Raw genomic sequence first — 72,089 nt, 5'->3', positions numbered from 1 at the left:
TAATGACAAGTAACTATTTTGTCTCCCATAGAGTTGTACGTTTTTTACATGCAATAGATTATTTACTGATGTTTTAGTTTCTGCATTGCCATTTGTTTATCTAGGGTATTTAACAGCTCTTTTTCAAATTAGGACCATGTTGATAGCCCATTTAACACTTACTCATACTGGTTTTGCCTAGACTCCCCCGCTACAAACATTAGTGCTTAACAACTTATATTCTGATTACATATATTATAGTGCATAACAGCTTATATTCTGATTACATATACTGTAGTGAATAACAGCTTATATTCTGATTACACATACTGTAGTGCTCTTAGCTTTATTTTTTACTTATGGTTTACCACCGGTCTTGAGCCAAATGTTCAGCTTCCCATTCTTTTTAGTGTGATTGTACATATTGGGTGACTGTTATTCCTACATACACTCTCCCACAATCCATGTAAAAATAATAAAAAGAGCAAATATGCTACCATAAGAATACATTTTAATCCAACTTATAAAAACATAATAGTTATAAGTATTTTTACATATTAGTATACATCACAAGCCAGGACATTTCAGTTAGTAATAATGCTAAAAGTGAAGATCCCACTTTTAACACAGATTAATATTCTTCTACTTTGAGATGAAACTACAACATACAAAACTTTGCTGATACTAGGCAGTTTACACTCCAGGTGTACACCAGTAATAGATGAAAATCAGGCATCATCAAGCACAACATTTAATGCACATTTATTTGCATGAACCATATGACCATAAAAAATAAACAAATTCACTCATAAAAACAACAGAAATTACTGATCAAACTTAAATGTAATTTATTGCACAGCTGTGAACCCAGGCCTTCAAAGCTTCTTATTTGTGGAGCTATTGGTCCTGTCTACACATAATTCCAAAACATCCTTCAACAATACTATTCCCTAAATTTATATCATATCAATACAAGAAGCATTTGCAATAAAATTATACAACTACATAGTTGGATGAGCTACTACAAACCTTACATTCTCTGTATAACTGAAACATGGCTTAAATCATATATTCTTACCAGGGTACAATATACTAAAATTAGATAGACAAAAAAATATCTCAGGTAGCTTCATTTATATGTTCACTGCAGTCTAAGAATCTAAGTTGAAACGATATATACCTTCTTCTTCATCTTTCAGCTTTTCCCGGTTAGGGGTCACCACAGAGGAACTCCGGTCCGCTAATGATTGGCAGTAGATTTTTTACGGGTGCCAAGGTGCCAGTTCAATGCCCAACCTTCAACGAAGGCATGCCCATTTGACGCATGTCTTTCGAACTCCACTCGACCACGGGGAGGACATGCAGACTCCACACAGAAGGCGCTCCAGCTGAGAATCGAATGGGAGAACCTCATGCTGTGAGGCAACAACTCTACCGCTGCACCACCGCGGCTTCACTTGAAACTATATATACCTACTTTTTACAAATCTAAACTTATTGCCATCCCTACAATCAGTCCACTTAAATCGGGTTCAGGCACCTAGGCTGTGAGACATTTTCCTGTGGTACATTTGGCTGGGGACACATGGCTGAAGTGATATTCAATGGCAGAGAAATATGGCTGTTTGCAAATTCCCTGTGGGCAAAGAGAAACACACAATTCCATTCTCACAGCTTTAATAACCAAATGCATGGAGGCAGAAGAAGTAATGAGGGTTGTGCTCAGTGTACAGTATACATTTATGCAACTACAACATGTAGAAGTGTGCTACAGCATGGAGGAAATCCTGCAGGCTTCTGTAGTCACATTTATGCTCCAGTATGCATTTTAGGTAATGTTCCCTAAACACTGTGAAAGGGGTAGTGGTCCACACACACCGATTATAAAGGGACTGCCCATTGTACACTGCATTTTTACTGCCACTGACATGCCCTCTGGCCAGCCTGCTGCTGATGCCTGCCATATTGCCTGCTGTCTCATGTTCCCATAGGGACCATGGACATTATTTTCCCCCTGTGCATTTGGTTATTGACATTGTGGGCATGGCAGCACATTCGTCTCTTTGCCCACAGGGAATTTGCAAACAGCCATATTTCTCTGCAGCTGACTGTCACTTCAGCCATGTGTCCCCAGTCAAATGTACCACAGGGACATGTCTCGCTGCCTAGGTGCCTGAACCCACCTAAATCACTTCATGTAGTTACTATCTACATAATTCCAAACATTATTACATTAAAAATATCTTCCAGTGACTAATTTACAGCCTAATGCAAGTAACTACAATAGCAGGAGATCAGCAGTAACTGACTTACATCTTCACCCAGTCAAACAAGTAAATAAAACAGTATAATTCTAAACATATTCAGTTTTACCCAGCTAACACACCAGATAACTAGAATCAAAAACTGAACTGCAATTGGAAACTTACTTGACAGTCCACTGTCTAATAGGATTTTAAACATCACAGTAAGACGCTGACCGGTTCAACTCTCAGCTAGAGCGTCTTCTGCGTGGAGACATGCGTGAATGGGCGTACCTTCGTTAAAGGTTGTGCGTTAGGGCTGGCAACTCAGCACATAAAAATCAACTGCCAATCATTAGCAGACCGGACTTCCACTGTGGCAACCCCTAACTGGGAAAAGACGAAAGACACAACAACAACTGTCATAGGCATACTTCCAGACACTGTAAGTGACTACACCCTGTATATTCAACTTGAAAATATCCCTCAACTCCAAATGTGGACAATTTTGAATATTTTTTCTCAACATCAGAAATCTCAAGAAGAAATTGCCTGATCTTGATACTTCATTACATCTGGACTTTTTCCCCATCTTACACTACACCCTTCAAAATACTCACCACCCTAACAACTGAAAATCTTCTGTCAAAATATATCGGACTTGCATCAAGTGTATTAACTTATCCAGTAACTATACTGAAAATATAACCATCCAGGAATAATATAACAACTTATTTGTAAAGTGTCTTATAACTTATGCATACACGGAGGTGAAAATTCCACCAAGTGCTCCAAATTTAGACTCACTGCTATTCTTCTTCTATCCAAAATCCCACATGCAACACAGTTACTGCAACATCTCATTGACAATGACCTTCTTCTCCCAGTACAATATGTTTTTGGCTCAATTCACAATAAAAACACTTCTCTACTGAACTTTTCCAGCACAATTAAACATGCAAGAAATACTGGCATGCTTTATTTCTCAATTTAACCAAGGGTCTCAACCAGAGCCAGATCCTGCCCTAGGCCACATTAAGACTAGTGAGCCCAAAAATGGGAAAAATTAAAAAAATAAATAAATACCAAAAAAAAAATATATATATATATATATATATATATATATAATATATATATATATATATATATATATATATATATATATATATATATATATTTATATATATATATATATTTGTGTGTGTGTGATATATGTATATATTTATGCAACATTTTTTTTTTGGGAATTCAGATTATGATCCGATGATTCCAAACCATTGTGTGCAATGAACATGGTTGAATGTGCACAGACTCACAGCATTAAGTTTATCATGGACATTGGTGGTTGGCTTGACTTCTTCCACTCTCTTAGGAGTGTGGGGACACATTTCTACTAGTGATATTTTTTTTCTCCTCCAGACATCAGACTAAGCACCACTAAATGGGTGCATTGGTCTGCCTCCCCCCAGCCTGACTGATTTAGTAGTTCAGTCAGCTCAGCAGCAGGTCGCAGGTGCAGTAGTAAGTTTAACATTGTCTGTTAAACTGTGCTTTATTTATTTTACTCATGATCTTGATCTGAGTTCTGACTCATGATCTCTCCCGAAGTGCCAAAAAAAAAAGAGTAGAGTGGCAACCAGGTTGCCTGCAGCATCTATCAGCCCATTAATTTGTGTGTTTGCCAGCCCAGATGAACAAAATGGACATTACAGATTGAACAAGGACATAGTAAGTTCGGACATAGCAAATTTAGTCACTCATCACAGTCACAGTCACAATCACTCTCTCCAGAAAATATAAGTAGTGCAGAGTAGTGACCTGGCCAGTTTGTCATTGTGTGTGTGTATGTGAGTGTGTGTGTGTGTGTGAATGGTCAGTACGGACTGAATGAAGAGTTGCAAGAGAGCACGTGGTGGTTATCATCTGTCCATGGTTTTCATTTTCAGGTCAGGAGGAATCCGTTAATATCAATATAAATTTGAATTTTAGACTTCAGATCCTTTAGAAAAAAATGTGCTAACACTAATCCTGTTATTCTAGCAACTTTCTAATTTATAAGAGCAATATCTAATCTAAAGTAAGTCTCCATTTTCGGGCCTTTGTCCCATCATTATTTTAGATGTCCAGATTTCTTGCACTCACAAGTTGAGTATTGAATTGACCAGTTTGTCATCATCTGTGTGTGTGTGTGTGTGTGTGTGTGTGTGTGTGTGTGTGTGTGTGTGTGTGTGTGTGTGTGTGTGTGTGTGTGTGTGTGTTTGTGTGTGTGCACCCATGTATGTGGGTGAATGGTCAATACAGACTGAGTAAAGGGCTGCAAGAGAGCACATGGTGGCCATCAACTGTCCATGGCTTTCATTTTCAAGTCAAGACTCTATTAATAAAAATATAAATTTGAGTTTTGGACTTCAGATCTTTCAGAAAAACGTACTAATGCTAATCTTGTTATTCTAACAATTTTTTTAATTTAATAAGTGCAATATTTAAAGTTTGCGTCCATTTTTTGACCTTTGTCCTACCACTATTTTAGACATTGTCCAAGTTTCTTGAACTAAGAGGTTGAGAGGTATGAGAGCATACCTCTCCTCAGCTTTACATGATTCTGACCCAATTTTATCTCTGTCTTAATCCATCCTGAGACTGATGGCTCTTGGAGAAAAGGTGGTGAATTACTCTTAATAAATAATGACAATAGTTTGAGTTATAGGCTTCTTTTACTACAGAAACGTTAAAGTTAATTCACATTCTCTTATTCTGTCAATGTTTCAAGTTAATAATATTAATGTTTTAAGAGTGTCCATGAGTATACCTGATTGTCTCTGATTATGTCTGTATTCTTTAAGTTTATAAGAGCATTGTTTAAAATATGTCTCTATTTTTGGCCCTTTGTCCCACTCCCACTCCCATCATTATTTTAGGCTTTGCCCAGATTTCTTGCACTAAAACATTGAGAAATATGGGAGAGCATATCTCTCCTTAACTGATCATGCTTCTCAAATTGGAAGCATAAAAAATCTGGACAAAGACCCATGAAAAATAGGTGCAAATCTGTACACTGATTAACATAACATTTGCATACATAATTGTGTAACGCCACCCACACCAATGGAATTGTGGAATACCAACTTTCAAACACAAACTGAAGAATAAACAACAAAAATATGGGCCCAGAGTCCCAGACCCTGTAGTAAATGGTAACCATTTTTTTTAATGTGCAGCAGTGATGTTCACTGGGAAGGGAGAAGATGATGAACCTTAGGATTTTGTTTTTGATGACTTGCAGTATGTGGGTTTTGTGGTAAAAGTAGGGCATTTAATGGTAGGCGATATTCTAATCTTAGCAAAAGAATATTATAGTTTACTAGGACTTCCAAAAGTCATTCTCCATGGCCTACTGATCAGTGGTGTAGCTAGAGTTTGTGCTGGCTGGGGCTGTCTTTGTGTTTGCCACCCTTTACCCCTCACAAAATCATGGTCAAATGGTGCCCCCAATACACAGCCCTCCCCCTGCAGCCATTCCAATGTCCAATTACTTGGCTATTTTGCCACATTTACCATAAACACTGTAATATGCATACTGCTATACTTCTACAATGATTATTTGGATTTCATTTAAAACTTTTATTTTACATTTTATAGCACAATCACTAATAGACATCTGTTAAACAAAGCAATACAGTCTCACAATGAAAATAGACTTAAGATTAAAACTTCTCTGCCCCTGAAACTCACATTCATTGAAACAGCATTGAAACCAACATTCAAAGAAAATGCATCTGGCCAGTGGTGGATAAAGATTGCCTTTGGGCTGTTTTCAAATTATAGGCCCCTTGCACATGAAACATACATGTGCTCTTTGATACACCTTCCTGATTGTATTAAAGTATATTCCTTGTATAATACAGCACATTTGTTAAAGCATGTTTTAAATTTGTTGTTTTGAACATTTTTCCAGTAAACAATGAAACAAAATGCATGAACCAATAATAACAAAGCTGCCCAGTTCTGAACATTTCCATCATAAAAGTCTACTCAAACTTCTACAATCAACCAGTATCAGTAAATATGCACAATCTCTGCAGAGGCAAAAGCCATCTAAATAATTCCACGTTAAAGAGATATGTAACTAATGAAGAGGTTGCTGCTTGCAAACAACTTTATATTTCATTGTTTTGTCTAAAAATAAAGTGCCTTTTGCCCTCGAGGAATAAATTGCCTATGTTACATTAAAAAAATAATAAGCTAGTAATATTGCAATAGGGAATGGATGGCAAACTGATAACAGGTTCATAGTTACTAGGTATCTCTGCCAAAGAGGACATTGTCAGGACTGCAACATCAAACCCCTTTAAAAGTACAACACTGTACAGTATCAGTAATCCATCTGCATATTGTGGGATTAGAACCTACAGCCTTTTGTATCAAGAGCAAGTATACTACCTGTTGTGCTACTAACAATGCAAGCAGACTTGACATAAACAGCACTAAACTTCTCTTCCTCTGAAGAACTTTGCAGCACAAGAAATCTAGAAAAAGCCAAAGTGTTTTGCGGGGTGGGGGACAAAGGCCCAAAACCAGGGAGTGGAACACATTTTAAACATTGCTTGTATAATATTAGAAAATTTCTAGAATAAAATGTTTTGGTGTTACCATGCATTTCATGAACGATAGGAAGACTGAAACTTAAATGGCTATATTTAGTAAATTCAGTTCTCACGGATTTGCCAGAAAACCACACATTTTAAGAGAAAAAGAAGACCAAAAGTATGAGCCAAACATTCCAGATACTGTGTGAAACATTGGACAGTTAAGAGCTATGGACTTAACTCTTTAAATCACAAGTGGTGGTATGGGTAGAAAATTCAGGCTCTTGCCCCTTGTACCCAAGGTACTGGGGCATTTTACACACACACACACACACACACACACACACACACACACACACACACACACACACACACACTCACACACACACCAATATATGAGTGGCACCCCATTATCTGGACCTCAAAACAGGTAAATTCTTGATTACCCTTAATAAATAATGACAACAGTTAGAGTCACAGGCTTATTTTACTTCAGAAAAGTGTATATTAATTCATATTCTTTTATTCTGTCAATGTTTCAAGTTAATAATACTAATGTTTTAAGAGTGTTCGTGATTATCCCTGATTGTCTCTGATCATTTCTGCATTTGTCCATGATTCTTTTTTTTACAACATTTTTATTGCTTTTCACAATAATACGAGAACATTTTTACAGACTATGAAACTTTTAAACATTTTAGCATAAACAAAACTATATAGTGTCCATAACAGATATACTTTTGTTGTTATAATTACATTTTAACTAGAAATTTGTTTGCGTTTTAACCAAGATAGCTGTTTATGTGTCACTTTTGTCATTCTTGAAGCTGCAGTTACTAGTTTTCTATTACACACAATTCTGGCCAGTGAAAGAAAGTATGAATGAGAGGATTTTTTTACTCTTCCAGTTTTGATGTACTGATTTTTCTTGCTTTTGAGAGTTCTAATGGCAATGTGTATCTTGAGGGTAGTGAGCGTGAGACTATTTATAGTGAACAATGTCTATAAACACTCAAATGTCATGAGAAACAAAAAAAAAAAGAAACACAGTTAGGTTAATAATAGCTCCAACAGATTTACATTTATTTAGGAAATAAAATGTACATGAACTCTTTCCCAAAACTTGTCTCCCCTCCAGCAGCATGACATAGATCACCAATTTAATATCAGACCTCACTATTTACCAGCAAGTGCCCCCTTTCTATTTATCCTACATTAAACAAACGTTTCCTGCCAGCAAATATGAAATCTCTCCCATACTACATAGCAATCGCATAGCCAATTCAGCCTTTCACACAGCTTTTCCTCTTAAGTTCTGCATAAAAGCATAAATGTCTATGTCCTAAAGGGGTTTATCACAGTTGGACATTTTATATTTTGTTCATTTAAATGTTCCTATTCTAGTTAAAGACAGTTTAAATTATGCATTCAAAGTTCCAGTTTCCACTCAAACAGTTTAACTGGCATTGTATCTTTTCATTAGCATAGGCATTAAATCTGCTGTATCATAAGTACTAATATATTCAGATAGATTTATATTTCTAAACTATTTGAAAGAAAAAAAGGGACATATATATATATATATATATATATATATATATATATATATATATATATATAAAATGTGAAAGTTTTACCTAAGGTTTGTTTGTTTCTTGTGATTTATAGAGATTCTGTCTACTGAGAAATGCTACATGTGAAGATTTTCTAGTTTATTTTCTTTTAAGCTTTTTGTTGGTTTTGTCAATTGCAGGTATTTTACCATTAGTAGCTTGTCTTTTTAAACTTGGTAAAGAAAGGTCCATTTCTTCTACTTTGTCTAGTAAATTGTTTTTCCTTCACAAAATCAGTTGCTTCTTCCAGGCTGTTGAATATTTTCCGACCATCTGAAAGGGTAATCTTGATTTTGTCTGGAAACATAATCTGGGCTTTTATATCTGCTTTTTTTAGGTTTTTGATAAGGGGAATACATGCTTTCCTTTTCATTATAGTTGCGGATGTGTAGTCATTATCAACTCTTATGTTTCTTCCATTGACTTGAATTGGATTTCCCGACCAAGCAGTTCTCAGTACTAGGTCTTTATCCTGTGTTGACAAGAATTTTACAATAATAGATCTCACTGAAGTTGGATTTTTTGAAAGAGAGAGATTTGATAACAACCAATGAGCCCTTTCAATTCCAAATAATAAGGCTTGTAAGGTTTAGTATCTTAGGCAACCATTCGTTTAAGAAGAGAATCGTATTATTTCCTTCCATTTTTTTCTGGGACTCCGTATATTCTGATATTATTTCTTCTTGATCTTGATTCCAGGTCTTCGATTTTTTCTAGTAATAAGTTTTTTTTTTTTTTGGTAGGAAATCTATCTGGTTGTCATTTTCCATTTGTCTTCTATCTATTTCATTTACCGACTCTTCTATAGCTGCTATTTGAGCAGACTGTTTTGTGATTATTCCTTTTAAGTCATCTATTTGTTTCTTACATTCTCTTTTCATGTTCTCCATAATTCTTTCCAAATTGTCCATTTTTACAGAGAGGTCTTGTATACTGGTAATTATTGTCTGAAGTTCCTTTTTCATGGTGCTGTCCTGAAGAGAGAATTTTGAATGACTCATGGCTGTATCAATCTGTATCCAGCTGCAGAACTTCTGACAGGGAATTTATGAATAAATATCACAAAAAAAATGAGTTTTCTTCTGAGTAGATAATTCACAATAGTAAGAGGATTTTTTTTAAGTTAAAATAAAAAAAAAAACCATCAGAAACAATCTTCATAGGCAAAGCATCAAGAAAGTGCTGTTATCTCGTTGACATCTTGGCCATGCCTTCCATCCATGATTCTTTTGGTGTTTGCCCCTAATTGGTTGAGAGCTATGGTGTAGAGTAAAAGCACATGTTTTAACCAATATTTGTATGGTAGCATGCCATGTGATGACTTCTTTACCACAAGACATTTTTGAGAGATGGGGGAAATGATGACATCCTTTTTTTTTTTGTCTTGTACAGTTGTGCTAAGAGGCTGACAGAAGTATCATATACCTTCTTAGCTGTTAAGGTTTGGACAGAATGTCCAGATTTTTGCCCTATATTTTTGGACTGTGTTCCTTATATCTGGCAAATCACTGAGGATGTAATGCTAATAAGCAATAAGGCTGTACAGACTTTCCATATCCTTCAGAAAATGCATGCTAACAACACAAATCCTGAATTAAGAGAGCAATTTGTCTTTATTTTTTATCCCACCCCCATAATTTGAGACTTTGTCCAAACTTCCTGTGCTAAGGGTTGAGAGGTATGCAGTAGTGAATTAATATACAGAAGGACAATAACAGTTTTTTATAGGTTCATAGGTTCATAGGTTGGTACTAGGCTATCAGCCCCCTATACAATAAACAACCATAACCATTCCCTGGCTCTTTCTTCTATTTTTATTTACTTTCCTGGACCCCTGTCTAGCAGACTAGCAGGATGATCCCTGCCCTGGAATCCTTTCTCTCCCATCAATCGTCAAGGTTCCTCTTGAAGAGTCGAGGGAGGCTCTGGCTACTTGTTATACTCCTTCCAAATTCTGCCACAGGCTGTCCCCTCTTATTCCTTCCTAAAGTGCATTTTTTTATTTTTTTGAGAAAAGGTGGTGAATTAATTTAATGTAAATAATGACAATAATTAGTTACAGGCTTCAGAAAATGTATAAGAGTTCACTTTTCTTATTGTGGCTCAAGTTAATAGTATAAAATATTTTAAGTGTCCCTGATTGTCCCTAATTATTTCTGATGACTGGCTATTGACTTTTATGGAATAGGTGGTTAATAATGACATGACACTATTACAGTTATAGACTTCTTTTACTTCAGAAAATGTATATTGATTTACTTTTATTATTAGGTCAGCATCTCAAATTAATAGTAATATTTTAAAAGTGTCTGTGATAGCCCCTAATTATTTTTAAATTTATTCTTATTTGTTGAGAGGCAAGCTACGGTAAGTGACTGGCTGATGACTTTTGGAAAAAAGGTGGTAATTGAAATACACTCTGTAATGATACTAGTACAGCTACAAACTTCTTTTAACTAAGAAAATGTACATTAATTCACTTTTATTATTCTGTCATTGTCTCAAGTTAATAGAAGTAATATTTTTTAAAGTGTCCGTGATTGTCTGGACTGCTTCATAATTATTTCTGGATTTGTCCACAATTTGTTGAGAGCTATGGATGGTGGCTGCTTCTGATTATAGAAAGCAAAGTTAAAAGTTAACATAGGTATTGCAGTAGGCTGGTCTGCACACGTGTGCGTGCACACACACACACACACACACACACACACACACACACACACACACACACACACACACACACACGCACACACACGCACACACACACACACACACACACACACACACACACACACACACACACACACACACACACACACACAAAAACACACACACACTATATACAAACAGATCTACTTTTAAACAGCAAAACCTGACATTATCAAAGACCAAACGACTGAGACTGGAAAGCTCTGATAGACAAGGGTCCAGGGAAGTAAATACTGTGGGAAGAAATAGCCAGGGAATTGTTATGGCTAGGCTTATATAGGCCCTAGGGCCGATAGCCTAGTAGCAACCTATGAACCTATGAAATTGTCTAATACTGAAACCACTCCACAACATTGAAGCCCAAAATACCAAACTTGAACACACAAACTGCACATACAACCCACTTCACCAAAGCAATACTATACAAAATGAAACACAACACTACATACCTTAAAGCACAAATGAAAACTGTTAACAACATTAAATAACTACTAACTAACGTTGTCTCAAAAAACTATCTAAATCCTTTTTTAGATGGGGGGCTATGCCTCCTACACCCACCAACATGGGGGATTGTGCCCCCCACACCTCCAACTATATATACCAACTCCGGGATCATACTAGAGTGAGGAAAAGGGCATATACCTTTTTCTTACATTATAGTATGGCACACACATCCAGTACTGACAGGAGCATATGAAACATCGGGTCCATATTAGAATCACGAAAGCTTACTTTCACGTATACAAGTTTATAGACACATAAATGTTGAAGTCCTAAAACAGCGAAGTGCAAATAAGCGAATTTCAGAATGCCGAACGTATTTTCTTGGCCAGCAGAATGATCATGGAGATGAGAAAATAAATCCTTTTCCCCACTGTAGTGCGGTCTTGGAGTTGGTATATTTAAGTAGGGGGAGTGTGGGGGTGTAGGGGGGCTTGCCCCCCAGCAAAAACATTTGAAAAAGTATTTTACATTAGGTTTGTTCTATTAGGTTTACCTTACCTGTATGGCGCTGCTGCTTCCGGGAATACGTTCGGCGTTCTCATTTTCGCTTTTTTCGTACTTCGCTGTTTTAGGACTTCGACATTTATGTGTCGATGAACTTGTATTCATGAAAGTTAGCTTTCACAATTCTAATGTAGACCGGAAACATTTGCCATATTTGATGATATGTTTCCTATACAAATTTAAAGGGACATACCACATTTACAAGCACTAACTACGGCTTTCCTATGGCAATAAAAGTATTAAGACATCGCCACTTTAAATTTCAGTTTTCTGACACTTGGCATTCTGAACTTTCAGTCTTCTAACCTTCAATCTTCTGCACTTTTAGTATTTTAAATTTTCTTTCCAGTCTCGATTTTTCGTCTTCGATCATGTGAGATTTTGATACTTAAAAGGGGATCCATGTAGGCACACATACATATTCAGATTCATACACAGACATGCAGCTACTGAAAAAAAAAACAACATTTCAGATGGCTTTTGTTGTCACAGTCCGCTGTTGTGCTTTGTTTCCACCCAAGGGTTGTTGGACCCCAACAAATTGCTTTGGATATCCACATTCCGCCCCCACCCCTGGGCAAGGAAACCACTGTGAAAAACTTCAAAAGCAAACTTCACATTACTTAAGACCGAGGTGGAAAGTTTCAAAACCCCCATGCTAAAGGATAACACTGTCCAAGCTGCATAATCCTTTACTAATGCATTATATGGGCACCTACAAGAATGCATGGATTGTGCTATCCCAAGCAAAACCAATACTCACTCCTCCAAGAAAAGGAAACCAGTCTGGTGGACTCCATCCATAAAGAAGCTATACGATAGAAGGAGAAAACTAGTACAGAAAAGAATAAAATCCCAAGAAGGGAAGACATCCTTGATTAGTATCAGCAAGAAACTATGATCCCTCATAACATCTTCCAAGGTGAGCTTCGAAAGAAAAATTGCCAAGGACTCCAAAGATAACCACCAGGCATTCTTTAGCTATGTTAAGAATCTAAGTGGCATGCTCAGATCTGCTCGGAGTTAGTGCAGAATGGCACAAAATACACTGAACCAACCAATATTGCCAACATCCTGGCAGACAGATTCAGTGCAAACTTCACCCTGCTCTCACCCCCAAAAGGGCCCATAATCATACTAGAAGAATGTAGAGCCCCTAAAATCACAGACACTCAGGTTAAAATAGTCCTCTCCAAAGCCAAAAACACAGCATCAATTGGACTGGATGGTGTCCCAGACTGCATCCTACACAAGCTCAAAGAAGAACTATCCCCTCACCTAAATACACTGTTCAAACTCAGCCACTCCACAGGCCATGTACCCATAGAGTGGTGCACAGCAATGGTTATTCCACTTCACAAAGGTGGAGCCACAACAGACCCCAGGAACTATCGCCCTATAAGCCTGACTAGCTTGGTCTTCAAGGCTATGGAGTGCATCATCGTGGAACTCATTAACAGAGACATTTGGAACCTCCAAACACTGGACCCTACCCAGTTCAGCTTTGTTAAGGGCGGATCATGCCTCCTAAACCTGGTGGACTTCTTTGAGGCAGTTACCAAGGCTATAGACAAGGGAAAAGTGGTACATGCAGCCTACCTAGACCTCGCAAAGGCCTTCAACACCATTCCCCATTCTGGTATTATAGACAAGCTCACCACCCTGAACATAACCCCCTATGTCACAAGATGGGTTGCCAATTGGCTCACGGACAGAACCCACATGGTGAGAGTTGTGGGAGCTAGGTCTGACTCTAAACCAGTTGCAAGTGGCATTCCCCAGGGCTCAGTCCTAGGACGCCTCCTGTTTGGCATAAACTTCTCAGAGGTACAGGCAAGTACAGGAGAACTATGGCTGACCAAGTTCACAGATGACTGCAAACTAAAGGCTATAATTGACTCTCTGGCCGACACAAACATCCTCCAAAAGGGTCTCACTGAGACGGATACCTGGTGTCAAAATCATTGCCTCAAGCTAAATGCCAAAAGGTGCATAGTCATCCCCTTTGGAAAAAACAAAGTAACTACAAACTACCACATAGGTGGTAGTCTCCTAAATACGGAAAACATAATAAGGGATCTGGGGACCCAAGTAGATAGTAATCTCTCCTTTCATAATCACATTGCCAAAGTGGTTAGAAAATCCTTCTATGTGGCCCATCTAATCACAAAAGGGTTTGCATCCAGTTCAAAAGAGATCATTGTTCCCCTCTACTCATAATTCATCAGACCCATCATAGAGTACAATGCCCCATTTGGGATGTACCTTACAAGACACCTGCAACAGCTGGAAAGACCACAGAAGTGCCTCACCAAGAGGATCACTGGCCTCAAACAAATGCCCTATGCAGCTCGAATGAAGAAACTCCAGCTGTACTCGGTTGCATACCGCCTACTCAGAGGTGATCTTTGCCTGACATACAGGGCCATGTCCAACCCAGAATTGATGGACATGCTCCACCTAACGAAAACCTTATCCCCTCGAGCCACACACTCTAAGGATCTAAACCTTACCACAACAATAAATAGGACATGCTGGAGGGATAGATTCCTGTCCCAGAGACTTCCCATGCTTTGGAACAAGATACCAATCTACATTAGGCAGACCTCTTCGCTAACACTCTTCAAGAGAAACCTTGATGAGTGGATGGGAAACAGAAAGATTACCCTGGGGATCACTTCAGTGGCTCTGCTGGACGGAGGTACAGGGAACTAATCTAAGGGGGCAGCGAAAGCCAACACATTCTGCCTAGGCTTATAAATGCCTTCGGGCAGATAGCCTAGTACCTACCTATGAATCTATGAACCCTACAGAAGAGACTGTTTAAAACTAATGTCAAGAATGCATGTGTACTAACTAAGCAGTGTCTCGGAAGTTTCAGTCAGGTATTGTGCAGCTTCAATGTCATGCTTCTAAGCAGCTAAAGCTGTAGCATCAAATTCATAAAAATGCTGAGCTGTAAGTGCTTTGGTTAGAATTGCAATACTATATATGCTTTGTACCAGATCTAAATACCCTGCTCTCTGAATGTAATACACTCAGAGGCAGATAGAGGTATAGCCGTTGGTTTTTGCTCATGCACTGTCAGGCCGACCTTTTGCACTGTACTTAGGTTTTCATTGCGGTTGTTGTGTTGTGAACTTCTGATAAGTAAAGTAATGGCCTAAGATACTTCTTTAGTGAATTTTAGATGGCAGTACATAAAGAAATTCTTTTTTAACCAGAAAAATGTATTTTACAGTTGCAATATGCTGTGATTACAATGCCATGTTTTCAAGCTGCTAAAGCTCTGGGGTTGAATGTAGAGACAGATGTGTTGCACAGACAGAGGCTGAGTTTAGACTGCAGTTGTGAGTTTTTATGTGCAAATCATGTTACCTGTGGGGAAAATGCAACTTTGGTTACTGTGAAATGCGGAAAAGACTTAGGAGGATAAGGGTGATGGGCTCACTGTGAGAACACAACACTGTCTGTGCAGAAGGAGGCAGTCAAGAGAAGCAGTAAAAGTATTGAAAACATGGCAGAGCAGCAGAGTTTTATGAAGTTGTCTGTTATCACTGTTATTTTCAATATACTTGACTAGGGCTATTTTTGAAAGGTGATATTCTGGATGCAAAGAAAACAGAAATGGAACCTTTCATTTCAGAAAATGAAGAGCTGCCCTTGACGAAGCCAAACTGGGTCAGGTCCAATGTCTGCAAGTCCCCTATATCTTTGTTTATGAGCTCCATTATGATCCTCTCCATAGCTTTGCAGACTAGACTTGATTACCAGGGTCCGAGGGCACGCACCGCTAGAGAGGGACCACAGTTGCTGTATGCCACTCCTTGGCACGATCCTGTGGTAAGGCTGAGATTAAACAGCTGCCTTATGTGCGGTTTAATTCCTGATTTAGCTCGTGTAGCACACAGCCGGGGACACCATCCAGTCCCATTGATGCTGTGTTTTTAGCTTTAGAGAGAGCAGATTTCACCTGAGATGTCTGGGAGGCTACACTCTGCTGGGATAGTTATCTCTCCTTTAGGGGGGGAGAGGGGGGTGAAGTTTGCACTGAACCTGTCTGCCAGTATGTTGGCAATGTCTGTGGTTCAGTGATTTTTGTATCATTTTGGACTAATTCTGAGCATATCAGGGAGTTTCCACCCAGGTCCACCTCAAAAAATCCAAATCCACCAAAACCACTAGAGCGATATAAATAGGATGGATTTATCACTCAGAGACTCTCTATGCTGTGGAATAAAATCCCGGTCCATGTGAGGCAGATCACCTCGCTGGCTCTGTTCAACAGAAATCTTGACCTGTGGATGGGAGATCAATCATCTCTGTGTCACTGCTGGACAGAGGCACAACAAACTAATGGGTACAGTATTTTTTCATATAAGGCTTATAAATGCCTTAGGGCAGATAGCCTAATATAAACCTATGAACCTATGAACCTATGACAAAAATTCAGGCATGATGTAATATTCTGATTGCCCATACATAGGGCTGAATTGGTGATGGTGAATAGTTTGACTTGTATGTTAACTAATGGTGAATACTGTAATTTCAGAAATGACTTAAGTAATGATTTAAGTTAGCGGTGGTGGTGCTGTGGTAGCATTGTCGCCTCACAGTAAGATGCTGTCTGGTTTGATTTTCAGCTAGAGCGTCTTCTGCGTGGAGACATGCGTGAATGGGTGTACCTTCGTTGAAGGTTGTGCATCAGACTTGGCAAGCCGGTACATAAAAATAAACTGCCAATCATTAGCGGACCGGAGTTCTGCTGTGGTGACCCCTAACTGGGAAAAGCTGAAAGACACAAACTTAGGTAATGATTTAAATATTTTTAGTGATGAAATGTACTTTGGCATATATAGCTCACTTCTTATTTTATTTACCAGTTCAGATAAATTTCAGTAATAGAACTTTACAACATTGCATAGCACAGGTGCATAGACACAAAAAAAGGTACTGATACTTAGAAGTACACTTTCCTAATACATAAGCATACATCTGCAGCTGCTAAAAGGAAAAAGAGAGAGATCAAGAAATGGAAGCCAAAAAAACAGATAGTATCCATGCAGTCTTTTCTGAGTCAAAAGTCTTCAAGCGTCTTCCATTGCGCAAGAATTGCAGCCAGAGTCTGATGCATCTGCAACTTGCTCTACCAGTGAAGGATCTGAATCCATTACAGCTGTACAAATGTTAGGGTCGAGCATGGCCATAGAGCACAATGTGACCGGCCAAAAGGTCTTTGGAAGTATCGGCACCATATCTGCTGGGCCTGAAGCTGCCAGTATTGAAAGCAGAGAAAGGTTAACTTCAGTGACAAGTGAGCAAATATAAGATACTGAGAGTGCACAGAAATCTACCTCTTCTATATTGAGACCACCAGCAACTGCTGAGAAACCAGTGGAAGATGTTATGATTAGCTATTCTCGTTATATCTCTCAACCTCTTAGAGCAAGAAATTTGGACAAAGCCATAAATAAAAGTGGGACAAAGGCCCAAAAATAGGGACAGTTTTTAAATATTGCTCTTACAAACTTAGAAAGTTGATAGAATAACTGGTTTTGTATTAGCACAAATTTTCTGAAGGGTATGAAATCTGAAACTCAAATGTCTGTCATCATTTTCTAACCTCAATCTTTAATGATTTGCCACTAATTTGCCAGAAAAAACACAATTTTATGAAAAATGGACCAAAAATATGAGGCAAAAATCTGAACATTCTGTGAAAATCTGTACAGTTGAGAGGTATCATTCTCGTAATTCTGTTGAGTGGGGTACTGTCTCAGGAAACTTAGAATACAAAATACTTCCAGAGATTTTTCTGCCTCAGAAATGACATATGCTGAAGGTGCAAGGTATTTCAGCCCAGAACTGTATATTAGGGAAAAGAGTAATAATGAAGCTATTCCCTATCATTGGTTAATCTACTCACCCTCTAAAGGAAGTGTGTTCTGTGTGCCTTGTAAACTGTGCCATACTTTACCTCATGCTCTTGCTGCGTCAGGCTTTAATGACTGAAAGAATGCAGTAGTACAGTTTCATGAACATGACAATTCTGCTGATCAGCACAAATGTATCTTTAAATTTAAAGAAAGAGCACATAATCAAAGCTGGATAGACTTTGCCCTTGTGGAACACGTAGGTCATGAACACAAATAGTAGAAAGCAGTTTTAAGATGGGTTGTTGCAGTGGTAAAGTTCTTTGCTAATGTGGTCTACCATTTAGAGGGACTGAAGAGATGTTTAGTTTACACATAACGAAAACTTTCTGGGTTGTCTCAAACTCCTCTTTCAGTTTGATCCTTTTCTTAATGATCATATCTGCAATAATGGAGGTGCAGGAAGAGGGGTAGCAGCTACATGTCCTCAAGTATAACTGAGGAATTTATAGAGCTTTTGGACAACAGGGTTGTGGACACAATATTGCCAGAAGGCAAAGAGCCCAAGTATTTTTCTCTTGTTGATTTATCACCAGATTTCAGCCACACTGACCAGCTAGCAATTGTTATACGATATGCCAAGAAAGACAGACCTTTGGAAAGTTTCCTGGGATTTGTTCCTATTCACTCTCATACAAGAGAATACCTGAAAAGGACAGTTTTGTCACTGCTATCTCAGAAAAATGTTAACATTCACAACTGCCGATGCTAGAGCTATGATAATGCCAGCAATATGTCTGGTAAATACACTGGCTTACAGGCTAGATTCCATGCCATCAATCCACTGGAAAAGTATATACCTTGCTTGACACATTCACTAAATCTGATGGGAACATGTTCTGTAGAGTCTTGTGTAAAAGATGTCTTTTTTTTAAATTTTTTGGACCGTGTTTGCCCATTTTTCTCGGTTTCAACCAACAGGTGAGAAATTTTGAATTGCCAACTTAAGAATGTTCTTAGAAATCCTTTTGTAAAACAACTGTCTTTGACAAGATGGACTGCTCAAGCTAATGCAACAAAAGCATTGTGGAGGGGTTTCATTTACATCATTGAAGCACTCAGGTAGTTGGACAGGTCTACTAATGAACAAGCAGGTGTGCAGCATGAGGCAAAAGTTTTTCCAGACCAAATAAATACTTTTGAAAATATTGTTCTTCTTCTTGTGTGGGGAAAAGAACTGGGAGACTGAATGCAAAAAAGCAAGAATTTACAAAACATATAAATCTCTCTTGGTGAAGTGGTTATCCTTTACTTCTTGCTAACTGAATATGTTCCACTTACGCTGTGCTGAAGAGGCCTTAAGGAGGCTGTATTGAATGTGTCTATAACAGACTTACAAAGGAAAAAAAATCATGGACATTCAGAACTGCCATATAGCTGAAACACTTGATGTCCTTAAGGGGTCATTTGCATATATCCTGTTGTTATCTGTAATATCTTATAACTGTCTAAACAACAATGTTCATGTAAATATCTTATGTATAGTATGTTAGCAATTGCTCTGGAGCTTTTCTCCCCAGGCCTCCACTGAAAAGGGACAGCTATGTCCAGTTGGACCTTCCCAGTAAACAAATGTGAAATAAATAAAATGTACAAAAAATGAGAAATTCATTTGATTCCTATGAAAGGGAAGCCAAAGAAATGACTAACAACCATAGCTATGCAGCTGAAGGGCGACGAACAAGGAAACCAAAACTATTCTGTGATGAAGCACAAACCAGTCTGCAAGAGACAAATTCATCTTTAAGACATTTAACACAATTAGAGATAGTCTAGCAGTGGGATTAAAAAAGAAGAAGCCATCTACGTAGTACTTCACAGCCACTTTAGATTTTTAAACTTGAAACTAGCAATGACACACATTGAGATATGCAGCTGTGCAAAAAGCTTACAAAAATACTATGCAGATGATCTGGAAGACTATTTCACAGAATCATTTTTGCAATTCTTCTCTTTAATCTGATAAACTTGCATAGACAGCCCTATTTCAATGAGACAGTATAATGTTCACCATGACCAACAGGAAACATTCCCCAATGCTGAAACTACACTCCATATATTCTTGGGTATGTCTGTTACCAATGCCAGTGGGAAGAGGTCCTTCTCTTGCTTAAAAAGAATAAAAAGTGAAAGAAGAACATCCATGGGCCAAGAATGGTTATCTGTTTTATCTTTGTTAGCAATAGAATTGGCTTTGGTCAAGCATTTGGAGTTTGATGATCTTGTAGATGCTTTCTCAAAAGAAAATCATGTAAAGTTAAACTGTAAAGCTTTTGTTCAACATTACACATTTCCTTCACTAAGTTAAGGACAATGTTTAAAACAATCGCACCACCTTACACTACTAACCTTGCCTTTATGTCTAAGCTTGAGTTTCCTTCCACAATGTTTAACTTTTAAATTTATTCCAAATGTGAAGAAAATTAATTTCAAACTTTTTTCACAAACATGGTGACACTGCTATAGTATTTTGCATGTTTGAAGTAATATTGAACTGCAATATATATGAATTCCTTGTGAGGAATTATAATCCACATATTTTTTATTTTTATTTTTATTTTACATTTGTTGACCGGGATAGTCCAACTGGATGCATGCCCATTTTCAGCGGAGGCCCAGGGAGAAAAGCTCCAAGGGTAAGCAGATACAGCATTACATAATACCAGCATTGCATATTACAAACAGACTATTTACAGAGATTACATAAGTAAGCAAGTTAAACAAGTTCCACAGGTTACAATTAATCCTGAGCACAAGTCAGGATTAAATTAAATTACACACTAAACTGGTTAACAGATTTTTACACATTCTAGAGATAGTTAGCCAGGCTTGATACATTGACATAGCCAGTTAATTGACAAATGTTGTTTGAGTCTAGTTTTAAATTGACCTAAGGTGGAAAGTAAGGTAATATCAGCTGGAAGAGAGTTTCAAGATCTACTTACAGAGTTTGCAAAGAGGGAATCACCGGCTGTGTTATTAATTTTGCCAGTCTGAGTTAGTAGTTTGTTAGAGGATCGAAGCAGTCTAGGATTGTTATAGGGGGTGATAATATTTTTAAGTGCAGGAGTATTGTACGGATTATAGAGGATTTTATAGGCCATAATCAGTTGGTTATACTGGATTAGATTGGGTAGTTCAAGCCACCCAAGCTGATTTCGATTGATGCAATGATGTGTCCTAAAAGGCAGCCCAGTGGCAAACCTGGCAATGTGGTTGTAGCAAATTGAGAGTTTGTTAAGGACAGTCTTGTTTAAATTTGAGCGTAGAGGGGATGCATACAGAAAGGTTGAAAGAAGGTGAGAGCGAGCTATGGCAATTTTAGCTGGAGAGGTTAGGAAGGCTTTTATTCTGTAAAGTGACCCTAGTTTTTTTATTGATGGTTTTGATAGTTTGGTTAACATGTAGGTCAAATTTTAGATTATTGTCTATGATGACACCTAATAGTTTTGTAGATGGGTCAGGAGAGATTATTGTGCTATCATTTGATTTTATGGTAAAGGTGAAAGCGGTAGACCTACGTGTTGGTGAAAATAACAGCATTTTAGTTTTTTTGGGATTTAGGATCAGACGATGTTCAGAAAGCCAGTTTTCTATTGTATTAATGGTGGTCTGGGTAGCTGACCATAACTCTACTGGAGATGTGGCTGAGCAAATCAGAGTAGAGTTATCAGCATATTGGATACAGCTGACTTTTGGGATGACAGTATAAAGGTTGTTAATGAAGATGGAGAACAGCAAGGGCCCTAGTATAGAGCCTTGTGGTGCTCCAAGGGTGTTAGGTAGAAGGTTAGAGAGTTTGTTCTGCCAGAGGACAGCCTGCTGTCGACCATTCAGGTAGGATTGAAACCATTGGAGGGCTCCAGTATCTAGACAGAATGTTTGCAGGGTGTGGATTAAAAGTTGGTGATCAACCATATCGAATGCCTTGGAAAGATCCAAAAAGAGAGCTGAGGATATATAATGATTGTTGTGATTATGGTTTATGGTGTTGGTAAAGGCTAGGAGGGCTAAAGTCGTGCTGTGATGAGGACGGAAGCCATGCTGAGTGTCTGCCATAAGGCGATTCTGGATTAGGTGGTGCATGAGTTGTCTATGGATACATTTTTCCATAATCTTTGCAAGTGGAGAGAGTATAGCTATTGGCCTATAGTTGGAGAATTCAGTAGAGCTGCCTCATTTGTGAAGTGGGATTACATAGGATATTTTCCAGATGGTGGGAATTTTAGCTTCTACTATGGTTCGATTGATTAGTATTGAGACGGGGTAAGCAATAGCATCAGCTGATTTTTGTAGGTACTCAGCAGGGAGTTGATCAGCAGAAAGTGTACTGGGCTTTAATTTTTTGATCAAGGTACGGATAAGTGAAGTGGTGACTGGTTGGAAGCTGAACGCGAGTAGGTTTCTAGGGGTGCTACTTTCAGGACCAGGGGAGCTAGGAGGTAGTTGGCTAGCTAGGGCTTGAATTGTCTCAGTAAAGAATTGGTTAAAACTATCAGAAACATCTTCAGGGGTTTTATCAATAGTAGCAGCAGGGATTGGGGTTGAAGTTTGTCCAGGATGTAGTAGATTATTTAAACCTGGTCAAAACTTCTGAGGGTTATTTTGATTTACTGTCTGTAAATTACAGTAGTATTGTTTTTGTCTTGTAAAATTGATTTTTTGGTTTCGTTCCTGGATTGCCTGTATTTAATGTGATCTTGAGGGTGTTTACAAGAATGCCATAAAGCCCATGCTTTGTTTCTAAGGGTAATTTTGAGTTTAGACTCTATAGAAAGCCATGGCGCAGTTTTTGCCTTTGTTCTCTTTGAACGAACAGGTACATGCAAATCAAGGATCTTAAGGAATTTGTTGTTAAAGTATGCTACTGCTTCCTCTAAGGGGTGGTGTTTTAGAATAGACCAATTACATGAGTTTAGTTCTTGTTGGAATTTGGCAGGGTCAAAGTTTTTATTGTTTCTAACCTTTCTGAGTAAGGGTTGTTGGGAATTAATGGTTTTGTGCTTAATTACATATGTGAGAAAGTGATCGCTTAGGCCATCCTCTGCAGGATCCTCCTCTATTTACTATTGTAGCTTGAACATGGCCATATTATATGAATCTACTGCATTTGTAGCCAGATAAAGTTAATTGGCAATTTCAGATGTACACAGGTTAATTTTATTTTCTGTATATTGCAACTTGTTATATGTATGATAACTATAGTTTAGAGACATCTCAAGATCCCTTTTCTAATTTGGCTACTATACATTGTTAAATACTGTCTGATATTCTTTTACTATGTTTAGAATATTTTGTGCAATGTATTTTGTCCAGTATTGCCAGTTTACATTTTTACCTCTTAATTCGTTTAGTAGGTCAAATGTTGCACTATAGACTGTGGCCAGATAAAGCTAGTGGTATTAAAGATGTACAAATAGTCATTTTATTTTCGATATTTTGCACCCACTAATGTAAATAAGTGTAATGTGCATTAATCTTAATATCATTTTCCTTATTTGTTAACTGTTCTGTACATTTTTTAATGTTTGCATTATTTTACTTGGTATGTATGTTTAGAATATTTCCAATAAAAAAATGTTTGTTTGGTATTACAAGTTTATACTTTTACCTCATGATGTGTTTAGTATGTCAAATGTTGTACAAAGAATGCGTTCAGTATTGTCACTTTGCTTCTTGCTATATTTTAGAATGGCAAATTTTGCACAATGTTTTGTGTTAGTACTTAAGTAGTAATAATTGGCACTCTTGCTTAGAAAGTTAAATTTTGCAAGAAGTATGTTGCACTGTACCTATATATAACCTAAATGCCATCCTCTGCAGGATCCTCCTCTATTTACTATTGTAGCTTGAACATGGCCATAAAATGTGGAGGTCAAAAACTTTATTTTCATGTGGGAGACACAAAAATTCCATTGGAAAACTGTGACTGGGATACAAAGACGAGCACTGTGTGGATGCGCAGCACTAAATGGGAATTCACTTTGCATGGTTATTATGCCTTCCACATTCTGTCTGAAATGAATCCCTCCACTATTTAAATATCCAATTATTAGTGCTTCTCTATAAACTACTTGACTGTGAATCCCAGTGTGACAATGTGAGGTATTGCTAGCTATGCCAGGAGAAGTAGAGCTGTGTATGTATAAAATATACCAGTATAGCTAGCGAGAGTTTTGTAAAAAATTATATGTCATTTGTATATAAAGTTGATTTGTGCAGATGCCTGTATTGAAAAATGTATTTGTAAAGCTGTTGTGTTAAAATGTACCAAGTGTGTCCTGCTGAACAGCAAAGAAATGCACCTGTATGTCAGACTATATTATAACTGTTGAAACTAATACTGTAACAGAGGATATTGAAAGAAAACAGGTTAATCTCAGTCCAGCTAACTTTGAAAAAATAGTATGAAATCAAATTACATAACTTAGGTCATAAAGATTGTATCTTACATTTCTGACTGCAGCCGGAGAAGAAATGTCTATGCCAGAAAATGGTTTATTAGCTCCTATAGGAAGAGTGGAAGTGTTTTATTGTTTTATGACTTCCAGAAGCTACAACAGATCTTAACAAAGCTCTCTGAGTGTGTATTATTGACACATATGTGAGAGGTTTTAGGTCATTTGCTAGGAAAGGGGGTAGTATGATAACAAGAAGTCAGATGACCAGATGTATGTGATGTCATTCTGTAATCCATGACAAAAAAATGATGTTTTAATGCTAGACAAGACTGAATTTTCAAACCACTCTGTTTTTGAAGCCTGACATATAATGATCCTTCACCCACTTCATCTTCTGTTGCTCTAGTAAGTGACAAGGGAATAGTAATTCTTTAGATCCACCAGGAAAATATAGTGAGATCAGTTAAGTACTGTTTTTTCTGTATCTGTATGAATCTATTCATCTGTGTTATTTTAATATTTCCTGTGATTGAAATTCTGGTGTTTATTGGAGTTTGATATTCAGTATTGTCATGTTATTTTATTATTTATTATTAAATATATTTAAACTATTCATTGTGGATGGTTCTTTACAAAATATTTTAACATTTGAGAGTACTTATATCTATTTGGTTTCCCTGTGGCCACTCCTGAAAGCCTTACTGCATTGGTCAAACACTATCATTGGTATTAATATTAATTTCACTCAGTATAATTAGGTACCCTTGTACGACGCTTAGAGTATCTGGCTTTGGAGTGTCTGGTGACCATGTAACTACCTTATAGCCTGGGCAGAAGGGTTATAGCTAGTAAATCTGTGTGTGTGTGTGTGTGTGTGTGTGTGTGTGTGTGTGTGTGTGTGTGTGTGTGTGTGTGTGTGTGTGTGTGTGTGTGTGTGTGTGTGTGTGTGTGTGTGTGTGTGTGTGTGTGTGTGTGTGTGTGTGTGTGTGTGTGTGTGTGTGTGTGTGTGTGTGTGTGTGTGTGTGCAAATCAAATCTCCAAGAGTGTGTGTGTGTGTCAGCTACTAGGAACAGGGACACAAAGTACTGGTTTCACAGAGAAGGTGATGGAGGACTTGGCTTGGACACTCGGCTGTGGACTCTACTCTACAGCTATGCCAGTTAGGAGTCTAAATGGTTCCTTGGAGAGAAAGAGAGAGACAGAGAGAGAGAGAGAGACAAACAGAGAGAAATCCAGATCTTGGACTGAGTGTGTTCCGTGTGTGCTCTTAAGGGAAATTGTGCTAGATGGAGACAGATGCATCTGGAAATACTGGGTTTATTCATTTTTGTCCAAATGAATGTCCCTCTCCAGTGTTAGTAGTGAGGATTCAGACTCCTTTATTACTGGCCCAGAGAGGGGAGATCACACACAGTATATGCTTCTCTTTGTTCAGTGGCAAGCCAGATACACTTCAATGTCAATCTTGACTCTCAAGGAAAGTGAGGCTTGCTGTTGCTTATGCTACATCTGTTTGCAATATCAGTTTTTTTTTATTTGGTTGGTTGGCAAATACCTACCTCTTGATGTTTTTGCTGTGTGAAACTTGAAATAAAAGTTTAAAATTTGAATCTGTGTAGTCACTGTAAAAGTAGAATCACTGTAAACGTAAAGACTGATTTGAACAGTGTTTTATGCTAGCTGGAGTCAGAGAGCCATATAGTGGGATATTGGTATGGTGGAGGCATGATGGAGGGGCATGACGAGATAATGATGGGGGCAGGGATCATGAAGGGGGGTCCAGTTCAGTGTCCAGCCTAGGACCCCATATGACCATGATCCAGCTCAATCCTCAATAGAATCTGTCATAAAAAATTGTCAGAAAAGCTCTATATCCTAGGTCTCTCTAAATCCTCCCTTACTTGCTTTAACAACTACAGATCCAAGGTTTCAAGTTCTGAAATGGAAAAATGAATACTTATTCTTTCTCCCTGTCTCTGTCAGAGTATCCCAAGGTTCCATATTGAATCTACTTCCCCTGCAATTTTGCATAATCAACCAGGCTAGCCTAGTACCATGTGCAGAAGTCTCCACCTTCATCTTCTCGGCTGTTACCCTACCTAAGCTACAAAACAAAACCTTAGATCCTTTCACTGCTATTGAGTTTTCCCTAGAAAACTTGCAATTTTTACTTACCCTCACCCCCACAAATTCTCTTATTCACAATAGAGGCACTGTCAGATAATGAAATACTGCTTAACATCACTTCATTAAATATTACTAAGACTGAATTAGTCCCACATGCAAAGCTTCTAGGCATTGTCATAGTCAAGAATGTAAAACATGACCATTATATTTAGAAGAACTCAACAAAGGCAATGAAAGACTAGGCCTTCTCAACAGATCATTACTTTACCTTACACATAGTAGAAAAACATATATTCTGCTTGTGTACTTCTAATTGTCTTATATTCCTCTCCAATGTTCACTTACTTAAAATCCTCACAAGAACTTAAACCTGAGCAATGCTATAATAAAACTGCCAAATGTACTGCAAACCATCCATGCTGGTATCACTGCTATCTAGCCCTCAAATAATTCAACTTCAGTACTTTACTTACTCAGAATTAACTAATGCCCATAGTATTTTATATAAACCCAAAATTTCCCAACCTGGCATAGTATGCTGAAAGTAAAACTCAAATTAAGGAACTTCAATCAAAATGCAAGCTCCTCGTCACCAGAAAAACTCCTACTGCATCTGATAAGACAATTACTTCAAAAAGAAATGGAAGCATCACTTTTTCTCTGAGTCAAGTAGACAACTTAAAAAAACTTTAAATATCAAATGCATCTAGATGGTGCTCTGCATATCCCCAGTATAATACTTCCTCTGTTGTTCAGGCTTCCAATTTATAAGCCATACTTGAACAACTTTCCTCATGTTCTTTTGATATATGCTTAGTCACTCTAAGTACTACTACCTGCTCTATGTTCACCTATCTCTACTATGTAGTGACTCCAACCTGCTCTATGTGCCAAATCTTCAATTTCTTTAAAGAATAAAATTAATGCAAAGCTACAGCTTGCACAGACAAATTCTCACAGCTTCCTACGTGTCTGTACTAGCAATATTTGAATCTATAAACTATAAGTTACACATTATAATTTTCAAAGGTATCAAATGAACATATTTTTGCATTGTGTAAGTATGAATACACGCACACACACACACACACACACACACACACACACACACACACACACACACACACACACACACACACACACACACACACACACACACACACACACACACACACACACACACACACACACACACACATTCACACATTATTAATGAACTGTCTTGATGCACAAAATGCTTCAAAGTAATTAGAACTTTGTATTCAAATATGTTAACTTTGCTTGTGCATGGAATTGCTTGCTTATAGGAACATTTATGGAGCTTTTCTTCCAAGGCTCCATGTGCTATGTCAGACAGTTTTACCTTGTCTGAAATACTGATAAAATATCTGTCTATCTATATATCTATGTCTGTCTATCTATACTCAAGAGATCACATTCATGCAAGAAACTAAGATATTTTGAAGCAATAAGGATGAAACTGCCTATACTTGAAGTATGTGTGTGTGCATGTGTGTGTGTGTGTGTGTGTGTGTGTGTGTGTGTGTGTGTGTGTGTGTGTGTGTGTGTGTATGTGTGTGCATTTGCATCTATGAACGTGTGTGTGTGTGTGTGTGTGTGTGTGTGTGTGTGTGTGTGTGTGTGTGTGTGTGTGTGTGTGTGTGTGTGTGTGTGTGTGTGTGTGTGTGTGTGTGTGTGTGTGTGTGTGTGTGTGTGTGTGTGAGAGAGAGAGAGAGAGATACAGTGGAGCAAAAGGAACTTCATAAAATGTCCACTAAGAGACTTGAAACTACCATGCACAGATCGCAACTGCCAGATAACTGCTATCTATATCTGATATCTCAAATATGTAAAACCATGAAATGCAAATACTCACGTTTCTACAGTTAAATGCAATTAACAGATCAGACATAAAACAGTATAGAATCATTTTTATATGAGACACATCACCAACATCCCCAATGTGGGCAGCTTTCCCCAAACCTAAACTATTATTCTCACTCCAAGGGAAAAATACTTCAGAAAAAGCAATCATTAACAGGCAAATAATAACCTGTCTTGCTCTTTCTCAAGGGAATAGAGACACAAATCACATTATACTTAAAGCAGCAGAGTCACTCTTATAGGAAATGAGAACAGAGCAACTCAAAACAGTTGTATTTGAGCAATGCAGATGTGATCCATGAAATTTCATATAAGGCAACCGCAAGAAACTTCATAAATATGTGTACCCTGCATACCTCTCAACCTCTTGTACAAGAATTCTGCAAAAAGCAAAAAAAAAAATTATGAAGGCAATGGCCCACAATTCTGGACAGATTTTAACTATTATTCTTGTAAAGTTAGAAAGTCACTAGACTAACAGGTTTTGCGTTATCAAAGATTTTTCTGAAGGATATGAAGCCCGAAGCTCAAATATCTGCCTTTATTTAGCAAATTAATTCCTCAATGATTTGTCAGAAAATCACAAATTTTATGAGAGACAAAACAAAGCAAAAATATGAGACAAAAATACGGCCATTCTGTGAAATTCTGAGTAGATGAGAGATGGGATACCCTGCAGGAAGAAGTGAAAGGGGGAACATGACAGAAGCTTTCAGGAATTTCTGTAGGATCTGCAATGTTCTCAGATACAGCACCTTTCAGAAAAAAGGGAATGTGTGAAAATATCCCTGCTAAGGAAAAGGGTCTTTTTCATGAAGGTGTTAAATTCATCTACCACTGGAGAATCCAAAAATCCATGACTTCATATGACAGCCTCAATATGTAATTCTAGTGATAGGGTATTTGAAATATGTATCTTGCTGAGCTCTTAGGAATGATAGTTAAAAGAATCGAAAGGAAATTAAAAGCTAGATGTTCTAAATTGCTCCTGCCTTTTCGAAACAACAGCTCTGTATTTTGTTTAAGTTAAAATACAAGACATTGTTTCCTGCTTCTTGGAGACAAGTAGTAGATATCTATATCCTTCATTCTGTGCAGTTCAGCTGTGTTTCCCTAGGAAGTCGTAATGCTCATAAACCGCATGTATGCTCTAGATAGATCTTGGCAGTCATAGCATTCATTTTGTATTCATTTTCTTCATGCACACAGTAAAATATATCTGTCTGTTCATTTGTCATGAGGACGGAACTTGACAAATGTAGAAGAATGGAATGGTGTTTTGTAGTATAAGTGTAATTTATAAGTACATGTTTTTGAAGTGTGCTTGGTTGCATGCCGCTTTACAGTAGACCTAAATAATTTAATAAAATGCTGGCAAACAGTTTTAATCTGCCCATATCCTGCTGCATTAGCCCACTGACAAAATCTATATTCCCTTAACCAGCTGCATCAACCTGAAGCCCAATGAAGTCAATATTCTCTCTACTTTCCTAAGTTGAAATCCAGTCTTATCAAGAAACACCTCAAAGTTTATGGAGGATAATAAATGAGGTGATATGATGACCATGCCCTGGCCCAGCAATCAAGGAGCCTCAATCCTCACCACTAACACCAGGGAGGTAATTTCACAGAAGAGGAAAGGATAACAAAAACACACAGCAAAGTACAATTTCCCTTAAGTGCACACAGAGATCACAGTCAGTCTAGGGCTGGTTGCTCCCTTGCTCCCCAGGTCCCCAATAGGAATCCCCACTGGCACAGCTATAGGGTTCAGATCTCAGCCTAGCTGGCAAGTTAACCTCCAGTACCCTCTCTGTCCAACCAGTGTTTTGTGTCCCTGCCCAGGTATCTGACACACACCCACACTTTGAGATGAGTATTTATACAACTTCACCGACACTCCTGGGAAAGGCTGACACAGATTCGCTAGCTATGCCCCTTTACCCAGACTATACAGTAGTAATTACTGCCAGCACCAGCTTAATAATTATCAGCTACCCAAAGGCCCTTAAAAGGGTGTCCAGTTATTACTGTGCAATATTAATATCCAGTTGTTAATGTGACTATTCAGTCTAAGGCTTTTTTAGAGTGGCTTATTACAATAAACTCTATAAATATGCAATGTACTCTAGAGCCTACTATCTCTACACAAACCAGCCACAGGTAAAGGATTTTTTAAATATTTAATAATAAATAATTAAAACACAAGACAATACTACTACACCACAGAGATATCTAAGAGTTCAGAGATCACACAGAAACTTAAAATAATACAATAAGACAGGTCTGATGTCAAAGAGAAACACTTAATCTAACTTTCTAATCTTTATCTATTCTTAAGAGAAAACACAGTGCTAGCATCCTACTTACAGACATATAGAGCATAAGCAGTGCTGGGGTTGATGGTCCAAGACAAAAAATGCTTACAGTCTCTCTCTCTCTCGACAATAGTTTTTAAACTCACTAACACACAGCTCTGTTAAGGCCCTCCCAGATTACAACATTTTGACACTTAGGTTTTCCCAGTATACACATTACATCATTTTGACACTTAGTCTGGAGTTCCCAGACCAACAAACTGCATTATTTAGCAATCTAACACCTGCTCAGGAAACTACAACAATAAAAGACATTTCACATGTATACTCTAACAATTATTCCTTAAGTTAAGACAATAGAAAGAATGTGTTCAGCCAGCCACTTCTGCACCACTTTTTAGATAATTGTAACTTCAAAAAACATTTGAAATGCTTGGCTTGGTTTTCCTTATACCAGATGGCGATGTTGCAACAATCCTGAAGTTCACATTTTACAGTGTTTCTTTCATTTAAGAATACAAGCCTGTATTTTACATTTATATATACAAATGCTAGAATTATGTATCAAATTCTATTTGATTAGGCTAGCAGCCTTCGCCCATCTTTCCCCAATTTTCACATCCCCCCCCCCCCCGGAGAACTCAAGCTAGTTTTTCAAGTCACCCTTGAAAAATGCCACTTGAGAGGGTTAGGTCTATTTGAATGTACCTCACCCCATTCCCTGTCTTGAGAGCCCATCTGCATTGGCATTGCTGCTCCAAATGCGGTACTGCACTGACATACCATATGCTTGCAACTCTAGGCTCCATCTTAGCAATTTGGCATTTTGCTGACTGGATTTGTTTAACCATGTTAGAGGGTTGTGATCGGTCATTACAGTGAATTTTTTTCAATACAGATAAGGTTGAAGTTTCTGCAATGCCCACACTATAGCTAGACATTCCTTTTCTACAGCTGCATAGCATTCCTCCCTGGATTGGAGTCTACAACTGAGATAAACCACTGGGTGCTCTTCCCCCTCTGAAGAAATCTGGCTAAGTACAGCCCGCACCCCATGGTTCAAAGCATCCACTTGCACAACAAATTATTTGCTGTAATCTGGACTGGCTAACACAGAGGGTCCTCGCAAAGCTTCTTTAAGCTTCTGAAATGCCTGCTTACATGCTGGGGTCCACACTACCTTATCTGGCCTGTTCTTTCTTGTCAGGTCTGTGAAGGGAGCAGCTATGGTACTATAACTAGGGATGAACTTTCTGTAGTACCCTGCTGTCCCTAAGAATGCCCTCACCTGCTTTTTTGTAACAGGTGCAGGCCAGGCCTGAATAGCTTCCACTTTAGCAGGTTCTGGCCTTATCTTACCACTCCCCACTCTATGTCCTAGGTAGAGGACCTCTGCAATACCCACCTGACATTTGCTCGGCTTAATGGTCAGCCCTGCCCTCTGTAGTCTGCCAAGCACCTCCCTGACATGCTGAAGGTGCTCTGGCCAGGAATGGCTGTAGATGCCAATATCATCAAGGTAAGCAAGGGCAAATCCTCCTGCTCCTGCTAGGATATTATCCACCAGCCTCTGGAAAGTCACTGCGGCATTCTTCATCCCAAAGGGCATCTTTGTGAACTCATACAAGCCAAAAGGAGTCACAAAGGCTGACTTCTCTCTAACACTGGGAGTCAAGGGCACCTGCCAGTAACCCTTCTTAAGATCAATGGTTGTAAGATACTTTGCACCACCCAGCTGCTCTAGGGAGTCATCTGTCCTAGGCATGGGGTAAGCATCTGACTCTGTGTGACTATTTAATTTCCTGTAATCCACACATAACCTGGTGCTGCCATCCTTCTTTGTCACCAACACCACTGGTGAGGCCCAGGGGCTGTTGGAGTCTTGAATCACCCCTAGTTCCAACATCTACTGTACCTCTTCCCTCAGAGTCTGTTTGACTCTCCCAGGCACCCTATAAGGGGCCTGCCTAATAGGCCTTTGGGGTCCTGTATCCACCTGGTGCTGCACCAGGTGTGTGCTCCCTGGTTTCCCAGTGATCATGTCCCCAAATTCCTGCAACACTGCTTGGATTTCTCGAAACTGGGTAGGAAATAGCTGCTGGAACATTGCTACCCCTTCCACTGAGGTGTCAGCCCAAGCCTCACTGAGGAGATCAGTCCCCAGTTCTCCCTCAGACTCTTCCTGCAATCCACTGCAAATACTCAGCACAAGGTCCTCCCTATCGTGGTAAGGTTTAATCCTATTAACATGGTACAATTTGTGCCCCTGCCAACTGCCTAACACTTCCACCATGTAGTTAACATCACTTATCCTTCTTACCACATTGTAGGGTCCCTCCCAAGCTGCTTGCAGCTTGTTGTGTCTGACAGGAATGAGAACCATTACCTGCTGCCCCACAGAATATTCCCTAGCTCAAGCATTCCTGTCATACCACACCTTTTTCTGTTGTTGGGCTTCTGCCAGGTTCTCTTGGGCCAAGCACATGAGATCCCTGAGCCTTGTCTTGAGGTTTAGGACATATGCCACAACAGACTCCTTGTGAGAGTCACACTCACATTACCACTCATCTCGAATTATATCTAGAGGTCCCCTCACCCTATGCCCATACAGCAACTCAAAGGGTGAAAACCCTGTGGATTCCTGGGGAACCTTTCTGTAAGCAAACAACAGATGGGACAAATATTTGTCCCACTCCCTGTTAAACTGATCTGCAAATGCCTGTAGCATGGACTTGATTGTTGAGTTTAACCTATCAACAAGACCATTAGTCTGGGGGTGGTAGGGGGTGGTCTTCATGTGCTTCACCCCAGAGGACTTCCACAGACAAGCCAGCAGGTCTGACATGAAACTGGCACCTCGGTCAGTCAGTATTTCTTTTGGAAAACCCACCCTGCTAAAAATCTCTGACAAAACATTTGCCACCTTCTCTGCCTCAATGGAGGACAAAGCCACTGCCTCGGGGTATCGTGTAGCATAATCCACTATGACTAGGATATACTTTTTCCCTGTGGAATTTGGGGTACTCAGAGGACCCACAATATCCATAGCTACCCTCTGAAATGGTTCCTCAATCACAGGTAAAGGCATCAAAGGAGCTCTCACCTTGTCTCCTGCCTTGCCTACATTTTGGCACTGCTCACAGGTCCTGCAGTACCCTGTTATATCTCTGGAAATTCCAGGCCAACAGAAGTTCTGCAGAATATGCCTATTTGTATGTTTTATGCCCATATGACCTGCAAAGGGAATATCATTGGCTATGGCTAGAAGCACCAGACAGTAGGGTCTAGGCACTACCAACTGCTGTACTCTCTTACCTTCTAGCCCTCCCTCAGGGGTCCACGCTTTGTATAGTAACCCTTTGTCCCAGTATACAGATTCCCCCTTTCCTTGAGAATCAGGTGCCTTCCTAGCTACCTGCCTCAGGCCTTGCAATGTAGGGTCTGAGAGGTGAGCCTGTCTCAACTCCCTCCGTGTAACCCTTCCCAGCTCCCCTTCTACAGGAAGCCTGGCATCCTCTGACAGTGGGGCCTTACTGTCAGCCTGGATACTGCTACTCACCTCTACCTTTGCAGTTACCCTGTCCAATGGAACATCAGTACCCACAAGTAGCTGTGGCTCACATTCAGTCTCACTGCTACAGTGTAGCTCACTCCCTGAAGTAACCACCTCAGCAGTCCTGGTTTCAAGTATGCAGTCTGTCTGGGTCTCCCCCAGGCTACCAGACCCACATGCTTGTCTCCTAGCTTCACTGCATGTAACTGCATGAGTACATAGTAATGCCTCATCCAAATCCTTCCCTCTCAGGACATCTGCAGGATGGTAGTTATGTACCCCTGTTATCTCAAGACAACCTCCTGTTGGCATTTTGTCTTTCCCACTTACTGGCTCCCTCAACTTTGGTTACCCACCTTCCCTCCATGGACATCTGTATGCCACATGGCCCCACTGGTTGCATTCAAAATATTTCACCCTAGGTCCTGGATGTGTACCTGGACTAGTGGCTTCCCCTGCTACTGGCGGATTCTGTTGGGGCAGTCTGTGCTGCCCACCATGGGTTCCTTTAGACCCATGAGCAGTACTGGGGGTCCTCTTCCTGTGCAGGGCTGCCCTGCTGGCCAGGTATAGGTCTCCCTTCTTTCCCAACTCATCTAAAGTAGCACATTGACTATCAGCTAACCAGATCCTCATGTCCTCACACAAAGTACTAAGGGCTTGTTTCCTCACCAAAGGTCTGCCAGCCCTTCAAAAGTGGTGACCTGACATCCACTCACCCAGCTATGAAAATAAGTGCTCAGTTCAGCAACATATTCACATGCATTTTCATCTGCCTTGTATCTATGCTCAAGAAACGTTTTCCTATACATTTCAGGTGTTAGATTAAAACATTTTAACAGACATTTCTTTACAGCAGTATAATCAAAACAGACAGAGTCAGGCATTTGTGGTATACAAGTTACAGCTTTACCATGGAGTAAGGGGGTCAGGAACCGTACCCAGAGCCTTTGGTCAACATTATACAGTTTGCATACCCTTTCAAACATGTGAATGAAACTATCAAAATTATCCCCCTCTTTAAATTGCAGAAGAAATTTACTGACCTGTTGTGCTTCTGGGGTCCAGTTACTCCCTTCCCCATTACCTCCATGACTCTGGCAAAGAATCAGCATTTCCCTCTCATGCTTCCAATGATGCTCCTTCTCTTCGGCTTCTATCTCCAGATGCCTGGCCTCCAACTCAAGTCTCTTTAGCTCCAGCTGGATTTTTAAGTTCACTGCAGAAAGGTTGAGCTGTCCATTCTCCGAGAATATTGTATCTCCACTGCCAGTCTGATTGTCCTTCACAGAAAGGTTGGGCTGTCCATTCTCCGAGGATATTGTATCTCCACTGCCAGTCTGATTGTCTTCCTAGATGCTGTTTTCTGATGTAGCTTTAACCAAGGCTGAAATCAGGTCTGCCTTAGTCAGGTTTCCATGCACCAGTCCCCTTGCCTGGCACATCTCTACCAGCTGGCCATTTGTCAGCTTTCCATACTACTGTGCTGACATGCTGCCTGCTCACCATGACTAACTAAGCTAACAAAAGAAATAAAACAATTGTGATCTGAACTCTGAGTATATGCTGCATGCCTGATTTAGAGTACAAAACACCTTCAGAGATCACTGTACATAAGCTACAGGATTCACTCTACCCACACCACTACAAGCCAGTTAGTATTTGCCAACTAATTAATATGTGATGTGGATATCCCACCACTGCCAAACAGACATGTGTGAATATCTTATCCCAACCACTGCCACCATATATGTGATGACCATGCCCTGGCCCAGCAATCAAGGAGCCTCAATCCTCACCACTAATATCAGGGAGGTCATCTCATAGAAGAGGAAAGGATAACAAAAACACACAGCAAAGTACAATTTCCCTTAAGTGCACACAGAGATCACAGTCAGTCTGGGGCTGGTTGCTCCCTTGTTCCCCAGGTCCCCAATAAGAATCCCCACTGGCACAGCTATAAGGTCCAGATCTCAGCCTAGCTGGCAAGCTAACCTCCAGCACCCTCTCTGTCCAGCCACTACTTTGTGTCCCTGCCCGGGAAGCTGACATACACCCACACTTTAAGATAAGTATTTATATAACTTCACAGACACTTCTGGAAAAGGCTGACACAGATTCTGTAGCTGTGCCCCCTTACACAGACTATACAGTAGTAATTACTGCCACCACCAGCTTAATAATTATCAGCTACACAAAGGCCCTTAAAAGGGTGTCCAGTTATTACTAGACAATATTATTATCCAATTGGTAATGTGACTATTCAGTCTAAGGCTTTTTTAGAATGGCTTATTACAATAAACTCTATAAATATGCAATGTACTCTAGAGCCTACTATCTCTACACAAACCAGCCACAGGTAAAGGTTTTTTTTAAATATTTAGTAATAAATCATTAAAGCACAAGGCAGTACTACTACTTCACAGAGAGATCTAAGAGTTCAGAGATCACACAGAAACTTAAAATAATACAGTAGGACAGGTCTGATGTCAAAGAGAAACACTTAATCTAACTTTCTAATCTTTAGCTCATCTTAAGAGAAAACACAGTGCTACAATCCTACTTACAGACATATAGAGCATAAGCAGTGCTGGGGTTGATGGTCCAAGACAAAAATGCTTACAGTCTCTCTCTCTTAACAATAGTTTTTAAACTCACTAACAAACAGCTCTGCTAAGGCCCTCCCAGATTACATCATTTTGACACTTAGGTTTTCCCAGTATACACATTACATAATTTTGACACTTAGTCTGGAGTTCCCATGCCAAGAAACTGCATTATTAGCAATCTAACATCTGCTCAGGAAATTACAACAACAAAAGACATTTCACATGTATACTCTAACAATTATTCCTTACGTTAAGACAATAGAAAGAATGTGTTCAGCCAGCTGCTTCGGCACCACCTTTTAGATAATTGTAACTTCAAAGAACATTTGAAATGCTTGGCTTGGTTTTCCTTACAGCAGATGGCAATGTTGCAACAATCTTGAAGTTCACATTTTTACAGTGTTTGCTTTCATTTAAGAACACAAGCCTGTATTTTACATTTATATATACAAATGCTAGAATTATTTATCAAATTCTATTTGACTAGGCTGGCAGCCTTTGCCCATCTTTCCCCAATATTCACAGGTGGTGTCAGTCAAATTTTGTTTACATGTACCATAAACTAGGAATATCTTGTCTGTGCAAAGTAAGGACATGGTATAAATCAGTGAGTGAGAGGGGTCAGAATGCAACATATATATATATATATATATATATATATATATATATATATATATATATATAAAAAGAAAACAAGCACTGTCAGTACATCCTCAATACATGGATACTGATGCCGCCAGGTCTTCTTACAGCCTTATCAACTGAGCACACTTGTCTCAGCAGTCAGTTGTTCATGACTCTGGCAGTGGTTTGCTGATCGTAGTGTGTGTCTGTTTTTTTTTTTTTTTTTTTTTTTATTTTACATTTTTGAATTTACTAGGACCAGGACTATGGCCACGATCGAGAAGATGCAAGGAAAGTATTAATGATAGTTAAGGTTCAGTACGCTATGCAGCTGTAACAGACAGAGTAGTTTTATTCCAGTAGTTAACTCAGGGTACAATGCCTTGCAGTTGTGGCACTATGGAAGGATATACATTTTTAAACCTGTTTCTGTGGCTAAACTTATTACTGTTACAGTATAGTGTCATATCCCAATATGTTTAGACCGACCATTTGCAGCTTTTCCCATTTTTAGGTATATTGTTTACTACATCCATGGCAAGACATGGAAGTGATGCAGATAATGCAGTGAGTATATGAAACATGCTAGATCTGTTCTATGACTAGCTTTATTCCTGCAACTTGCTCTAATACTGTATTTTGGTTGCATTACTGAGTGTAAATCCATCAGATTCTTGGATGCAAGCTCACCCATTATAATTCACCAAAAATTCCAGCTTTCACAAGAAAAAAACACTATCTTCATTAAGAAGGCATGGTCTCAACTTTCCCCCTCCAGGGGGTCACCACCTAAAGACCCCTAATAAACAGCTGAAGTACAAGGTTATTGTGATCAGAGTAGGATCTATTTAGTCATACCTGGCATTTTCTGTGATTCACTGTAACATTTTGTGTGACACTTGGGCATTTCAGAGACTTTTAATTGGTACTCACTAAGTTTCCTGTATTTATACAACTATAAAAAAAAAATATATATATATATATATATATATATATATATATATATATATATATATATATATACATATATATATGTGTGTGTGTGTGTGTGTGTATATATATATATATATATATATATATATATATATATATATATATATATATATATATCTCCTAGGTCTTATCCTATATATATATATATATATATATATATATATATATATATATATATATATATGTTGTTCTCAGATGGAGGTACACTGAAGTAAGCAGATGACAATGCTAATGGTGCTACTAATTCTCTACACCTCCAGAGTTCAGACACTACAAATGCAGTGGGAAAGAAAATGCCTAAGTCACTACTGTCACTGTGGTATATGTAAAGCTAAACTGACCAGTTTGTAACGTCCGTAAGAAGTGATAACATTCTGTATATAAGTTACTACTTATCCTGTTATCCCCATATGACAACTATGTTACCACAAATATTTATAATACAATGAAAAGACTTAAAAAGTGATCTCCACTCTGTGATGCAGAACCTTCCCCTTAATGAATGAGGCCACAGAGAAGTTAGAAGAAAGAGTCACTGTGTAATAGTAAGCAATGTCCTTAAGTGTCAACAGACATCTACACACAGAAGGTCACTTAAAATCATGCTTTTAGGTTACCTGACATGATAATGGAACACCAGAAGCAGCAATGACAGCAATACAAGCAGGACAGAAAGGAGACATGAGCAGCTTCCTGTCTCACGACCTTACGTACCACTGTGAAAGGGCAACACATCAGCTATATTAAATGTCAAAAAGATTAAAAAAAAGAACCATTTTTTGAAATAGACAGCAAAAGAAAAGTGAATGTTGGCTACATTTAAGCAGATTTGCAAAACAAAAATGCTGAAAGAAGTGATATACTTGAATGACACGGTCAGAATTTGCAGATGTATATCATGTAACTTTAAGTGATTTTGCTTTGTGTACCATTATAACACAGCAATGTGATCCAGTCACGGGAAGTGAAAGATTCTGCCCAACTAGGCAATTTGTATAACGTCCCCAATCACCTTGAAAGTTTTTATATAGCCATTGGCATTGCACTGTCAGCAGGCAGGAATGTAGGTGAACACTGTTACATTCCACATAAGAAGCATGGCATCGAAAATTCACAGGGGATAGTTTTATGTATTATTTATTTAATTTGTCAAATGCAGTCTCAGTTTGCCTAAGGGCCTATTACAGGCAACTCCTGGAATGGGACACTAAGCAAACTAGAACTACAAGATCAAAAAGTATGAAAGTATGCACATTACTAAGGTTGTCAAACTGAACATTTAAACGAATGATCAAAAATGATCAAAAAAGCACCAGGTATCATAATGCGATGAGTTATTATAATGCTGCTTGTAGCATGCATCTCAGCATAGCTAGTGAGAAACATACTGACTTCATATGTTTAGAGAAAGCAGCTGATTCATAAGAACAGTTACATTGTTATAAACAGGCAGCATGGCACAGTATAACACAGTAAGAAACAAGTAACAGTTTATTGGGAAGTACTTACACCACACTATAAAAGATGGAATCCTGACTATGGCACTGCACCACTGTTAGAAAGTACTTAAGCCACTTATAAAACAATGGTGTCCTAACTATGGCACCCCACCATTGTTAGGAAATACTTAAGCTGCAGTATAAAATGAAGGCATCCTAACTGTGGCAGTACACCATTGTTATGAAGTACATACACCACAGTATAAAATGATTGAGTCCTGACTATGACAAACCACCATTGTTAGAAAGTAATTACACCACATTATAAAATGCCGGAGTCCGCCTGGTTGGTAGAAGTCTCATCTGAGAATGGAAATGGCTGAATAGGTCATGTCACTTCTCCAAGGAAGGAGGTTTTCTGGCTATGTCACAGGGATGTGTCTTGCAGATCAGATGCATACTGGGAGTCATCCTGTCAAAGGGGGGGGGGTAGTTTTAGGCATTGTATAACTTGTGGAAGTGAGTGACAGACCCAAGTTTCTCCCATGAAATACCACTCATCTAGAGGATTAGACAGCATGCAGTTGTGGTTAGAGCTTTCAGCTTAAATGCCTGTAAGGTCGCTTGTATAATGGCCATGGTACTATCAGCTCTTGGACCATTAGGAAACAAAAAACAGCATCACAGTGATCTGCCAGACCTTAGTCAGATACGTAACCCCCCCCCCAAAAAAAAAAGCAGCACAGTCGCAAGCAGTACAATATTTGTAACAAGATGGTGACAGAGCTGTATATAAGCAGAATGACAAAAGTACATTAAGAACATTATATACTAAGCACATTATGATTTGGTTGAGTTAGGTAAATAAATCAACAGTGAGAAGCAAACATATAGGCAGTTTGTGTAATCACTATATTCACAACTTGCTGACTGTAAAAACAGGAGTAAAGCTAAATATAAGAAACAAAGGTCAAAGTGAGGGGTAGTTTTATTTATATGTATTATTCAATCAAAAAATAGTCCACCTGTGTGGAATTACAAGAGCATGCATTTTCTGAAGAATAAATATAAAATCTCAGTTCACATTGTAGTTTCTGGTAATGTTGATGATGTCTATCCATATTACATTTTAACAAAATAATATATTTTACACTGTGTGGAAAAATTATAAGGCAAAGTCAAGAGATATCACTGGAAATCTGGGAGAGCTGAGAGCTGTTTAGTCACACTGGTCTAATGGAAATAACAGAAATGTATTGCACTCTTTATGGCTGATAGTGAAGAGATATACAAAGCAATGCAAACGTATACAGCAGTGATATATTAGTGATGAGGCTGTACAAGGCAGATGTAAAAGGCAGTGATATTACATGTCACAGGCTGTACATATTAAGGTAAATGATGACATGCATTTATTTTATTTACTTTATTTGATAATCAGGCTAAAAGGCTGATCTGGATTGACCTGTTTCAGTCACTGACTTTGGGAAGACAAAGATATAAAGTTTCTAAATAAACTTCTAAGTTAATTAATGGCATTAATAAATTACAGTGAATTAACTTGCATTCATGTTTACAGAGAATGGATTTAAGAGGCTAAGCTGAGGAGGCAGTAAGGGTATTGACAGAAGTTAACCTTAAAGGAAGAAACACACTGTATACAGAAATTAGTTCTTGATTTTCGATATTGTAAAGAAGTATGTCTACATATATTTCAAGGGAAACACACTGTGGTATATGTGAAACAGATGAACAGAGGAATGCAAAATTCCCCTCTGACTGGTGAATGTGTCCTAAGTAGAGATTTCAGGTGGCACCATTTGATGACAAGGCTGGCTGTGAACACTCATAAATGAAAAAAAAGGAGTCCACTGGGCGATGGCAAAGACTGAAGAAGCACTGGCTAGATCCCTAGTGATCTGACTTCACCTAATGAGCTTGATTTCTGAAGCAACTGGTCAGTGTGGATAGGAGAGAAATGCTAATACCTGTCACAATACTGTGGAGAAGGAATCAGACATTTTATATACCAGGATGGTCAGACTGGGACAGTGGGTCATCCTGCTACTCAAGTCCAACTACATGTGGTTTGAGGTCCTGGAATAAACGTGAGACCACATATCCTGGAATGTTTCTTGGGAAATGTCACAAGAGTAGGGTTCCAGGGGCAAAACTGATGTCATTCATTTCCTCTTGTTGTTGAGCAAAAGTTGTGTCTGTTATTCTCAGTCTTCAATCAAAACATGAAAGGTGAATGTTTATCCCTCCTTTTAACAATTATTATGGGCAGGATTTCAAAATGCAGTCAGTGTCTTGAGACATGCCAGTCGCGTCTTTACTGTCCTATTAATCTCAAGTGACTGTGGTCCTCAGCCTCTATGGAGAAGATCAATTTGAGAATGAAGAGGCTTAAATGAAGCTTGCCACCCCCAAACCACAGGACATGGTTCACTCCTAGGAAATGGTGTACTACTTTCTATGTGAGGAGTTCTTTAAGCACCTTGATTTCTTGTTCATAAATGAGGTAGAATGGATTACAAAGTGAGACACAATGGCTGGTTTAATGTAAGCATTATTGTGGACAATTTAATGGACTGGACAATGATGGGTTGGCTGAATCACAGAATGATTTTCTCAGATTAGAGGTCAGCCTTCTTCTTTATCTTCATGTATGGTCAGAACATACAGTAGCATCTGACTATTTGAGATTCTAGGAATCAAGCAATGGAATTTTTAGCCAATTTATTGTATTGTTAATCAGTTAAAAGAATCTATCCCAGACACTTTTCAGATGGAACCCAAGACAATTGAGAAAGACAGTAAAACACACATACGTAAACCATATCAACAGACAATAGATAAGAATACTAAAAGAGGGGAGTAATTATTAGGAGCAAAACCACAACATACTAAAATTAAGGTACTTTTCCGTTAAAGAGGCAACACTACTATTGAGTGCTTTCCGTTATCGGGCCAACATCGGAGAAGTACCTTCTTTTCTAAAAGGCATTTAGTACATACTGAAATCGTTGCTTATATGCTTGCTGTAATGAAATAAATTCCTTCACAGCAGCAAAATAGCAGCCTAAAGCAAGCCAGTCAGCATCCCTGTGAAGAGCCTTTGTGTAAGTAACTTTGGAAGGCATAGAATTATACCACTGAAGTGGGATGGCGGTTAAGAAAGAAAAGAGTGGAGTGTATTTCAGACAGTGTTTTTGAGCTGCAAGCAGTAGCTTGAAAAGCCTCCATACTCAGATTGGTGCTGGTAAATGGTGACAAAGTAAGATAACCTTGCTAACAAAGTTCTGACAGTACATTTTTTCAACTTTGAGGTGAACTAATGGCAGTGACTGAAAGGCTGCACCTCATGATAACGGCTGTGTGGGACAAAGCCAAGATGTCCTGGGTACTTGTTCTGCATGTAGTAGACAAACCACTATTCAGGTTTTGAAAAAAATGGACTGTTCCAAAAGAAAGTGTTTGAGCTGTAACCGACGAATGACAGCAATACAAAATTAAAAGAATGATGCTTACTATGGATCAATGAAGTCGGTAAAGGTTTTACTCCGGGAAACAGTGTCACCAGCATATAAGTGGAATACGTTCACTCTATATAGTCAACAGTCCAAGATGTGATGTCATGTCTTTTGCATAGTTTTCTGTTATGGATAAAATGTAATACTTATCTGTGACAGGAAACTAATTGTGTGTGTGTGTGTGTGTGTGTGTGTGTGTGTGTGTGTGTGTGTGTGTGTGTGTGTGTGTGTGTGTGTGTGTGTGGCCCACTTCAGCAGCAGCAAGCATGAGATCAGTGTGAATGCCTGCTAAGATTGCAAGTGCTCATTTTGAAGTGTTGCTCGTTGCCAGTCCTGACGCACAACCTTCAATGAAGGTACGCCCATTCATGCATGTCTCCAGACAGAAGACACTCTACATGAGAATTGAACGGGACAACGTCTTACTATCAGGTGACAGCGCTACCGCAGCACCACCACCGCAGTTAGTAAACAAAAAAAAAAAAAATATATATATATATATATATATATATATGTAGATATATATATATATATATATATATATATATATATATATATATATATATATATATATATATATATATAGATAGATAGATATATATATATATATATATATAAATAAACATATATGTTTAGTAGTCTCTCTCCCCCCCCCAGACACAAGGAGGGCCAAACAAGTTAGACAAGGGGAGAAATTTAGGCTATCCATCAAATTATCTAGGTTATCCTTGAAGGTCACAAGGTTGCTACTCTGCCTAAAATGTAGTGGGGGTTTCTTCCAGAGGTGACGGATATGTTGGAATCTGAATTTAACACCAAAATCCAAGAACCAATAAAACCAAATCCAAATAACGTTGGTGAGAAAAACAGAAGGCACACAGTTTTTAGCTGAAAGTGTTTAATAACATTTTATTAAACACTTTCAGCTAAGAATTGTGTACCTTTTTCCCACCTACATTGTTTGGATTCGGAATTTGAATTTATTATACCCTTATGAACGGTTTATTTACTCATGAAAGTTTAGGACCCTTGGATATTTGAAGTACCATTTGTTCAGAGAAGGAATAGGAAGTCATAGAGGGTTGGTTCCTTCAAGGCCTAAAGTGTTAGGCAGAGATCTCCATGAAGGAACGTATAAGAGACTAAGTTCAAATGGATGGCTGCCATACTGTCCTGATAACTAATGTTTTTGAGGCCACTGACATTTTTAGTTATGAATTTCTGAGTTCTTTGAAGGTCTCACAAGTTTAGTGATATGTATAGGCAAATACATGCCAAAAGGTATGTTTTATTCAATAATGCATCTGATGCAATTTGAGTAAAGGTGAATTAAAACATCTTTCGATCTAGTCATGATGCCTTTGGAAATTCTATGAGTCAGATGGAAAGATTTCCAGAGAAAGTGAAGATATGATGGTCAAATGACTGTGCCTAGATTCCTTATGACAGTATCTGATCCGAAGGGTGTGTCATCTATATGGTATGTGAAAGTGTTTTGTTTACCAAATAAACTATGGGCCAGATTCACGAAGCCTCCGTGTAAGAGTTATAACTCTTACACGGAGGCTGCAGTTAAACGGTGTGATGTCAGCATGTCATGCATATGCATGAGGTGCATGAGGCATGCTGAATCACACTAGTAACTCTTACATGGTCCGTGTAAGAGAGTAGGGGGCATGTCTGTAGGCTAAGCCCTGCAAGCGGACACGCCCCCGGAAGACTAGAATGGCTGAAAGTAAACAGCTACGAGAGGCCATGGAAATGTGAATCAACACACAACACAACACATGCCGCTACAGACCATCAGAGTAAAAAGAGAAGAGAAGATAAAAAATTAAATTAAAACCAGTTTTATTTTTTTAAACCCGTAAATATTTGCTACTGTGTGCTGCGTATGGGTGTGCTACTAGTGCAATTGCAGTTAGCAGTCAGTGGAAAAGGATATAAAACTAAATATGCAAAGTAAGCCAAGAAGTAATAGCTTAGCGGTAGAGTTGCTGGCCTAAGAGTAGGCAGGCAGGGTTCGAGCCCCACAACGACCTTTTTTTCACTAAAAGCCCCTGACAGTATTGTACAAATGTAAAGAATTCCCTTTTGTAAAATGGAATGAAATGGAGCATATATTTTGAAGTAACACAATAATAAAAATAGTCAGAAATGTACTGATAGCTAAGCTGCTGTGAGACAGACTGCCCGTAGCTGAGTAGTGTATAAAAAGCTGCAAACTGCATGCCCGTTGCTAAGCACCGGTTTAACAGGCTGAAACTGTTTGCAACTAGCTGTGCTTAGCTGAACATGTGTGTCACTAGCCAATTAAGGTTTATCCCAGCGCACACCGTTTGCGCGCCACTCCCACAAGCTAACTGCCAGTGCGCATGTGTTAGCTCCAAACGCGCAGACCTGCTTTTAAGTGCTTAAAAGTGCTTTTGGCATGTTTGATTGACAGGTCTCAACTCATTTCTGTCAGGAAAATCAAAAATCAGTTGCCAGATTAGAACCCAGGAAACCATGCACTAGAGTCAAGGTACTAAACCACTAAGCCATGACAGCAATACCTAGAAATGCAGAAATAGTATATATATGGGATAAAATCCAGAATGGAGCATGATAAAGCATTTTCAGTGAAGTAGATACAATTCCAAAACGGCCAATCAGAGAAATGTGTGGGAAAAGCGGCATATATAAGCCCCATAGGCGGGAATACACAGCAGAAACGATTGTAGAACAGACCTGCAGTCAGAATGAGTGGAGTAGGTGAGGGACGTTGCTTTCGAGCACAGCGTTGGGGCATTGAGGAGTCCAGATACATGGTCTGGCTCCTTGTCCATCATCACGAGGCCCAACTCATGCAGGGCCAGGTCTCATGGGGAGCGTATAGGGCAGAGGCATGGGACCAGTTGGCTCGTGATCTGACCAGTGCTACTGGCATTCCACGCACTGGTGAGCAGGTCCATCACCACCATGCGGACCTGAAGCAACGCAAGCAAGACCAGTTGACCGAATGGATCCAGGAGGCCCGGGATATGCCCAACGCCCCACTACTGAGTAAATTACATTTTGCTTATGTATGTAAGGATTTCAACTGGCTGATACCATGGAGATGTGTAGTCCAATATTACTTCTTTCGTATTACAGCTGCAGGTGTCCGCTCTGCAAACCGCGAGATGTATGCCCGTAGGCTGGTGCGGCTGCGCCACCATGCAGGTTAGTAACCCTACCCATTACTTGTAAATAAATATTATACTGTAGCATGTATCAGAACACTGCAGTGTATTGATTAAAAGTAATATAATGTGCAAGCAGGAATTGAAAGTCTGCAGGTATGGCTGCAACAAGTTCATCAGTATGCAAGTGTAACTGGAAATATAATTGATATAATTAAACAGTGCTGTAATACAGATGTCCCACCATTAATTAAATATAGTGTAACCTGCAGTAGTCTCAAGAGTACAGCTTCAGAATCTGAGGTAGTCATATGTGAGATATATCCCCTGTTGAAATGCTGAATCATGACAGAAATGAGGCTGTTGGAAAGTGTTTGAATCACCACCAGTCTAACATGTGAACAAAGCCTAGAAGTACCAACCTGAACTGTGAAGTTGCATGATGTGTGAGAGTGACAGAAAGGGTCATGTATGAATAAATAAAGTAGTAATAACCCTGAATATAGTAGCCCCAGTGTGTTTCTACAGAACTAAATGCATGTGGGAAGTACATCTTAATATCCCAAACTGATTTCAGTGTGTCAGAATCTGGAATGTCTAGGCCAAATTCTGTATATGGTGATCACAGTAAACAATTTGCAGATAGAATGAATGATTATCTGACAGACTAAACAGCCACAGTTGTCCCCTGTCCTGTCATCAAAGTGTAGCAGGATGATGTATCTGATCAGATTCAAAATAAGTAGGATAGTGATGTATTTGTAACAGGTGTAGCATGACAGTCAAATAAAAATTATTTTGAAACATCAGCCTCAACTTAATTGTGTACCTATTACAAATGTAAATAAATGTGTAACATATGAATGTGTCATCACTTTCTATCTCCACCCAACCCTATAATTCCATATAACAACACCCACTAAATAATGGTATGTGAACATTTCATTAATCATGGACATTTGTCCGTTTCAAAAATATATGCATGTCTTTGTGCATGTGCCCTGTTCATACCTGCAAATTTGATGGCCTGTTGCCATTAATCAACCCTGCATGTTGTTTGACTGTGTATTTCTGTTCAAATAATGCATGTGATATTGATATGCCCCTTTTTCAATGGTGTTAATATCTGGGTGTTTGTTTGATGGGAATACCAATGCATGCTGTTACAACTAATCTGAATGGAATAAAATGCCACTAACCCAAACTAACATAACTACTCACAAACCTAGAACGCTTGGGAAGGCAGGTCCCAGCGGACCCACCTCAACCACCTCAGCTGGCGACTGCACCTGGCACTAGTGCCCAGGCCGGACCCCCCTCCGGTGGCCCTGTGCCACCTTCGTGGAAGCGCTGCAGGATGGGGCCCGTCCCCTCTGCAAGTGTGGCGGAGGGGTTCGTCCACTCACCCTCCAAGGTGTCCGGTCTGTGGTGCGAAGGGAGATCCAGGACTCTGTTCTTGGGCCCCTAAGCCAGCTCGAGGCTCGTGTGGCACAGCTAATGGCCCCGGCCGTTGCCCCGCCTACACAGCCCCCAGCACAGTCCCATCCTGGGCTATGAAGGAACAGTGGCAACTGCCTATGGGTGGGGATATCAGTTCCACTGTTGCCATCTGTGGGCTCATGCATCTTGGATATCCCAACCTCCATCCCTGTCAATTGTGTAACCCCCCCACGTGTGTCATACACCGCCCCTGTATGCGTCTTGTCTGTCTTGTCTGTTAACCTACCCAACCTACCTCCCCAGCTATACCGACTTCCTTCACCTGACATACCACTCTCACCTGAAAAAAAAAAAAAAGGGCACTCTGTACCCACAAAAAAATTACGCCCCATACATAGCTGTCCATGTCGCACACATGTCTGCTTGACATTGAAACAGTTAATTACAATTGGCTCTACAACAAATATTAATGTTGTCCTGACACCTCTCTCAGGGGTGAAAGGTTTCCAATGTCTCACCAAAATACATGGAAATGCACAGCTGTTGCTGCCAAAGACATGGGCATCTATGGGCCTTACCTACATCCCTCCTGCAAATCCCACTTGTTTCCCTACTGTCTTACCCTCTTTGTGACCCCTTTTCACCACTTTCCTGTCACCCCTTTTTCTTTTCTTTCAAAGAAATTAGCTGGTGCGCTTGTGTTAGCGGAGCTCACCGTCAGTGCGCATGTGTGAGCTCCGCGCAAATGAGCGCAGACCTAGTTTAAAGTGCTTAAAAGTGCCTTTATGGCACTTTGATTGACAGGTCCTGTACTCAGTTTGAAAGTTTGCAAAGAAAAATAAATTCCCACTGTCAGTCTCGAACCCAGGACCTTGGTAACATTAGTCTGTATGACCTACCACTAAGCCATGCCTGCCTTACAAATACACACTGCTAAAATAAATATAACATGTAATAGTAGGAATCAGTATAAAGGCAATATAGGAGATGTACTATCCGAAGCATGTCAGGCAGAGTTTTAATGGCCAAATTACTGGATTTCCATACTAGTTCAGTGTTAACAGATACAGCCCTGCTACTTGTTAGCTTGTACATAATACTGTAAGGTAATGTACATATATGAAGGTATGTATATCTACACATACATATATATAAATATATATAAATACATATGAAATATAGTTGTAGGTGTCAGTATCCATACACACTCACTACAGGAAACAGTGAACATAAATGCAGCAACCTGAATCTGCAACACAGCCTGACCCCTGTGTGACCTACTTACCCTTCTAACTGCTTAAAGGTGGCCTCAGCACTTTGATTGACAGGTCCTGTACTCAGTTTGAAAGTTTGCAAAAAAAATAAATTCCCACTGCCAGTCTCTTCATAACATTAGTCTGTATGACCTACCACTAAGCCATGACTACCTTACAAGAACACACTGCTAGAATAAATATAACATGTAATAGTAGGAATCAATATAAAGGCAATATAGGAGGTGTACTATCCAAAGCATGTCAGGTAGAGTTTCAATGGCCAAATTACTGGATTCCCATACTAGTTCAGTGTTAACAGAAACAGCCCTGCTACTTGTTAGCTTGTACATAATAAAGTAAGGTAATGTACATATATGAAGGTATGTATATCTACACATACATATATATAAATATATATTAATACATATGAAATATAGTTGTAGGTGTCAGTATCCATACACACTCACTACAGGAAACAGTGAAGATAAATGCAGCAACCAGAATCTGCAACACAGCCTGGCTCCTGTGAGACCTACTAACCCCTTTAACTGCTTAAAGGTGCCTCCAGCACTTTGATTGATAGGCCCTATACTCAAGTCAAAAGCAGAATATAAGCATACTAGTAGGCCCTACCACAAGACCATTGTAACACTAGTCTGTATGACCTACCACTAAGCCATGACTCTCATACAGGAATATAGTGCTAAATAAGTGGAACATGTAATAGTAGGAATGAAGATAAAGGCAATATAGTATGTCTACTACCCGAAGCATGTCAGGCAGACTTTTATAGTCCCAATTACTGGATTCCCATACTAGTGTAGTGTTAACAGAAACAGCCCTGCTAATTGTTAGCTTGTACCCAATAATGTCAGCTAATGTACATATATGAAAGTATGTATATGTACACAGATATATATATATTTATATAGCAATACATATGACATATAGTTGTAGGTGTCAGTATGCATACACACTCACTACAGGGAACAGGCAAGAGAAATGCAGCAACCTGAATCTACAACACAGCATGAAGCATGGGAGATGTACTAACCTTCACACACACAGAACACTGTCAACAGCATAACAGCATGGACCATGCCCTACAATCTGAAAGGGAAACGCCTATCTCACATACCCTTTTATAGCAGTGTCCTGAAATCACAGTGAGACATGCAATCAGTACACACCTGGCTGCATGCAATTAGCAAATGCTGCCTTACAATTGGTGCAGAGGCCATCACATGGACCTATGCAGATACCTACAAAAGCATTGAGTACCCACACTACACTCATGCAATACATTCATTGCACAAAACCTACAGAGAAAGAGAGAGAGAGAGAGAGAAATCAAACAAATATAAGGACAGCCAGCAGCAAGCAGCAAGCAGCAAACAGCAAGCAGCAAGCAGCAAGGAGCAAGGAGCAAGCAAGCACCACTGGCACAGCCACAGCTGCCACAAACACAGGTAATGCAAAGTAGCAGGTTAATCCTGTGTATACTGTGACACCTCCAAATGTATCATAGTTCACTATCTATAGGTATGTCCATGAGATAGGTTGTGTGTACATAGTCCTGAAATATAAACATATGTAATATTGCTGTACATGTTGCCCATACATAACACTTCCATAGCTTAGAACACAAGGCCAGTTGTGCATATGATGCAGTAGTTCCCAGGGTCAGTAGCGGTTCCTCCTCATTGGTGTGGGACCACTGTGTATGTATGGCACTGTTCAGGTACATATCCTGTAGTATGGCCAGGGATTAATATCAGTCTGTCATGTGGTGCTATGTCCTCCAGGGGTGAATGTAGCACACATCCAGGGATACCATTTCGTAATAGTGATGCTATGTGTTCTGCAATGATGAGGGTGGCTCTCACCTGGACATGTGAGAGGATAGGGAGGTGACAGTCATCTGGGATAACTAATACCACATGTGTAGGAGAATGTTTGGGTACCTGCACCTAAACTGTCTGCAACAATGTTGACAATATCTGTGCATTTGGTGAATGTGAAGCATCTTAACACTGCTGACCACAGATGCCTTGCCGTCATGTGAATCTGCCCTCTGCTGCAGTAGCCTCCTACTATTGTTATACAATATGCCTGTATCTGTAGTCCACTGGACAGGATTAATAAGTGGTGTGCAGTTGTTCTGGGTTAGATATGTGTGTGCACAGTACATGCAGTATGTGGGATGTCTGTGGTAAGCATATGCAAAGGTGCTGGCGGTGTGTGTTGTGGCTTCCACTGGCCCAATGGGCTGCATGGATAGCATCACTGTCATAACTAGTGAATAACTGTGTAATTACATGCATACATAGCAAGGTAGTGTACTGTGCTTGTGGTGTTGTTTGGATATGTATATCCAGGCTGAGTAATGTGTGTCCACATCACAGGGTTGGATGGCAACACACATCCAGTATGTAGGGATGAACACCCAGAATGTGTCAGGCGTGTCGCCTGTGCAGAAGTATCCGGCCATTACCTGTGCATCCCCCACAACACACACATGCAACATATGGCAGAAGTACTATAGCAGTACACACATGTTCATAGGTTCATACTAGGCTATTTGCCCTAGGGCATTGGTAAGCCTAGTAGAATGTGTTTGTCTTTCGCCACCCAATTACAAGTTATGCTGCTATGCCCTTGTCCAACGTTAGTATACTGTGCCTCTGTCTAACAGTGACATAGAAGTGATACCTGGGGTACAACTATGATCTCCATCCACTCATCCAGATTCCTATGGAAGAGAGTCAATGAGGGACTCTGCCTAACCAGTAGTGTGAGCTCATTACAGACTGAAGGGAGCCTCTCGGTTAGGAATATGCCCCTCCAGCATGTCCATGTATGTCAGTGCTGAGGTCCAGCTCTCCTGAGCATGTGGCTGTATGGGACTCTGATTGCCTGAGGTGCAGCATGTTCATTACTGCTGGGTAGGACATGGCTGTATATGGCACGCACAGATTGCCTCTGAACAGGCAGTATGCCACTGAGTCCAGCTGGATTTACTTTACCTGGGCAGCATATGACATCTGTGTGAGACATTGCATCCCCTTGATGAGGTACTGTTGTCCTGTACCAGTTGCTGTAGTACACAGCTTTCAACCCTGTCAATGCGCACAGTCATCCTGCCGTTACATCCTTTGTCACCATTGTCCCTAGGTGATGGACAGTCTGCAGTGGGCATAGATCAGGGTAATGTGGTACCTGTGGTACATGCATCCCCACAAGGCAGCCATGAGCAGGGGCCTCCAATGGTACCACGCAGACAGTCGCCCATGGGTTCTTGTGGGGGCATCCGTGGCCGTACTGCCTCTGGCCGACGTGCCCAAGGAGGTATGTCAACCTCCACTATGTTTCGAACTGTCATGCAGGGACAGGCACATATGGAAAGGTACACCAGACAGGGTCTGAGGGAGCTGAGAGCATGTCGCACAGCCATGACAGACGGCATGCGTGACGTTGCGAATGCTATCCGTAACTTCACAGATGTCGTTGACAGACGTTGTGGGGGCATAGAACAGCTGCTCCACAACCAGATGTCCATGGGCCAGGGCGATGGTGTGCGTTTGCGACGTCGACGTGGCCATATGCCAGCAACAGCACCAGCTGGCAGTGGCCGCGGACGACAACTGGCCCACTCGCGCACCTCAAATGCCAGCACCAGCCCCAGCAATGCTGGGTCTGTGCTGTTATCAAGACGCCCCAGGAGACCACGTGCACGTGGCTCTGGACAGTCCCAACAGGGAACTGTGTCCAGTCAACACACCCCTGCTTCCGATGACAGTACCCAGTCTGAGTTAGTACGGATACGCCCGTAGCACCCCTGCCAGGCACAGGTACCATGTCCGTGCCCACAGACACTGATCTGGATGACCTGACAGGTGCAGTCTGTGGCTGTCCACAAAACCCTGTACATGGCAGCCATTATGTGGGACTGTGTGCGTTACACATATGCAGAAACCTAACACCTAGGGAAAACACATACACACACACACTGCACCAACACCGGTCCACCCTGTACTGCTGCCCCTCACAAACACACATACACACACATGTCAATTGGTGTTACCAGTGGCTGGCTTGGGCATACCTAACCCACACCCTGTGCATATGATGACACTGTGCCACCTCCTGCATACTACAACATCGGTGCAGGTAAAGGTAAACACGTTGCTGATGCACAGGGTGACTACATAGATGTGTATAAGTAGTAACATGTTGGTAACTGTTCACTGTTCCAGTATAATTGTGTGTATATCCCAGCAGTCCTGCTGCAGTAACTGTATGAATGTCCTCAATTGTTATCTGCACCCATACTTCTTACCAAAGTGTACCAGCTGCACACCATCACATGCTAACATTGACTATGGCAATATGCATCTTGTGCTGTTATGTAGATTCAGCTATATGTATCTGTTCTGTCACACATGCATTTATACACACCCTGCTACCCACACACATGCACACGCTCACCTGCCATTCCCATTATTTATCACCCTACATGAGTAGCTGTTGATACATGACAGGTACACATTTGAGAAGTGCACTATGTTGTTTACTACTGGCGTCCCCTTCTCTACCTGTACTCACAGGGTGCAGGCAACCTCATCGGTTGAAAGATGTAATGTGCATCAGGTACTGTAGTACCCTGATTGCCACATCAAACATGTTTCCCATACGGAAATGCACACACAGACACATCCCACATCCACACACTTGCCACATTCAGGCTTCAGAGCACTATCTAGGTATATTCGGGTACATGTGCGTGTTACAGTAGCATGTAACACTATACTGAGTACTGGCAGTTGTCTGTTGTCATGTTGTCTGTATAGAATGAAAGAATTGTTTGATTATCCTACTCCGTTTTGTGGACATTACTTGAAGAAGTGTTACCTTACATGTGTTATTGGTACCACCACCTTCTCTTTTGTAGTTTTGTTTGTATAGGGTGCTATCAACATCACTGCTTGTTAAGGGTAATGACCACCCTGCAGTGCATAGCCCCATGTGGCAAAAGCCACATCCCACCCCATCATTGTGCACACACACTAACCCCACCAACAGTAAAACACATACTTTCCATTTGCAAGATTCAAACCCATACCTAACTGTGTTATGACAGTAGAAACAGACACATTAGCAGAGTGTGCTATTTGCAGTAGTTGGAGAAATCCTTACTAATGCTGTACTTAGAGGGTGCTGACATCATCTGTGTGTAGGAGGAGGGATGTGCACCCTGTAGTGTGTACTCCCAGTTGGCAAAAGGCAGTTAACCCTCCCAGCATAGTGCACACACATAAACCCCACTCATACTAACACACATACATTCCCTTTGCAGGATTCAAACCCCTACCTAACTACGTTATGACACTGGAGAAATACGCATTAGCAGAGCGCGCTATGCAAATTACTGGAGGACTTTACTACAGGTAATATAGTTATACAGTCCTGACATCATCAATGTTTCAAAAGAGGGATCTGCATCCTGTACTGTACTGTCACAGTTGCTAATAGGGACATTTCCAACACACACATCGATGTGTTTGAGGTTTGCATATGTGGGGGATCCAGTACTCCAGTGTGATTAGTATATGGTTTGATTGCAACAATGAGGGATATACTCCCAGTGGTGAGCAGTTTGTACTCATGGTTGTGATGATCAGGTCTAGTATATCTGCCCCTCTTGTGGGAAGGTTGGTTACCTGTTCCATAGCCAAAGAATGTCTGATCTATGGGAACCCTAGAGCTTGGGTATTGTGGCTTGTGTAATGTTCACAGTCTATGTTTGGGTAGCTGACGTCACCCAGTATGATGGTGTCTGCAGAGTAATCTAAACTGTCCTGTGTCAGCATGAAGGCTGTGTGGGAGTCCTGAGTTTGAGAGGGTGCTGTAAGAGCTCCTCTGTGTCTCTTTCCATGTGGTCCAGGGAGGTACATCTCAGGTTGTTTGCACCAGCATGGACAATGTCTGCCTCATAGCTGTACTTGCTGTGGAGTGACCTGTGTGCCTGTGTTATGTGGCACATGCTATCACCCGACAAGTAGCTAACTGTGACCCTCACCTTGCTCTGTCTGGAGGGCGGCACATCTGTCAACAGCTCATGTCAAGCAAGTTCACACCCCTCATAAATGATGTGGAAACCTTCAAAGGCCCAAGGCCTGTTGAAAATATGGACCAGACTGCAGATACCTCTATAAAGGCATTCTACGGACACATTCAGGAATGCATGGATCATGAAGCCACATATGAAAGCATGACCCAATTCTCCAAAAGCAGATGTCCTGGGTGCCGGACACCAGCCATAAACACACTATACAATAGAAGGATGACGCCACTACATGATACAACAACCTCCCAAAATGTGAAGGCACCACTGATGAGTATTGGAAGACAACTACAGGCACCCATATGATTGTCTAAGGCCATCTTTGAGAGAGGATTCCACAAGCCACTGAGGATAATCACAAGGCTGCCTGTAGTTATGTTAGTAACCTGGGTGGTACTACCCAGATATGCTCAGAGGTAATCCAAGATGTCACACAAAATACAAAACACAGACATTGCCATCATCCTAGTGGACAGGTTCAATGTTGCCTTCTCCCCCACCACACCAAAAGGGCAAATATGTCTCGCGGCACAGTGCTGCCCCCCCCCGACATCACAGATGCTCAGGTAAGAGATCCCCTTCTCAAAGCAATAAACACTGCATCAATGGGACCAGACAGTGTCCCAGGCTGTGTCCTACATGAACCACAAGAAGAGCTACACCCAGACATAACACCACTGTTCAATCCCAGCCTTAATACACGATATGTGGCCAGAGAGTGGCATACAGCAACAGTGGTCCCTCAACATTCAGGTGGTGCCTTCACGGATCCTGGACACTACTCGACCCATATGTCTGACTAGCTTTGTCTGCAAAGCTATGGCAAGGATCATCATGAACCTCACATATCTAGATATTGTGGACCTACAGACATGTCACCATACACAGTTTGGCTTTGTCAATGGCAAATCCTGCCTCTCCAACCTGTTTGATTTCTTTGAAACAGTCACCAAGGCCACTGTCAAGGGAAGGAGGTCTACACAGCCTACCTGGACCTTGCATAAGCCTTGGATACAATACCAGTTGTGCATTCTAGGAAGCTCACCAGTGTACATATTAACCCCTATGTCACTATGGGTATTGCACAGTGGCTCAAGGGCAGAACACACATGGTAGAATTGCTGGAGCCATGTCAGCCTCCAACCTGGTACAAGTGGTGTCCCACAAGGCACAGCCCTGGGAGCTGTCATGTTCATTATATATTTATCATAGGTACAGGCCAACATGGAAGTACTGTGGCTCAGCAAGTCGCAGGTGACTGCAAACCGGACACCATAATCAACTCACCAGCTAACACACGCATCCTCCAAAAGGGACTCTTGCAAACACACGACTTGTGCCGCAGCCATGGCCTCAACGTGAATGACAGAAAGCGTATAGTCATCCCCTTTGTCAAACACAAAGTGACCATAACGTACCACATATGTGTTAATCCATTAAGTGCAGACGAAGGAATTATGGACCTTGGGGTACACAGGTTGATAGCATTCTACCATTTGACAACAATATGGACAAAGTGGTTAGGTAAGCATGTTATATGGGCCACATCATCATGGGATCCACATGTAGATCAGGGGAGGACATTGTGCCTTTACTCATCCCTCATCATGCCCATAATTGACAATGATGAACCTGTCGGCATGCACCTTACCAGACACCTGCAGCAACTGGAGATACCACATATGTACCTCGACAAGGGGATCAAAGGGCTCAAACAGATGCCACATACTGACTGGTTAAAGTAACAGCAGCTCTACTCAGTGACATACTGCCTCTTCATAGGCAATCTGTGCCTGACATAGAAGGCCAGGTCATACCCTCACTTAATGGCCATGCTGCATCTCAGAATATCCAGATCCCACCAGGATACACGCTGGAAATACTTGAACCTCAGGAGTGATATACATAGGACATGTTGGAGGGGCACATTCACAACTCAGAGGCTCCCTTCATTCCTGAATATTATCCCAATAGAGGTTAAGCAGACTGACTCAGTGACTATCTTCAAGAGTGATATTAATGACTGGATGTGACATTGTAGGGTTACCCTGGGTATCACTTCTGTGTCACTGTGTCACTGTGAGACAGAGGCACAGTATACTAACCTTGGAAAAGGGCATAGCAAGACAGATTCACAATGCATGTTGAAAGGCACACACATTCTGGCTAGGTGGATACATGCCCTGGGCAGACATCCCTGTATGAACCTATGGACCTATGTATCTTTTTCACCATTGGCCCTATGTGCTGTTAATCACCAGTGTAAACTCAATACTATGGTAGCATGTGCAAAGGTCAGTTGTCAGTCACCTCTATGGTACAGTTGTGGAATATGTGTGTCATGTAGTAATGTCACAGCTGCCACATGTACGCAGTCAACCCTATCCCCTACCCATGGATGTACATCACATGTATGAGATGGAAACACATGGCCAATCTGTGGACTAAGCACTCTGAACCCAGTACTGGCATAACCTGTCTGGTGGCATGAAATACTACAGTGACAGCAATACCAATCTGATGTGGACCTACACGGACAGCAATACAAGCATGGAAACACAACAGGTCAGTTATGAAGCCTAAGGATAGCATCCTGCATGACTGGCAGACATCTCTGCAGCTGGCACACAGGCATACATTAGACCTGCACACAGCACGCATAACACATAGCACACAAATCCTGTGTGTCAAACAAGCACAGTCTTTACAGCTATACAACACTACTGCCGCAGTTGTGTTAGGTACTTTTATTGTCCAGTACAGTGAGACAATGCTCACCAGGCTGGAAAAGGTGTAGGTCACAGTGATATGCTCATGGGGCACTATGGTTCACCACATAACACAAACATACAAGTCAGTCAGATGCATGGACACATATGACTCAGTCATTGTCCATGCCACCACAGCTGATGTGGGATGTCCCTCACTGGGATACATGATAGGGAACATGGAAGGGATCACTGAGCAAGTGACACAGGCTGGTAGACCCTGACCTTGGTTGGCATCAGACCCTCACCAGGATTCTGACAAATTACTGAATGCTAATGAATTAGTGTAGCTACAACACCCTAGCTGAATGGTTCTTAGCATGCAGTCACTGCATTGCTATGGAATACTGTCTTACCACTCCCACAACAGGTGAAAACATGCAGCTCCTGTACATCAACAACATGTAGACTATATGCCCCAGACCAGGTGTGCATCCCTCACTACTAGGCTGATAGCATCTACATCTCACACTGTATATACACATCCCACATGCTGCACCTGCACAGAATACCATGGTCATAATGTTACCCTGTGCAAATACCATGTATTCACATGTGGCAGGCATCACACATGGTAACTATTGAAGGTCACAGGTACATATGTGTATTTGGTACACACATACATCATGTGTGCATTGCCATAACTGGTTTAATCAATGTCATGCATTATTGTGAGTGACAACCCACACACATGGGCATTCTGTGTGTGCAAAACACACGTGGCATGTCTGTAATCAAGAGCCATACATAATTGTGATATCGTTTAGAAAGGGGTATGTGCATCCTGTAGTGTGTTTTCACAGTTGCCAGAAGGGATATATCAATCATACACACTTACACATCTGCACAAAGGCGGTGCCTCTACAGACCCTGGTAATTACTGCCCCATAAGCTTAACAAGTGTAGTCTGCAAATCTATGGAGAGGATCATAATTGAGCTCATAAACAAAGATATAGGGGACATGCAGACATTGTACCCATCCCATTTTGGCTTGGTCAAGGGCAGATCATGCCTTTTGTACTGGGTTGACATCTTCAAAACGGTCATTTAGGCCATTGTTGGGGAAAGACAGTCCATACAGCCTACCTTGGCCTTGCAAACACTTTCAACACAATACCCCACTCAGATATTGTGGAAAATCCTAACAACTGAAATATAAACCCATATGTCACAAGATGGGTTGCAAACTGGCTTAAGGACGGGACCCACAGGGTTAGAGTTGCTGGCACTATGTTAGACTCCAAGCTGGTCACAGGTGGTGTCACACAGGGCTCAGTCCTTGGCCCCCATTGTTTGTCATGTACTTCCCAGAAGTACAGGCCAACATGGGAGGACTTTGGATGACAATGTTTGCAGATGACTGCACACTGGGCGCCATAGTGGACAGTGCATCAGACATGGATATCCTTCAGAAGGGACTCATAGTAACTGATAGCTGGTGCCAGGGCCATGGCCTGAAGTCAAAGTGCACAACATGTGTAGACATACCCTTCAGGAAAAGCAAGGTAACCCCAAGCTACCATATAGGTGGCAATCCTCTAAGCACAGAGGAGGTTATCATGGACCTGGGGACCCAGGTTGACAGTCGCCGTTCTTCTGAGACTCATGTTGCTAAAGTGGCTAGAAAGACCTTCTACATTGCCCACCTAATCAGGATGGGATTCACATCCAGATCTAGTGGGTCATTGTTCCCCTGTACTCTTCACTTATCAGACCGGTGATCGAGTAGAATGCCCTATTCTGGCTGTATCTCACCCAACATCTGCAGCAATTGGAGACACCCTGAATGTCCCCCACCTAAAGGATCAAGGAACCCCAACAGCTGTCATATGCTGCCAGATTGAAGACACTCCCACTCTATTCACTCACATACCGTCTGCTTAGAGGTGACATGTGCCTGACATGCGAGGCCATGTCCAAACAGGGATTAATGGACATGCTCCACCTCAGAATCGGCAGATCCACCTGAACCACTAGTGCAGGTGACTTACACCTTAGCAGGGATGTATGTTGGACATGTTGGAGGGATGGAGTTATCACCCGGAGACTCCCTATGCTGTGGAATACAATCCCGGTCCATGTGAGGCAGAGCACCTTGCTGGCTGTGTTCAAGAGGTATCTTGACCTGTGGATAGAAGGTCATACATTTAATCTGGGGATCGTCACTGTGTCACTGCTGGAGAGAGGCATGACAAAATAATGGGCACAGTACTGTTTCCATATAAGGGGTGGTGTATGCCAATGAACTCTGTGCTAGGCTTATACCTGCCTTAGGGAAGATAGCCTAGTATAAACCTATATACCTATGAACCTATCTGACCATGTTGCATTATGTTCAGATGTGAACTACTTACAGCAGCCTCATCCATCATCAGTAGTGTATTCCACAACGTGGGTGTACATTGGCAAACACTACCGATGTGCCCTAGGCCATTTCTAATGCTAGTCGGAGAGTGTGTTTGTCCATCAACACATTGTAAGTGTAGTTTGCCATGACATATGTCTTGTTTAGTATACTGTGCCTCTGTCTACCTGTGACATAACATTGATACCCAGGGTAATCCTCCCATCTCCCATCCACTCATTAGGATTCCTGTTGAGGGTGGTAGTGTCAGGGTGCTGATGTGGGCTTTGACCCTGTTTTCTATTACAGCACTGATATCTACATTCTCTATACTGTGTGTGTTTACACTGCACGCATCTTGATGTTTATACTTCTGGCATTGGGTAGCATTACATCTAGGTTCCTATCCCTTGTGGTACCCATGAGGTGGGTTTGTGTTTTTGTGGTTTATGATTGTTGAGGGTGGATGTTAGTTGGGGTCCTCAGGTGTGCATATGGTACATGGTATTACATTACTTAACACATGGCATTCATGCCTCAGGTGGTGCTGCAGGGCTGCCTCTGTTGGATGCACATACTACACTCCCTGTACATGTTTGGAAGCAGGTTGTGTCATGTTAGGCATCCCTGTTACTATATGAGTGAGTCAGAGTGGGTATCAGTCCCAGTGTTCCTACTGACCAAGTATATGTGCTATGCGTTGCCTCTTTGCCAAGGCCAGGGCATACTGGGCACGCCTCCTTCTGCCTACTGGGACAAGGTCAGGTTAATCCTCCTCTGAGTCACCCTCTGCCTGTGGTGGCCTTGGCAATGGTGGGGGGATGTTTGGCCCAGCCCTGTGCTGGTCCTGCTGCAGTTTCCATGGGATCATATTATGTAGCATAGCACATATCATGATCATTTGGGTACATGTAGTTGGTGTGTACTGCAAGGCTCCACCAGATGCGTGAGCAGCCCAAACACACGCTCTATGACATTACGTGTTTGTGCGTGTGCCTCATTATGGCATTCCTGTTCAGGTGTGTGTGCATTTCTGATGGGTGTCATCAGCCACGGCTCAAGTGCATAACCTGCATCCCCCACTAGGTGTCCGTGTGGGAAATCCCCATTGGCAAATGATTGGTACAGCTGTGTCAGATGCCAGATATGGGAATCGTGGTAGCTCCCAGGGCAGCCAGCACACACATTCATTATTATGCCCTGGGCATCACACACGACCTGGCAGTTGATGGAGGGGTATCCCTTGCGGTTAATGTAGGCTCTACCCCGCTAACCGGCTGGTGCTTTGATGCGCAGTCTATTGCACCCAGCATCTCAGGGTAACCCGCTATTTGCTGGAAGAGGCGCATATTGCTGGCCACAACCTCACGGTCATTAGGGACATATATATGATTACTGACATGTGCTAACATGGCATCCAGGAACTGGTGCAGTACTCTGGAGGCTGATGCCTGTGATATCCCCATCATATCACCAGTTGGTCTCTGGAAGGTACCTGTTGCTAGTATTCTTAGGCCAACACATACCTTGGTTTCCACTGGGATGGGTTCCCCTCTGTTGGTTCTGTGTGTGAGATGTGGCCTGCACAGCTCAACAATCTGCTGCAGAAGGTCTCTGTCCACTCTGTAGTGCTCTACTATCTCCAGCTCATGTAACCCATGGTAGGTGACCCTGGGCCTGTATACTCTTCTCCTTCTCCTCACTCTGGGTTGTCTGTCAGCATCTGCATTGTCACCACCCTCAATGCCTGATTATAATAGCTATGGCAGCCCCTAGCATTTCTGCTCTGAGTTCAGTTTTTTCAGTTTTCAATTCTGATAGCTTAGTTTCTGGCAGTATCTCTTGTGAGAAACAGCCTGCACTGCTCTTTGCAGTGTTTTAAGTGCTGGGTTGGGCTTCTAGTCTGCCTGTGTAATTGCCTGCTTCTAATTGTTTCCACCAATTAACTCCAGCAGTATCTTCTGGCAGTTTTCCTGTATTTTAGTTGTTTCCTGTTTCCTCTCTGTTTCCTGAGGGGGAGCAATGTGCACACCAGCTTAAACACGCTCACAGTCACTTCACATCCCTACACAGTGTTACACGGCACACATCCTTGTGTGAGCTTGGCTGATTCATGCTAAAACACTGTCTTACACACGCCAGCGCAAACCGTTGTAAACGGTTTGCAACACCTCCACATGTTGAACCTGCCTTGCACGCTACAAGACACCACGCCATGTGTTTCAAGAAACTTTGAGTGTAGGGATAGCGTATACCCTCAATTTCTTGACTTTCCTAGTGTTCTGTTGGGACACACCTCCCTCCCTGATGTCTGTCTGTCATCTGTTACCTTACATTGCCCTCCAATCTGGTACATTTATTACTATCCTTCCCCGTGATGTCACCTACCTCTTACTCTGTTGCTCCCGCTTCTCGAACTCTTACACTACTCAGAAAGTGCTCATTACCTATGTGGCAGTGTGATTCAGTATTGTAACCCTCATTTACATAGGATTGCCTCGTAATGACTAGTTACATGTCTTACACGGAGCTTCCTGACAACCACTAAACGGAGGCCATATTGTTTTTGGTTTGCAAGTCCCTCCATTGACATTCCATGTAATACATAAATCCCACAACTGTGGGCTTATAAGCGGTTTTAGTTTTAGGTAGCGCAGTGTGCGCTGCAGTTAAACCCAGCAATCCCGTGAAAAAAAGTTATATAACTTATTTTGCAACAGTTTTCATGCCAATGGCCACATATTTGGCCATTGGCATGAAACATATGCACCCTTTATTTGGAGCTGACATAGCTCCGTTTTTTGCAGAAATGTACTCAGTTGTCAGCTGAGTACATTTCTGCAATTAACACGTTACACGGACTGGTTTCGTGGATCGCTCAAATACCTCATTTGCATATCTTTAAGCTGCAAATGAGGTATTTGTAAGAGACGTGTTAGCTGTCTCTTACGAGATTTGGGCTGTTCCTGAATCGCGGAGGCTTACACTACTCTTGAACTCTGTGTAAGCCTTCCTGAATCTGGCCCTATACTATATTCTTTCACATTTAACATGATACCATTGTCCTTGCACCAATCGCTGATGTGGTCTAACCCATGCTGGAACAATTACAACTCAGTGGAAGATCGAATAACAAGTCTATTTACAGTCATCTGCAGGCTAAACTAACCATAAATTTGGAGTGTTGGCCCAGAGATCTGAGGAAGAGATAAATAAAAAAGGGCCATACACTGAGCCCTGTGGTGTCCCACTTGTAGCAATTTTGTTTTCAGAAGTGGCACCAGTGGCTCTAACCACATGATTTCTGTTAGATGATCAGTTCTCTATCCACCTAACAGCATTAGGATTTGCATTCAGATTTACAAGTTTGTCACTTATACCTGCATGGAAATTGTGACAGAGGCTTTGGCCAGGTCAAGATGCTCTATGTACTGTAAAATCATTATACACTGATCCAGTTACATTTGAAAGAAATTAATGAGGTTAAAGAGGCAGGATCTTCTTTTGACAAAGCTGAATTGATGAGGCTGTAGGGTTAAGAGATTCTCAATGTCCAGATTAATGAGGTCTGAAATAGTATGCTCTATAGTATCACATATGGAGCTAGTCAGACAAATAGGTCTATAGATAGCAGGGTCCATGGTTGGGCAACCATTGCGTAATTACCTTGCAATGGATGTGTTCCAGGCTTCAGGAATGTAGCCAGTAGAGTGACATATATTAAAGAGGTTAAGTAGGGATTCAGGTAGGCCATATTTGAAATTGATAATCGGGTAACCTGGCATATTATCAGGGACCATAGATGAGGTGTTCCTAGCTTCTGTGAGGGCTCCGTTAACTTGCTGCATAGTAATTAAAGGGAATGGTTGGGATTGTGGAATCTGCAGAATAGCTATAACTGTGGATGGTGAAAGGTTTGTACTAAATTTGTCAGCTAGGATATTTGCTATTTTCTTTTGGGTCAGAGTGTGCAGTATTAATATGGACTAGCTGTGAGTATTGCTGGGTGCTAGTTCTTAACTTCCTGAAATGGTTAAATAAAGATTTGTAGTAATTTTTGGTTTAGTGACTATTTTAAGCTCATATTCAACTTTGAACTTTCTAATGGTTATCTTAATGTCTTTACTAACTTGCTTAACTGCGGTCTTAAGGGAGGTAGAATGAAATATCTTATAAGCATTAAGCTATTTATTTCAGTTGTTATACAACTTGGTTGTATGGATATTACAACAAACCATTTGCATTTAAATTTCTCATTATATTTGGAGGATAGGAACTGCCTTATTAATAGAGCTGTTTAAATGTGAGGAGATATCATGGCGTAGGCAAGAGCTTTAGCAACTAGATTAAGCAGAGGAGGATTACAGCAGAATTTATATAGGTTATCAGCTAACTAAATTAGGGTTTCTTCTGAGAAGTCTCTAATCACAATGGCATTTACAGGAGAAGTACCACTAGTTTTAAAGCAAGGGGTTGGTAATTTATATTCTGCTTCAATATGGAAGGATGATAAATACAGAGATGTAAAAGATGTCCCTGGGCATCTGCTGAAAATGGATAAAATTATCCAGTCAGACTCTCCTAGGCTCATAGGATGATACTAGGCTATTGGCCTGGAGACCCTTATAAGCCTAGCCAACAATTTCACCCATGTTCCCACAAAGTCAGCACCTGTTTTCCCTGTCCAGCAGGGACACAGGTGGGATACCAGGGGTATATTTTCTGTTTCCCATCCAGTCGTCCAGGTTCTTCTTAAAGAGGGCAAGTGAGGTACTCTGCTTGACATGGAGAGGAAGTCTATTCCACAGATGGGGGAGTTGATGGGACACACATCTATCCCTTCAACAAGTTCTATTAATGTCAAACCAGGTTGAGACCTTGCGTGCAGGATGCATGCGTGGAGTTTGACTTACAGATATGCAGCAACTCCATCAAGGCTGAGTCTGAGACAGCCTTGTATGTCAGACACAGGTCACCTCTGAGCAGTCTGTATGAGACTGAGTAGAAGGACAGGGTTTTTAGCCTATTTGTATAGGACAGGTATTTGAGACCCTGGATTTTCCTGGTCAGGTACCTCTGATGTCTCTCCATCTGCTGCATGTGCTTGGTAAGGTAGATGCCGAAAGAGGCATTGTACTTGATAATGGGTCTGATAAGGGAGGAGTACAGGGATGTTATGACCTTCTTGTTCCTGGATGAAGTAACCTTACTTATGAGGTGGGCCATGTAGAAAGCCTTCTGAAAAGTCTTTAATCACAATGGCATTTACAGGAGAAGTACCACTAGTTTTAAAGCAAGGGGTTGGTAATTTATATTCTGCTTCAATATGGAAGGATTATAAATACAGAGATGTAAAAGATGTCCAGGGTTGGGAGGATGGCCTAATGGTTAAGGTGTTTGCCTTACAAACACAAAATGCAAGGTTTGAGTCTCACAAGGGATAATTGGTTAGGCTTACAATAGCTCACAAGGGCAGTTAGCTTAGCACTAACCTATGTACAACAGAGGCAACATGGTGGTTAAAAGTCAAGTTGCTATCAACATGGGTGCCCAAGTCCGTTACGACTGATTGCCTGATTAAGACATTGTTTTTATTGTGCTAATTAGTGGGGACACCATTTTCTACAAGGGGGATAATGATGCATTTCTTTGCATTCAGTTTGAGGCCATGCTTCTGGCACCAGTTATTAGTTTGGTTAAGGCCCTCTTGGAGGATCGTCACATCACTAGGGGAATTTATGACAGTGCTCAGCTTGCAGTCATCTGCAAACTTGGTCAGCCACAGACCACTGGTTTTGGCTTGCACCTCAGAAAAATATATCCCAAACAGTAGAGGCCCCAAGACCACTCTTTGGGGTAAACCACTTGTTACGGGTCTACTACTAGAGGTGGCTTCCTCTATTTTGATGGAGTAGGTTCTATCAGTGAGCCAGTTAACTACCCATCTGGTAACATATGGGTTGATGCCTAGCTGGGAGAGTTTATCTATTATGTCTGAGTGGGAAATAGTGTCAAAGGCTTGGGCTAGGTCAAGGCAGGTGGTGTGCACTGTCTTGCTCTCATCCATGGCTTTGTTGACTGTTTCGAAGAAGGCGACCAAATTTAACAAGCATGACCTCCCTTTGACAAAACCAAACTGTGTGGGATCAAGCAATTGGAGGTTGCCAATGTCCTTGTTTATAAGGTCCATGATAATGTGTTCCATGGCCTTGCAGATCAGGCTAGTTAGGCTGATGAGCCTATAATTGCCATGGTCAGTGGAGGCTCCACCTTTTTGCAGAGGGATGACAGTGGCTCTCCTCCATTTTGCTGGGACAAAGCCGGTGTACAGTCTTTGGCTGAATAGGTGTGCATAGTGGTGCTGAAAGCTCTTGCCTGAGTTCATGTTGTCGGTTACCATGGAGGCTGTATTCTTTGCCTTTGAGAAGGCATTAATAACCTGCTCCCTGGTGATGAGGGGAGCGGGGCAGGTGGTGGAGATGTCCTGGTTTACTGATGGGGAGGACGGGGGGGTGAAGTTTTCACTGAACTTGTCTGCCAGCAGGTTGGCTATATATATGGTGTTTGTGCATGTGGTATTCTTGACCACTAATTCAGAGCAGATTTTGGCATTACCTTTGAGATTGCAGACGTATGCAAAGAAGGCCTTGTGACTGTCCTGGTAATCAAATGCCAAAAAATAAATAAAAAAATTTGTAAGGACTAGATCAAGAATGAATAGGCTGGCTAACTATTTGTAAAGAATTTATAATGTCAAGAATCATTGGCCAAGTGACCACTTGTGGTGCTGGACAGCCAGTATATTGATATATAGTTGATGTCCCCAAGGAGACAGGTGTTGGGTTTGATAGGAACATCAGATAATGTGTTAAGTTGCCTGTCATGGTCAGAAGGGGGCATAGAGGGTATTCTATAACTGGATATGAAGTAGTAATGACTTTTATTTTGATGATACTGGCATCTAAGGATTCAAATGTGTGCCCTGAGGAACATTTCCTGAATGGTTGATATATTTAGCTAGAAGTATGGGACTGAGTCCTCATCACATTTACATTTATTTGTCAGGAAGAGTACTGGCTGGGATGGATGAATTGCAGGTGGTGGAAGATGAGGATTTTTAATTAATGGTGGGCAATTAAGAAAAAATGTATCATTCAGCAGTCATAATTACATATTTGTATTACAGTTGATTTTAGAGCTGCAGCTGTGGTTCGGAGAACTTAGGGGATTGGTAGCATGTACAATAGTGAGTGAAGGTGGAAGACACATATTTCTGAATTGTTTCCTGTTCATTTCTCCTCTTTGCAAAGCATTTTAATAGTAGTCACTATGGTTTGGACTCAAAAACATTTTAGTAGGATTAAAAGTTTAACACACAGAAATAAGCAACAATCTTTCTTGGAAAGCTGTTATGTTAATTGATGTATTAGTTAGAACTCAGCATCTTGCTGGTTCTTTCTATTCTGGGCAGAAGTATCCAGATGAACATATTATTAATAAAACAGTTACTGTCTTATATAATTGTCTGGTATTGCTTGTGCACACTATCCATCTCTCTGATGTAGAAGTGGAGGATAATTGTACCAAAGGGTTCAGAAATAAGCTCAGAATGGTGGAAAAAGATGATAATGTTGGTAGAATGCTGAGAGGTCCAGCCCTCCTTCAAAGCAGACAGCTTGCTAAGTTTGCATCTGAACAACCAACAGCTGTCAAGTAGTACAATTCATGTCCTTTCGGCTTATCCCAGTTAGGGGTTGCCACAGCAGAACAATAGACTGCAGAATGACTGGCAGTGAAGTTTTATGGTGCCAAGTTGCCAGCCCAGCACCCAACCTTCCACAGAAGGCACACCCTCACATCTAGGGCCAATTGAGAGTGTCCAGTTCACCCACAGTATGTCTTTTGGAGGAAACCCAAGTGATCACAGAAAGGACATGCAGACTCCACACAGAAGGCACCCCAGCTGAGAATCAAACCAGAGAGCCTCTCACTGTGAGGCAGCAACACTAACCACTGCACCACAGTGGCACTGGCCACTCAGCTATAAAGCAATACAATAATGGCACAAATTATAGGAGTTTGAATTATACATCAATTAAAAAAAAAATCAGTGAATTCCAACAAAAAAAATTTGATTTTTGAATTTACATGAGACCAAAGTTGTCCACACTATCCATGCAAGATTCTCCATTCCCTGTACTACTACAAATTAAGGTCATAGCATTCCAGGCAAAGAATTTTCACACATTTAGTAAACATCAGAATCACTGCACTTCTGTTCTCAGGAGATCTTGCACCAGGATATTTGCCGCAAGTGTATAATAGTACTATAGCCTGTTGTTCATGCAAAGCAGAGAGGATAAATGAATATATTACAATATTCTGGATATAAATGTCAGTGATGTATACCACAATCTTCTGGAATTTCAGTACTCCAGTATCCAACAGTGAAGTGGACGACTTGGGAATTAACTCATTACTGACCAGTTTGAATGGGTCACAGCATTCACACTAAATCTAAATGGTTGTAATTACTGAAAATTAGACCCAGGCATCTCCGAGTTTTCCTAGTAAATTGTTATACATGCATTGCAATGACAACATGACTAAAGTGAGAAAGGCAGGGGAAAGAATGGCAGTTGACTGTCAGAGCAGTAATCTTAAAGGTTTTAAAATCTGACCCCCATAACACTAGCATAACAACACAAGTTCATGTGAAGGTAAGATAGTTGCAGACAGGTAACAGAATCTGTATGACTGTAAAACATAACCAAATAAGGAGATGCACCTTCTGCATTTGCTGTGCTCCCCACTACCCCTTTACCTTTCTTTTGCTCTCTTGAAGTCAGTATATCTTTTATAGCCACCTATTACAGTAATTCACTGCCTAACTACACTCTTACAAAAAACTTTCCAGCATCCAGTTTGGCTGACCTGTTTCTTACTTAAACATTGCTGATAGTTTTTGTTCATAAATACATTCTGCTTATTGCAGTCTAACTATGGGTGGAAGAACATCAGTGTCTCATAGGATACTAGCTGGATGGCATAGATGGTTAAAGCCTTCACAATTACACAAATATCCATAGCTTAGTGGACCAGATTCTGGAGTATCCAGTAGAGAAGGGGATGACAAGCCTTGCCTTGTGTGCCTTTCCATGGAGGAGAGTTCAGTGTATGTGTCACAAACAAGCTACTGTCAGCAACTGTCAGCAATTCCAAGTAGAGGCCAGCAATGAGACAGTACATTCACTCACAAGTGTTCATTAAAGGCTTGTATCACATACAGAGATGAGGATAACTTTCACATCAACCTTATTCTACTGTGATGCATTGAGGGTCAGTGGACATGCACAAGAGATATTAGGGCACAAACAAAACATGAGTCAAATATAGTGAGACAGATCTCTGGTTATAGGAAAGATGCATATCTGCTTACCATGAGGCTACCTTCCATGCAGAGTAAGGACTCATTCAAATAAGGGTCATATTTCAGTTTCCCCCACTAACTGGTAGCCCTAGGAATGGACAGAGTTTGGGGAAAATGCATAAGACCATAAAGCCAGATTTAACTCACAGTAGAATGAGCCAAAAAAGCCTCTTCAATTATGTTGTCCCATACTGCAGAGGGAGTGTTCTATTTTGTATTGCACTGAATAGTCACAAATCTGAATATAATAATGGCACAGTGGTGCAGCAGTAGTGTTGTCACCTCACAGCAAGAGGTTCTCTGGTTCAATTCTCTACTGGAGTGCCTCTGTGTAGAGTCTGCATGTCCTCCCTGCATTTGTGTGGGTTTCCTCCCATGTTACAAAGACGTGTTCTGGAGTATTTCTCCCCAGTCCTCTGCTGAAAATTGACTTTGTTCCAAGTCAGACTTTCCCAGTAAGTAAAATAAATAACACCATGAAAGGGAAATAAGAAACTGAAATGTGCAGCTGAGACATGGATGTGTGTGCTAATGCACGTCATTGTTTTGCTTGTGACAGCAGCAAAACAGCTGCAACTCAGATCATACATTACAGTTTTAGTATTCTTTGGTCATGTTATATTGCATTACATATATTATAGTTTTAGTATTCTTTGATCATGTTATACTGCATTAGAAATGCCTTCAGGTGCAACAGTTTCTTAAGGGTATCTCAGGTATACTCAGTGCTAAAGCTGAAACACAGCATACAAAATGTCCAACACAAAGAACAAGAAAAATGTGTTAGAGCCTATTACCCTGCAGTCATTCTAACTATACTGTAAAACAAAACACAAATAAAATAAAACACAAAGTTCACACTAGCGAGTCTTCATCTTAGCATATCCATGATCAAAAATAAGACAGATTTTTAAAACTCTTATTCCATTTGTAAAAGTGCATGGATGCAGCTTGTACCTGCCCACCCACCAAGAAGACAATATGCATATCGCTTAAAAAAAAGTTTATTGAATGCAGTATCTGTTTTGTACTTCAGGAAGCTTTCCATTCACTTCTGAAAGATAAAAGTACAATGACACACTTGTGGGAGATTCTGGCTCTTTCAAACGATTGTAATTTTATTTTCCAGCATCAAGTCACAGTAATCTGCCATTTGCTTTTATGGGGCTGCAGATGTCAGTTTTGAAAAGAACAGGATAGTTTTACAAGAAAGACTGAGTTGCAGAGAGCAGTGAAGCAAATGCAATTACACAGGAGGGGTATTCTGTGGCACCACGCTCAGTTGCTTAACTGTTTGCACATAGCTTATTCTGTCAATGCAAGGGCAAATGATGTGGACTTATCCCATTGAAGGCAATGAGGCAGACAATCTCACTTCATTATGTGCATCAGAACTGAAGCTTTGCAGTGCATGGAAGGAAAACAGTGTCTTGGAAAAGCAGAGTGCTTTCAGCAAACCATCACCAAAGCAACCTCTGCTTGCCCAGGGGAGGGGAGGGGAGATAAAACAAGTAGATTGGTATGACGGTAATGTTTTCTGAATATGCCAATGTCTAACCCAGATTGAATTGGCTACAGTATAAGGAAATCATCATTTGCTTGCAGTTTCTTTCCTTTTGTTTTTCTTTTTTTTACAGACTCATGAGAGCCTTTTGTAATTTCAGTGAATGCTGCACAACAAAAGAAACCAAAATGAGTGTATTCTGTATATTGTAGGTCTACGTATAAACTGCACCTGAGATATACAATTCATTCCTATAGCTGGCAGTGCTTTGGTGTCTCAAGCAGTTAAAATCAGTTTTATTTTAAGACATAGTTGTGTTTTATCTGCTTTTTTTTCTCAGTTCATCATCCATGATTTATCAGATATGTATCTAGGATAAGAATTTACACTTCCATATCTGTGACTACCTGTCACATTAGTCTGGGTTATCAAGGCTGTGTATTTAACCATAGTAACCTCAGGAAGTATTTCTTCTATAAGTAAAATATTTTTACAAATAA

The sequence above is a fragment of the Protopterus annectens genome, chromosome 4.part0, assembly GCF_019279795.1.
Source record: "Protopterus annectens isolate FY-2018-M chromosome 4.part0, PAN1.0, whole genome shotgun sequence".
In the NCBI taxonomy this organism is placed as follows: domain Eukaryota; kingdom Metazoa; phylum Chordata; order Ceratodontiformes; family Protopteridae; genus Protopterus; species Protopterus annectens.
This window is presented reverse-complemented; position numbering follows the sequence as displayed.